The sequence below is a fragment of the Crotalus tigris genome, unplaced genomic scaffold (assembly GCF_016545835.1).
Source record: "Crotalus tigris isolate CLP2741 ecotype Arizona unplaced genomic scaffold, ASM1654583v1 scf7180000019648.599848, whole genome shotgun sequence".
Lineage (NCBI taxonomy): Eukaryota > Metazoa > Chordata > Lepidosauria > Squamata > Viperidae > Crotalus > Crotalus tigris.
In genome coordinates, this window is record NW_024097640.1 from 189225 (window position 1) to 261313 (window position 72089).

Genomic DNA, 72089 nt, shown 5'->3' on the forward strand with positions numbered 1-72089 from the left:
TATATTAATTGCTGGCATCTAAGCAGGAGTCTGGAGGCAAATTTTACAACTAACAATTTTTATTAAAAGGCATTCATTTTCATCAGAGCATTCTATGTCTCTGATGAACTGAACTGCAGTTCATAAAAGCTTATATCTTTCAATAAAATTAGTTTTAAAAGGTGCTACCTGATTCCTTCTGATGTTTTGCCATAATAGACGAACACAACTCTCCTATAACTGCTGACATCCAGTGGTTTTCTGTATTTTTGCATCATAGATAAGGTATTGGTATTCTCTGACTTATGACCACAAATGACTACTTCACTTCTCTTACAGATTGTGAAAATTAAGAAATATAAGTAGTATGATAAAGGGGCTACCAGGCAGCCTACTTTCATGCTTTCACTTGTTAAAAATATATAATTTAGAATGAAAGGGTACAAAGGATGTGAAAGATTACAGAAAGATAAAAGGATAAAAGATTGCAATGATTTGTGAAGACAAAGAAAAATTACTAGCAGTGAATTTCTCAAAACAGTGCAAGAATCTGGAAGAATGCCATAATCATAAATATATTTATAACATAAATATAATTAGAAATAACCAAACCAAAATTTTCAGCCTGCCTCTAAGAATTCATTGAATTATAATAGCAATCCTGTCTGATCAAATGAAGGACACTACACTTGATTCCTGGGAAATGCTGAGTTGTTCTACTTAAAGCATTATGATTTATACTGAGATGACTAAAGAATTCTGCTAAGCATCTCTGTGACTTGGAAAGATTCAGCTTATGCTTTATCTCTTATGCTTATTATGCAGCAGTTAAAGACAAAGAAACAATGCCAAAGTAAAAAAGAAAGACAATACCCAATTTGATAGAACTATGACATTTCAGCAAAATCATATTTATTTGCTAAAATTTACTGTATTTCAGTGTAAAGGAGAAATAGCTCAAAAATAAAGAAATTTAGCTTAACAGCCACATAAATGAAATATGGATCAGTACTGCCATTTTGAATTGAATGTGGAAACAAATGGAAGCCAGTAAAGCTGGCAACATCTAGCAAAGTAGGTTAGTATCAGTTTAGTTTTCTAAACAGTTTTGTCTTCTAAAACAGCGGTCCCCAACCTTTTCAGTTTGGCTGCCTGGGTGGAGGGGCAGGAGGGCAACCGAGCCATACTAGTGGTAAGCCAGCACACGTACACGCAGCTCAACTTGTGTGAGTGGTGGGCTGGTGTGCATGTGCATACACACATAGATTGACTGCAAGTTGAATTGCGAGCACATCTGTGCCAGCCTACTGCTTGTGCAAGTTGAGCTTCATGCGTACATGCAAGTTAAGCTGCGTGCTTGGATGCATGCCAGTCGCATGGCTCAGTTCTAAATAGACTGTGGCCTAGTAGTAGGCCCTCCAGCTGGGGTTTGGGGATCCCTGTTCAAACAAACTACTCTGTCTAGATAAGGTTATAATTGATATATTGGCCTGAAAAGCCAGCATGGGAATTCTAGGAGTTGAAATCCACACATTGGACAACAAAGTTGCCAAGTTTGAAAAGTATGGGGCTAAAGCAATGTTCCCTATGTATTCCCAATATATAGGGATATCAGGCTCTAATTCTGAGAATCATGGTTCCAAAGCAAATGGAAGATTCGAGGCTGGAACAAGCAAACCCATATTGACAAAAGGCATTCTTTCTTCTAAAAATCTAATCTATAAAGGGGATGGAACCTTCCATAAACCATCAACGAGGCCTTCATCTTGTCTGAGTTCCAGAGTCTTCAGCCAGTCTATCATTGAAACTTGGCATTGTGTTTTTCTTACTGATCATTTCATAGCACTGATACTTGACTGCATGCTTGCATTACTACAACTCGATTGTGCACAACAATCAGTTTACATGCTAAACTTTTTCAGTTGGTAAAAGCTTTTACCTGAACATTAAAATATATGTTCTTTATGTTACAATTTTTTAACTCTCAAGATCCTTTTTCAGAGAACAATCACACATTTATTTTAGCAAATAGTGAAAAGTGATATCTTAAATGGAGCCGTGTAAGAATTTGGCTATCTATGAGCCACTGTAGAACTGCAGAGTTACCTTTTTAAATCCCATGTGCTGCATGTTCACAACAGGTTATGCTGTGAAAGCAGACACTCTGTGTCATATGAGGAGCCCCTTAGGAATCCGAATCTAAGATTTTCTGTAACTTGAGTTCCCAGCAGATTACCTGCTTTAGATATAAAGATATAAAAGGTATTTTATAAAGAAATGAAGGATTATTTGTTCCAGGTAAATTAAAAATGCAGGGTTTTTTTAAATATATGAAGCAGAGAATGATAATGCTCTGTGGTGTTGTAGTTTTGACTTTCTGAAACTACAAGACAAATATTAGTTTATGCAACTTGAGGACTATTTTAAAAAATATATGCATAAATGATAGTTTCCTTTATTATTTTGTTAATTAAAACTCAAAATAATGCTTTTTTTCCTGGTGTGTTTGTGTATTCAAAACCCGATTTATATATCAGGATTACTGAGAGTATTTTAAATAGTTTCAAGCAGTTACTATACGGTAAGTCATTTATATAAAGTGGACAACTTTCAGACAGATTGGATGACAGTCATCTTTTTTGGATAAATGCAATGATGCTATTTCTGTTCATATTTTCTGCAAAACCATATTTTTTTCAGTCATGGTGTACTGACTAAACTATGTGATTAAATTGATATAACACACTAAGCCATACCTGTGCTTTTACATTCTGTACCATAATGCACCTACTATAACCTATTACACCTAAATAAAATCAAGTATATCACATTATTGCTTAGTATATATTGTAAATAAGACCATTTCATGTAGTGAAGTTTCCAAATTATTAAATCACAACTCAGCCATGGTAATGCCTACTTTAAAATGCATTTAGTCTCACTTTGAGTTCCAGGAAAGTGTTTTAATATTGCTAAAAGCTAACACAAATGTTGAGGAAATTGCTTGATGATTTATCAGACTTTAATTAGTAGCTACAACATTTACATTGTTTGTATCTTGAGAGGACTGAGCTCCTAGCTTACTCATTTATGAACTTCATTTATGAATACTGTATAATATTACAATGGTAAAATTTGGCATGGCAAAGCCATGCAAAAGCCTAAATACATATGAAATTTTTAAGTTCAATCTTATATCAACAGGATGATGATCTTAAAACTGCAATCCCACATGCATTTACTGAAATACTTATCCCCTTGATTTCATAAGGTTTATGCAAAAAATAAGTGGGCAGAGGATTATGGTTTATGCCTGTCTGCAGAATAGAGAACTCTTCCTTGAGTCTGACTGTCCCATCTGTTACAATCAAAAACATACTCTTCATAGTCATTCTTTCCCCTGTGCTGGGCATATGGCAGAAGCTGTCCAGAGAAAAAGAGGGATCAGGTGTTCTGTGAAAAGAAGATGTACCTGTTATGACAAATGCATATCTAAACATAAGTATAATGCTTTCAGACAGAATTATGTTGAAACAGAATTACGTTACAAGACTTTTAAATACAATTTAGTTTCAAATAATCCATTAATCTCATCTTCATGGATTTGAATATTTACTTTTCTTCATATTGGAAAAATTGATAATATTCTTTAAAAACGCTCAATTTATATAGAATCCCTTATAAATTGCTCAATTTATAAGGAATGTAACAAACCAAGAGAGCATAGGGCTGGGGTTCTTTGGAGGGGGAAAGAAAAATCATTGCAAAATAACACTCAATTCTAATGTTAATATAATTTATGCTTTTATATCTAAAAATAAAATAAACAGTTGAGCTATCACACAGTAGAGTGATTTAACAATTCAATACAGCAATGACTTAATATTAATATTAATTCTGAAAGATAATGACTTCATACAAGAGAGCAGTATGCATATTTCAGTTATCATAGCTCAAGTGTTTCTTTTAGAACTACATATATTTGAGTAGACTTCTATCAGGGTAAAAATTAAAACAAATAAAATCCCAAAAAATACAAGAGGTCTTGAGTAGAAAATAGATTTTGTTCTGTAGAATTAAAATAATGAAAAATGAAAAGGCTTCTCAAAAGTATAGGCAATAAGAAACGGTGTTGGATCACTCCAATATATGTTTTAAATAGTTGCTTATTCCAGGAACTCCAGGAAATAACATTAGCCACAGTAATAATAACACAATGAATGTAGTTTATGTCTATAGTATACCTTGCTACTTGGTATTCTAAGTACTTGATGTTACAAGAAATGTTTTCTCTGGACCTAAAGGATCCCCCTACTATTATGGCTGACATCTATAAATACTGACTTCTATAAATATATCTAATCCCAGAATGTGCGAGAACAGCCATTAACATATCTTCATTATTTATTTATGTGAAAATTTTAATCCTGCTATACAGCATCAAAATCAGCAGAAATGTTTAAACAGAAACAGAAAGAATGGTGACTGTAGAGTAGCAGCCTTTGGTACATTTTTTTTAAAAATGGGCAGAAAAAGCGAATGCTTATTCTAAAGATACGAAAGAAGTTCTATTGATTGAATTTTAAATGCAGTGGGGATGAGATATTGATCAATAACAGAAGTAGAGTACTTCAATAACAAATGAGATTATTCCTGCGTTCAGAACTACAGTCAGAATACTGTCACCAAAGTAGAAATCAAAGAATGAAAAAAGAAAAACAAGATAACTCAGAACCAGTTTCTGGAAATTATAAAAATTATAAGCTATATGGGTGTACAGTATAGTATCTCTATCTGAATTAAGTATCCACAATTTTGTCCTAGCGTAGATTGCATTTTCTCTGAATAATCTGTATGTGGTAGGAATGGGATAGAAAGGAAAAGTGAGTTGGTTCCCTGATTGTTATAATTCCTACAATCTTTCTTTCTGACATTCTCTCTCTCTCTCTCTCTCTCTCTCTCTCTCTCTCTCTCTCTCTCACTCACTCTCTCTCTCTCCTTTTGAGGTTGCCACTCATCTCCATATATTTCTCTCTATTTCTGAAATTTTATTCAAAGTGTGACATAACACCCTAGTGCACAGGTGTCAAACTCGCTGCATCACGTGACGTCTCGCAATGTATTGTGACTTTTTTTGCATTACTGGAGCTGGGGTGGGCGCGGCCTCCATATGATGCAACTGACCAGCTGGCCGGCAGTTTGACACCCTAGCCCTAGCAGAATGTGGAGGATGCAGTGGTGTCACATAGCTTTGCACCCTATTTCAAAGTCCTGTGCGATTACTCTTCCTCTTTTTCAGTTTTCACATTACAATTCATTCAATTTCATTCAGTTTGGGCCCTCATATATTTTAAAATATTTGATGAAACTGTAACTAATGAAATAAGGTCAAAAAGTGTCATCAGGCCACTGGAAATCAGACAAACTCCAGATTCTATCTGGACCTAACAGGCCTCATAACATTCAGTTGAATCAGGTTTTTTTTACAGCTCTGCACTGGATTGTCTGAAACCTGATCAAGCCTTCATATCTGAGGCCCAAGGAAGCCCTTGGTCCTACCTCAGCTTACAGTAAATATATTAGGGAAAAGAAAAAGTAGGCTAAATAAAAAAATTTCTAGTGAGTTTTAGTTTCACTACTGGTGGGTTTTGGATGTGTGTGGGGAAACCTACCTGGCAGTTACAATATAGTGAATTCTATTTGAATTCTAGGAAAAAAGACTTAATGATAAGAGCAGTTTGACAGTTCAACCAATTTTAAAAAAACAAGTGAGCAAATCTTCCCTCAATGTGTTCAAATAGAGGTTGGACATCCATCTGTTGTGGATGCTTTAATTTTGACAGAGCAGCAAATTGAATCAGTGAGCTACATGGCCCTTCAAGCTCTATGATTCTGTATAACAAAACCATACTGTTTCATCTCTGGACAGATGCTATAAATAGCTGCTTCCCTGAGGAATGATAGATGCAGTGCAGTGATGCTGTAACAGAAGTATTTAAATCTACCCTTAAGCTGTGTCATGCTTGCTAGCCACTGAAGAGATTGCTAATCTGTAGAAAGAAAATCAGTGAGGGTTTTTAGCTGATCATTTGGACCAAGAGCTAATTAAATAATCTTTTAGCTAAAAGGAATTGCTCTAATTCCATGGTTCATAAATTACCAGTGTGAAAAAAAGGGGGATTGGTCACAATACATGTTGGGCTCCCCTTTCTATATTCATCACAGTTTTAGTAAAGAAATACTAAATGATGTTTACGGTATAAATTGAGTGTGGATCTTTAGGATTATTTTGAAGTCTTTAATTCTTAGTTATCATATTTTTAAAATACATATAATCAAATCATTTCAACTATAATTTATTTGTTTTAATCTGTTGAAAGATGTAATATGGATTAGACATCCATGAGTGAAGGATATATCTGAAAGTTGAGAAATGTCCCTCAAGAAAAGCTATCAAATTTAGATTTATAGAGCAAGCAGCTTAACAGAATAGTTAGTAGAATAAGCAGCTGGCTTTTAATTTTTTGAATAATTAGAACAATATACATAGCCATTATATGTCCTTTAGAAGAATATATCTAAAATCATCACTATAGTTGCAGAATTAGAACTGTGACTATCATGGAAATATGTTTATATTATATTTATCCTTTATCTCATTTAGAGTTTCATGATTTCTGTAGGTTACCTCAGCTAGGGTATCTGCTGCACACTGCAGAAATCACCAAGCTTTTTTCATTAGAACCACATTCCTTCAGAAGTGGATGAGGACCATATGATAACCCCTGGTCTCCATTTCACTGGGGGGCACCGTATGCATCAATCTGGAGCTCTATTCTCAGCTGCAGGGGTATTTCCTGAAGGCCTCTGATGGCAAAATGGAGGCCGGGCTGACGAGCACAAGTGGCAGTGAGAAGCTGCAGAAGAAGTGGACCAGCTGGGTGGGGCTGTTGCTGCTACTGCTGCAAGGTGAGATGGGAAAAGACATCCCCTGAAAATAAGACCTTGTGCAAGTGGCAGTGAGTGGCTGCAGAAGTGGGCCAGCAAGATGAGACAGGTGTTGGGGCATGCAGCTTCCCCCCCCCATCCCCACCCTAGCTTTATTTTTAGGCTGGCCCCAAAACTAGGGCTTATTTTTGGGATAGGACTTATATTAGGCCCACTCCCAAAAGTCAAGCTAGGTCTTATTTTCAGGGTAGGTCTTATTTTCAGGAAAACATGTTTCATGTTTACTCCTGGTTATTAATGTTCTTTCCTCTTTCTTTTAAAATATGGATTGATTAGTTAAATGCTATCAAGTTGTTGTCAACTTCTAGTGATCATATGAACAGGTTTTTAAAAATATATAAATAATTAAAACAGTCATTTAGAAAAGTAAAGCTAGGCTACCTAATTTGGAGCCCAGTGCTGCTTGACAATGCTTTTCTGAATGTTCACTGCAACAGAATGATAGAGGTAGATGAAATTACCAATGGAAATTCTTGAATGTAAATTGATGCCTTGTTTGTGAATCCACATGGACACTGTTAACAGACTTTTCTTCAAGTACAGTTTCTATCAACTTTTCCTGTAGTGTTTTGAGTACATTTTCTGTAACTGTCAATTTCATATCTTTTAATGGATGATCAAAGAAGTGACAGATCTATTAACCCTGAAGATGAATTAAGTGTAAGTAAGCAAACATAAAATGCACTGTAATTGTAAGACTGGGTTATATTTGTTTGTCATATTCTAAATTACGGAAGACCTTTATTGGATTATATAGCCATTTTAATGTAATGAATTACTGTCTTTAACTGTAAACAATGTTTTCAAGTGAAATATGACATGTCTTTGTATTCCCAGAATGTTGGGACACAATATTATGGAATAATTGTTTAAAAAAATCAGAAATGTATGGAGAGATTGAACATATTTTTTTAAAAAACCTATTTCCTTCCCTATGTAGGGAAAAAAGAATAAGAAATCAACCCAAGCAGTGAATCTAAATATAGTCAGCTTTCAACTAGTTGGCATAGTAACCGTTACCCTGAAGAACTAGCATGTGGTAAAAAGAGAAAGAACAATTTAAATAATTAATTCTGCAGCAATACCTAAATTACTTCACTAATGGCGGATGAATTTTATAATGCTTAACTATAACTAATGTAAGAAAAAACACCTTGTTCTCATGCATATTAGAAACTTGTATGGAATATTAAACCCAACGGTAACTATAGATGTCATTGTTTGTTGAAATAGTGAGTCAGAAAATGTATAGTTTTCCTCATAGTACAGACAGAATTAAAGCAAAGTATTTTATACATTATGCTCAAGTCTAAAGAACTTTTAAAAAGAAAGGTTTGATCAGAAATAAGTGAAATTCCAGAATGATATAAATAGCTATCTTTATCAAATAACGTGGTACAATACAATTATCAGATTCTTCTAAAATGAACATTAGTAAGAAGCTAATTAGTCAAATGGTATTAATAACTTTTGTTGTCATGCTGTTTTAAGACCAACAATTAATTATCTGGTCAACAAAAAAATACAACAAAAAGAACATACCAGATGCTATATTAATTGCATGAGCATTATTAAAAAAGTAATGCTTTTTTAATACCAGTTTCACCTCCATCCCAATATGGAATGCTATCTCTGGCAATTGTATTGTTCTTGGAACATGGTGCCCAGGTCACATATGATTATTATTATTTGAAGAGATGAATCACATGAAATCTGACTTTCCACCTTCTCATCAGGCTTATTGGTACTGTTATTCTTTCCCAGGAAAGAGAGATCACTCTCTCCCCATCATGATTTCAAATCTTAAGAAAAAAGATACTAAATTATTTCAATTTCAATGCTTTATTACAAAGCTATATATTTTGCTGTAAATCTGGTTACATACACCAATTCTACCTTCCTTGTTAGTTGCATCTAAAAATACTTGTATTATGGGATGTGTTGCTAAAACAATATCTTTATTTAATGGAAAGGAACAAGGAAATCATACCTTTATTTAATAGACTTAAAAGAGAAGTGGAAGTTTGTTACCTTCTAATGTTCTTGAATTCTTCAAGCCTTCAACTTGAATATGATGTTTGGTAAATGGAAATGTAATTCAACTGAAAACCCCAAAGTTCTTATCTCTGTCTTTCTAATGAAAGCCCTAGACATGCTTATCTTCAAGAGAAAAGGCAACTTTGAAATGAAAAATATTAGCCTTTGCCTCCTTGAAACCCTTTTGTTTTCCATTTTAAGGTATCAAATATATCAGTTCAAAGATCAGATTCTGAAGAAAAGTGGGAAAGACTCACAAAAAAACTTAACAAGACATCAAAATCCAAAAAGAAAGCTAAAAGGGACAAGTCTGCCTGGAATTTTCAAAATAAAATAATCTTGTTTACAGTAGTTCTCTTCATTATCGGTGTAATAAGTTGGACATTGTTGTGGCTTTTTATTGGTGAGTTCTTTCCTACATCGCTCATCTAAACTTTGTATTCCAAAGACTTTTTATCATACTAACAACTCCTTGATGAAATGCTTGAGGAAAGCATTTATAGGTAAAGGGGTCTCCTTAATGGTCTCCTTAATGGCAGACCAGATCTATAGGCTATATTGGAGTATAGAAAAATTATCCTGGCAGACCAATTTTGAACTGTTTCTATGAAAATTATAATGACGTTTCCATGCAGGAGAAAACAAGCTGAATTCAAAGGAGACTTTGCTTTTTTACACTAAACTAAAAGGCTAAGGCAGTGGGTACAGAAGTCAGGGAACTTCCTTACAAGGGGAATAAAATAAGGCTTTTCCTTGTTCTGCTTTAAACAAGCAGCAAGCCACAAGTATAGTTTCCAAGAGGGATGCTTTCCAGAGAAATTATGAAGCTGGGTTCTCTTTGCAGGTGAGGTGCTTTTTGTTTTGAATGTTATTAAGAAGGTCATGATGGACTTAGTGCTTTTCCAGTTCATTGAGATCTTTTGCTGTCAACTTTTTATTTCCATATGGAAAGCGAAAGAAAAATTGCATATACTCATATTTGCCCATTCTGTTTTACAGTTGAGGCAGAAAACAAAGATGCTTTGTATTTTGTTGGACTATTTCGTGTTGCCAACATTGAATTTCTTCCAGAATATCGGCAGAAAGAATCTAGGGAGTTCCTTTCAGTAGCACAGAATGTGCAACAAGTGGTAAGGAAACCCATACACAATGCCATACCATTTTTATCAGTACTTTTGACAAAATAATTAGCTGGATACATGCATTCATTAGTTTTGTGTGTTTCAATGAGACAATGCGTAAAGGCCCAGGCTACAATATCCCTTTCTCAGGTTGCTTTGCTGGGGGTTATAATATAAATTAATTTTTTCCCCTAAAGATGGGAGAAGCCGGTTTCAAATGAATAATTTTGTTGACAGGACAATACCTGCTGCCATTTATAGGTTTTTCCCAGTCAAGAGAATTTGGAAATAGCACAAAGAAAAATAAGAAAGGACTCTGATCTTCAATAGTGAAAGGATTATATATATGATGAATACATTCTTGAGTAGATCCCATGGCACTATCTGTCCTATTCCTAAAATAAATATATCATTTATTTGTTTTCAATGTAGCCTCTGAACGCCATGGCTAATATCCATCACTCCAGATGTTCTCATATCTGTGAATGTGTGTACATAAGTCAGATTTACCCAAAAAAAGGAAATATTGTATGAAAGTATTTCTTAATAGGAAACCTACATTGGGACATGTGCTCATTGCCTGGTATTATTTTCTCATGGGCAGGCCCTGGATTTTTTATAATCTACTTAGTATTATATTACTTAATTGCCCCATTTTGGGTGCTTCCCAATGTAATTTGAGAGTTCATGTCCATCATGGCAGACATAGATCTCATCCAGATTGTTGAAGGCCTAATTTACAGTGGAGGTCATAGTCCAGATCTGCTTTTTGTTTGGGGACAGGGATAACATGATGTGGAGTTGAGTGATTACCATCAACTCTTTTTCATGGTCAAATCATTCCCTCTTAGCACTGGAGTTATCTGTGGCTACCCTCTCCATTCAAAAGAAGGATCTATTTGATCATTCCATCTCAGGCACTTGATAGCCCTTGTTGGGTTGTAGTACAGTTTAACTGAGGCCTTAGTTGCTACTTGGAATGAGTGGGTGTAGCAGCCTTGGATTGATTGTACCTGTGCAGACTCTGCAGCCTATGTGCACTGATCCTGGAGGGGGCCTAGTTTTTAAAGGAAGTTTGAGTGATGAAATGGCACTAGAGCACCATCGGAGGAAAACAAAGAGAAAATCCAACTAAATACAGGTAAAAACCTTTTACTATTAAGGATTATCTTGTGTCAGTAAGAGTAATAAAACCTAAGCATTTTTTCCTTCACAGATAAATTTCTTATGGCTCTAGTTAAGTGACTTTTCTCCTGGGATAGAATAGAATAGAATAGAATAGAGCTGGAAGGAACCTTGGATGTCTTCTAGTCCAGGGCTTTCCAACCTTTTCACAGATTATACCACTTTTAGGACATGACAATATTTGAGTACCACCAGTGCTTAGCAAGGTGTCAAAAACTTGATTACTAAAAGAAAGGGGGGGATTTTGGGTTTTACGGATTAGATTCATTTGTTGTTATAGAAATGGCTAGTTTATAATATTATGGAAAAGTAAAAAGTTGAGGTTCAATGTTAATGCTTCCTTCTACTGCAACAGTGGAAGTCTGTTTTTTCTCCCTTCTCCCCCTCCCCTTTTCTCCCCACTGTATCCTACTATTTGCTTTTGTATTTTTATATTTTATTCTATAATCTAATAAAATGTTACAAACTGTAGAAAAAAGTAAAAAAGTACCTGTTTTAATTTCTTTGGTGGCTGTTTCTTTGCTGAATCACTTTCCCTTTGCATTGGTAAGTTTATGATGAATTTATCCATGTTTATTAATATGCACCACTACCAGCTAGCTCAGGGCTCTTCAAACTTGGCACTTTTAAGACTTGTGAACTTCAACTCCAAGAATTCCTCAGCCATCATGGCTGCTTGAAGAATTCTGGGAGTTGAAGTTCACAGGTCTTAAAGTTGCTAAGTTTGTAGACTCCTGAGCTAGCTGGTTGGCCCCTCTTCCTCTCTCCCTCTCCTTTTCTTCCTCCCTGCCTTCTGAGTTCTCTTTCCACAGTGTAGTAAGAATGCACCCTCCAGTCCCTTCCCTATACCCTTAAAGACACAGGAATCAAGCGCAAAGCAAGAAAGGCTTACAAAAGCCTCCCAGAATAAAAAAAACACTGCCTATGTTTGTTTTTTTTTAAGCTGCTTCAGGCATCTCAGTTTAAACAATGTAGCAAACAGGGTCCGGCTGTTGCAAAAGCGATAACCTTAAATTAAGGCTGTTTATCTACAAAGAAAACTTGTTAAAAGTCATAGACAGACTCAAGGTAAGGGGGTAAAACTAATTACATTTGTTTAAAGAGATTAAACCTACGAAGCCAACACGTTGGACTCATTGCTAGCCTTTGTGAAACAGACTAAAATATTCCAATAAGCAAAGCACACAAACCAAGCCTTTGAATTACAAAACACTGTAAAAACTGTATAAAAATCCTTATGGTAATCCATTCAAGCTGCCAGTTGACCAGGAACCCACTGGCTTCTGAAACAAACCCACCTCCTTTTCAACATGCTCATCTGCTGGCTTTTCATTTCATCAGTGCTGATTGCATTTTCCTGGCTGGAGAAAACAAACCAGGGGACTTTTTCTTCCAGCAATAGCTGCTGCTTCTTCCCTGTCTCTTTTTCTTCCTTGCCTGCCGAGCTCTCCTTCCACAGCTTCTTCTACGTCCTCTTCTCTTTCCCTGTTGTCTTTTTTCCCCTTTCTCAGCAAAACCACCTCCTTTTATATCCTCTCCTCTCCTCCCCCCCTTTTTCTTCAGTTCACCTCTAGCTCTGCGCTGCTTCTGGAAGGGCCAATCAGCTGGAGCACTGCTGGTGCTCCTGGGGCTTCTGCCAAGCCCTGACAGTCCTGCAGCTCCATCTGCCTCTCCTTCAGGCCGGGGTCACTTCAGCTCATTCCCTTCCCCTGCTACACTTCTCTCAGGATGGTTGTGTACCACCTGCCACGTGCCAAAGTACCACAGGTGGTATGCATACCACCAGTTGAAAAGCCCTGTTCTAGTCCAGCCCCTTGCTCAAGTAGGAGAACCTATACCATCTCAGACAAGTGAATGTCTAGTCTCATCTTAAAAATCTCCAGGGATGGAGCGCCCACAATTTCTGGAGGCAAGCTGTTCCACTGGTTAATTGTCCTCACTGTCAGGAAGTTTCTCCTTAATTCCAGGTTGCTTCTCTCTTTAAGCAGTTTCCAACCATTGTTTCTTGTCCTTCCCTCTGGTGCTTTGGTAAACAACCTGCCCCCCTCTGCCTTGTGGCAGCCCCTCAGATACTGGAACACTGCTATCATGTCACGCCTATTTCTTCTTTTCTTTAGACTAGCTAAACTCAAGTCCCATAGCTGTTCTTGGTATGTTTTAGTCTGCAGGCCTTTGATCATCTTTGTTCCTCTTCTCTGAATTTTTCCCAAACACTCAACATCTTTTTTATGATATAGTGACCAAAACTGGCTGCAGTATCCCAGGTGTGGTCTTATTAGGGTTTTATAAAGCGGTACTAATACTTCATGTGATCTTGATTATATGCCTGTTTATACAATCCAGGACTGTATTAGCTTTTTTTGATTGCTGCTGCACACTGCTGGCTCACAGTCAAGTGATCGTCCACTAGGACTCCAAGGTCCCTTTCATAGTTACTGTTTTTAAACCAAGTCTCGCCCAATCTGTATTTGTACCTTTGGTTTTTCCTGCCTAAATGTAAGGCTTTGCTTTTCTCCTGAAAAGAAAGAGCCAGGGAAATTGTTATAGGAACTTCATTGAGGACTATTCAAGGCATCTGTTGGATACTTTAAAAAAAATTCACTCAGATTTGAACTTTGGCGCTGTAAGCGCCATGGAATTGACCGAGAAATAGCTGTGGCTTGTTATCTGGGAAGAATTTGAAGTTACTGGAGTTAATGAAGACCTTGGGCTTTGAGTTCTGTAATTTATATTTTAGATCCACGTCCCTTCTGGTTAATCAAGACTCCTCAAAGTCAACATATGGCTGGATACATGTGGTGTTAAGTGCTTGCTTGAGGGAGGGGATTGTTTTCTCACTTTTGAAGAAAGTGATCTTCCCTATCCTCAAGAAGCTACTGCTGAATCCAACAGAGTTGGATAATTTCCATCCAGTCTCCAAATTTCGCCTTTGTGGGAAAGTTACTGCAAAACTGGTAAAATTACAGCTCTAGAGGACCCTTAGAGGAAGCAGATTGTTTGGATCCCTTTTCATTATGTACTAGACCAGGTTGAGACAATATCAGTTGCACTAGTCAATGATCTTTTATGGTAACAGGATATTTGTAATATACCTACCTTGGATTTCTTTTGATATGATTAATCATTGTATAATTCTAAACCAGCATAGGGGGTTGGGAATGGAAGGGAGGCATGGTTGTAAGAAGTTCTCCTACTTCCTTTGAAAATAGTTCCAGTTGGCATCAGGAGGGTGAAATTATAGACTCCATATTGATATTTCAGAGTACTTTCCCTACCTCTATTTAACATCTACATAAAACCATTGGGTAAGTGTAGACCATGGAGTATGACTTTGAACAGTAGTGGGATTCAGATATATGAACAACCAGTTCTCTGTTTGGATTCTGCTTCCGGAAGTCTGTTCTGGGCCTGGGCAACAAAAAATTAGCTACCGGTTCTGCCAAAGTGGTGCAAACTGGTTGAATCCCACCAATGGCTTTGAAGGACAATTGAAAGATTCACTAACGCAGCAATAATTGTAATTATTATTGCTTATTAAAATATTTAATTTCTGGATAGTACTTTAGAATTAAACAGTTTGCTGAACTCCTGTGAACTGGACCAAGGAAGTGGGCACACACAGGTATGTTTTTTTAAAAAAGAAAAAAATGGGCATTGAAGAAGAAATACATAGTTGTAAAACATGTACATCTCTCTCTGAATAACTCTTGATATGCTTCCATTTTTAACTAGTGAAAACTAATGAAAAACATCTTTATTGTAACTTTATTCTTGGGTTATCTTATTGTCATGCTTTTTTCTGAAGTAGTTTTTTTATTGTAGAGTATCCTGAGTATTTTTGGAAACTCTAAGTTGTAGAAAATTGCAACTGCTGACAATGCTATCTGTCTGAGGAAACTATTCTTGGACTAAAATTTAATTAGTAATGGATTCTCACTTCGTTTCCATTAAATCATGAATTTTAATTTTATTTCCAGCTGGTACAACTTCATTTGGCTTTCCAAATGTATACTTAAGTCACATCTAATTAAAAATTGGCAGAGGAGGGTGGGAACTTTTACATCCAGGCAAACAAAAGCTGTGATAAGTGATGCTCTTTACTTTCATAAATGAATATGTTGTTATAAAAAATATTTCATCATTCTCAGAAATAATCACTAATTCTTGTTAAGAATCCACAATATAGACTGTTTTCAATAAAATTAAATTGACTTCATGCAGGACAGTCAAACAAGTCTGTAAATTTTCTCTTTCAGATGAATCTAGTGTATACCAAATCTGCTTTCTCAAAATTTTACAAGCAATCCATTGTCTCTGATGTCAGGTGGGACACAATTTATAGTTTGTTTTTATCATTTAATGATAATAATCTTCTTATCTTGGTGCAAGTCAATTAACTTTTTAAGTTAAGCACAACGTTATAAATGACTGAATGCCAGTATAAGCAACATTTCCATTTCATGTTAATACATTGTATATTTCAAAATCTATTAGCATTTACTTTGAATAATGATAGGAGTTTAAATTTTCAAGCTTATCCGTTTGTTATGCAAGCCAACAATCTTATGGGTGGATATCACATATAAAGTCCTAAATAGCATGGTGCTCAAATACATAGTGGGACATTTCTCCTGTCCAGATTTAGCCCAGTATATGCATGCATCCTGAAAATAGAGGACTCCCAATTTCTGTGACACAAGAGAGCGACCTCAAAGTTATACTTATCAATGGCAGCTCACACAGCATAGAATGCTTTGCTGCTTGAGGTTTGTTGGGCTCATTTTGCTCCACATTTACAAAGTTTTTAAAACTGTATTGTACTGAGGATCATTCAATCCAGAAGGTTGACCTGGGTTGCCTTGGTGGATAATCTTTGTTAACTTAGTTAATAAGTTAGAATTATTCTTTTTTTTTTAATTTGGAAATTGCCCCAAGCCCTTGAAAATAGAACTATACAAACAACCATATAAATCAATTAAATAAATACAAATTGTTTTGTACTGATTTCAGCAATAACAACAATGGGGGACTCCTTGTCCATTTCTGGATTGTGTTTGTGGTACAACAGGCAAAGGGCCAAATATTTTGTGCAGACTGTGTTGCAGCTGTTTTAAGAAATTCAATTCACACAAGCATCACCAATCGAACCTCAGTAGGAAGTCTTCAAGGCCTTGCGGTGGATATGGATTCCATTGTGCTTAGTGGTTGGTATTTCTAAATCAAGAATTCGTATGTACTATTCATTTTATTTGAAGGTTTTCTTTTTCTGAGTGCACAACATTTTTATTCAGGGATTTATGGGAACACAAATATGCATGGAAATCATAAATTCATGGGAATAAAAATTTCAGCCTGTTTCTTAACTTAAACATGATTATGAATGTTTATGGCTGTTACTCAAAATAGATCTGTTAAATCTCCTTAACAGATACATAAACATGCGTACCTAAAGGCTCAGTTTTGTTTCAAAAATACAGTAACGCTGAAAAATTTGCTGCCAAATATTAGCTGCCAAATCCTGAGAACTTTTGAAGGTTGCAGACATGGAGCTGGTTTTGTATGCATTGCCCACTTCTGTTCTGATGGAAAGAACAGCTCTTTTTACAGAGATGATAAATGAATAATTTTCTTATGCAAGAAAAGCCCTTACTACAATATATATTCTCTATATCCAGCAACTTTCAAAAGCAATATATACATTTTTCATGTTTCCTGGGAATTTTAAATATTACTAAGAAATATTTTCCAACTGTTATCTTAAAACTTATAAGTGAGAAAAAGAAAGACAAATATTACTATTTCAGAAAAGAAATACAAATAATTAATTATAGTTCTCTTTGACATCAGTACTTAGAAAAATTTCGAAATAGATATTAAAGAGATCAGTTTCTAAGCAAATTGAAAACAGTGTAGTAACTATCATAAATGAGCGTTCTTTGTCAACAATACATCAGTGGATAACTTTCTTAGTTGATTCTGGGAATGGTGTGTATGTACTATATCTTGATTTCAAGAAAACATTTTAAAAGGTATGGGAACATTCTGATTATCAAACTAGTTAACTGAAAATCTTAACTCAATGGGCCAGTGGAAAAATATCACAGTATTGGGTATGGGCCCTGTGCTCTTTAATAATTTTAATAGTAAGCATTAGCAGAATAGTTAGCAAAACCAGGTTATTTAATAAAATTAGGCACAAATAATACCATATAACATGGAAATAATCATGATTGCCTATAGAAATGGCCTAAAAATAAATAGAATTTAACAGAGACAAATGCGAAGTGGTTCACTTTTTAGGAAGACAACCTAAAGGCAAAGACATTTTAGAATGAACCAATACAATGGAATATCAAGGGTGATGGTGGGATAGTCTAGCCATGGTTGAAGGCAATGGGGATGGGAGTGCTGCCAAATATGACAAAGAAGCTATTGGCAGTTGAGTTGCTACTCTCTATATGCCAATTAGTTCTTTGACAGTTACTGGCATAGTGGCACCCAGAATAATAGAGTTGGCAGAGACCTTGGACGTCTTCTAGTCCAACCCCAATCCCAATGGTATAGGCAGAAAACCCTATACCATTTCAGAGAAATGGTTGTCTAGTCTCTTCTTAAAAATCTCCAGTGTTGGAGCATCCACAACTTCTAGAGGCAGGTTGTTCCACTGATTAATTGTTCTATTAGGAAATTTTTTCCTAGTTTTAGGTTGGTTCTCTCTTTAATTGTTTTCCATCCATTGCTTCTTATACTGCCTTTAGGTGCTTTGGCAGCCCCTTCGGTATTGGAACACTGCTATTATGTCACCCTCTAGACCAGGGATGTCAAATTGCTGGCCCGCAGGCCAGGCGCGTCATGCAGAAGCTGCGCCCACCCCATTGCCGGCAATGGCAAAACTGTCCCAATACGTTGCACGATGTCACATGACATCACGAGTTTGACATGTCTGCTCTAGTCCTTCTTTTCATTAAACTAGATATATCCAGTTCCTGCAACCATTCTTCATATGTTTTAGTCTCCAGTCCCAGACTATTAAAGTATTATGCTTTTGGTTTTAAATATGTTAGATACACCTTAGAAACTAAGTCCTACAAAGAGAAATGAAAGGAATTGGGCATGAAATACTGCTATGAAAGCATTCTTAGAAACTATCACAGAAAATGAAGCCAGGACCTGATCTCCTTTAATACAAAATGCAGGATATGATTTTAGTGAGTATAAAAAAGCTGAAAATCAAATTCCAAATTAATCTGGAAAAAATAATCCTAATGCTAATATAAATTTGATAGTGGAACCAAACACAGAATTTATGCGCTTCTCTTTATTGAGTTCAAATGGCATAAAAAATTCTTATGTAACAGTACAATATACATTTTCTTGGCTTCTGAGATTCCAAAATCTATAACAATATATATATAGTATGTATTGTCTACTGACCATTTATTACAAACTTTGCTTAAATATAAGCATATTTATTGATGGTTTTTTTTTTATGTAGTTGGGCTTCGATCAGATTACTCTTCAACAACAGGAACAGGTATATTACTGAGTTTTCCTATCATAACTATTATTCTTAACCTTATTTTAACTGGGAATTGTATACAGTATGGTGGAACAATTATAATTGCAGTGATTTACTTACTTATGGCTTCTTTATTGATATTTTTGTAATGCCTTTGATTATTCAAAGTACTTTACAAAGCATAATCCTTATAAAGATGCTAGAGATTAAATGGGAAGTAGAAAATGTTTCCATTTTCAAGAGTAAGAATTTTTTGTTAAAAAATCTTTCTGTTCTAGGTTTGATTTTATTAATATAGTTTATTTTTTGTGTTAAACAGTATAAGGACATAATCAGCAGAAACAGCAGCATATGCAGTCTGAGCAGATATCAGTTTTCCACAGTATATTAGAGGTGTTCAATAATTCAGAATGCCTCTGTTTCCATCATTCCTGCTCCCAAAGGTGCTTTTTCAAGAGGCAACTGGACTTTTTTTGTTTTTATTTGAAGATGCTTCACATCTCATCCAAGAAGCTTCTTCAGCTCTGATTGAAGATGGGGAATGGAAGGATTTATATTCCTTGGAGACAGTCGGTCATTTGCATTCTTTTAGAGAGTCCTTGAGGCTCTCTTTGCACTACTCAGATGATCCTGAGGACACAAACAAATCTCCAAGTGGCCCCAATGACTCTCTAATGCAGTGGTTCTCAACCTGTGGGTCGGGACCTCATTTGGGGTCGAACAACCATTTCACGGGGGTTGCCAAACAACGCAGTCCGCCATTTTTTCCCCTTTTCCTTAGCTGTGCTACTCCCTTTTATTCTATTGGCTTTTGAAAGCCAATAGAATAGACTCTCTTGAATAGAGTCTAATTCTATTGGCTTTCAAAGCCAATAGGAATTGTCCAGGCTGTCTCTGCCCTGCTGAGCCCGCCAAAAGTCCCATTCTGCAAACGGTGCTGCACCAGTTGAGTAATCCTCGACTTATGACCGGTTGAGTAGTCCTCGACTTACGAGGGGGGGTCACGACATTAAAAAGGTTGAGAACCACTGCTCTAATGCAAATGACCAACTGTCTGTAAGGAATATAAATCCATTCCCACCAGCTGAAGAAGCTTCTTGGATGAGATGCAAAATGTCTTCAGAGAAAAACAAGAAAGTCCAGTTGCCTCTTGAAAAAGCATCTTTGGAACAACTATAACCTGGATGACTGAGAATCTCCATAGACACCATTCCTGCTATTTAATCTACATGGAACTCATAAGACTGCATGAGGGCCAGGGTACAGTTTGTTTATTTATTTACTTAATTTATAAGGCTTCCCAAATCAAAACATCTCTAAGTGGCTTACACCACATTTAGAAAACAAGATAAAAAAAAATCTTAAAAGAAATAGTAACTGACGATCAGCATTAATCTGTATAAATCATTCATGCTCTTGGAGCACAACTGCAAAAGCCAGTGTCTTGGTTTCCTTTTATAGGAAAAGGCAGGATATGCATGACAACTAAATTAAAATACAGGTAGTCCTTGACTTATGGGAACAGAATTTCATTGCTAAGCAAGGCAGTTATTAAGTGATTCAGTTATTAAATAAATTATGTATTTATTACCGTAAATGCCGGCATATAAGGCGACTTCCGCGAGCGCTGAAATCGGCGCCAAAGACGGGGGTCGTCTTATACGCCGAGTCGTCTTATACACCGGAAATACTGGTAGTTTCCGGCGTATAAGACGACGTTCTAGGAATGCGGCCCGGCTATAAAGACGGGGGTTGTCTTATACGCCGGGTCGCCTTGTACGCCAGCATTTACGATAAGTGAATCCTGCTTCCTCCATTGACTTTGCTTATTGAAAGCTGGAAGGAAAGGTTGCAAATAGAGAACATGTGACCTAAGAACACTTGTAGTGCAATTTTTTTCTGCCATCTTGATGATTTTGGTTGTGTATTCATATGAGTATATTCTAATTATGTGTATTCCTTTCTTTTCCTTTTTCTCCTTTTCTCTCCTCCCATCTCGTCTCCTCCCCTCCCCTCACCCTCTTCTCAAAATCAGAATTGTAAACATCAAAAAAATTTTTTGCAATTAATCTGATCTTGTGATTAGCCAAACTTTTATAAATTAATGAAATTGTTAATGCAAGTAGTAACAATGTCATTTTTATCAGTGACATAAGAAATTCTATGTAAAATGTGAGTCCTGCATAGTATTTGTAGTGAAACAATTGGTAAATGAAATGAACTTGCACTATTTCTGCAGGTGCAAACTGCATCTATGATCTGCATGCAGATCGTTTGCATCAACATTTTCCATTGGACTTTTGGGAAACATCAGGAAGGATGATCTGTTATTTTAAACTGATTGCATTGGTTGGCTACTTAATTCGCCTTTCTATAGCTTCCATTCAGATTGAAGCAGACAACTGTATTAGTGATTCATTGACCATTTATGACTCTCTAATGCCAATAAAGAGTAAGATATTATATCGGTAAGTAAGCTTTTCTAGTAAGGATTTTTAAAATGTTTTTAAAGATTTTAAACAAAATCTCACAATTTCTTCTATATATATATGTATGTATGTATGTATGTATGTATGTATGTATATATATATATATATGTGTGTGTGTGTGTGTGTGTGTGTGTGTGTGTGTGTGTGTGTGTGTCTTTGGTTGTTCGGGTTTTCTCCCGCGTAAAATTGGAAGTGTCTTGGCAACGTTTCGACGAAGTCCCATTCGTCATCTTCAGGCTGGTGTTTTCAGCTTCGTGCTTTAAGCAGCAGTGTGTGGTCTTAGCTGTTTCTTCCTTTTAATTGCCAGTGGGGGTATGAACTGATTGGGTGGGAGCTTGGCTGAGTTCTGATTGGGTGGAGGTGTGTTCTGATTGGTTAGGGGCTTGGCTGTGCTCTGATTGGCTGGGGGGTTGGCTGTGCTCTGATTGGCTGGGGGTTGGCTGTGCTCTGATTGGCTGGGGGAGTGTTCTGTTTGGTTGTGCTCAGGTTAGTATGAGTTGCAGGGGGGTTTAGGATTTTGGGCTGCCTTGCTATTTTTTGGCTTCGTGTTCGTGCCTCATCTTCATGGAGGGTGTCAGTTTGCTTCATGTATGGATTGGAGGGGTTTAAAGTGGCTAATGATGCAGCTGTGGTCTGGCTTCTGGTTTGTGGTCGTGCCTCATCATCGGTGTGGCTTTGTGTTTGCTTTTTGCGTGGATGTGTGGTGGTGACATCCTGTGTGGTTTTTGTGAGTGTGGGTCTGGTATCATTTTTTGTGTTAGGGAGTCGTTTGTCAATAAGGGCGGGTTTCCAAATGGCTGGTAGGCAGGAGGTATCATCTCGCTTGTTCATGCTGTGTGGGCATTTTTCTATCTCAATGGCTTCTCTGATTATTCTGTTATTAAAATGTTCAGTTTTGGCAATGGTTCTGGTATTTTTAAAGTCAATTTCATGTCCTGTGGCTTTAAGGTGTTGGACCAGGGAAGATGTTGGTTCCTCTTTTTTGACTGAGTTCTTATGTTCTTCAATGCGTGCACTTATTCTTCTGTTGGTTTGTCCGATGTATGTGGTGGGACAAGTGGTGCATGGGATGTCGTATACTCCTTGATTTTCTAATTCAATTTTATCTTTGGGGTTTCTACGGATGGTGGATATTTTTCTGTTTGTGCAGAATGCTGTTTTGATGTTGTGTTTATGAAGGATCTTACTGATTCTGTCTGTGGTGCCTTTTATGTATGGGAGGAGGGCTTTGCCGTTTTCTTGTTCTTTGTCTTGGATTTAGTGGGGGTTTCTTTTTGGATTAGGTTTGTAATCTTATTTCTATGGAATCCATTGGATGTTAGTACATTGGTGAGAGTGTGTAGTTCGGGTTTTAGGTGTTGTTCGTCAGCTAAGCGTTTTGTTCTGGAGATGAGTGTCTTGGCTACAGAGTTGATCTGTGCTGGGTGGTGGTGTGAGAGAGCGTGCAGATAGCGGTTTGTGTGTGTGTTCTTCTGGTAGATGGTGTGTCCTAGGGAGCCATTGGATTTCTTGTAAACTAAGACATCCAGGAAGGGAAGTTGGTTGTTAGCTTCTGTTTCCATGGTGAACTGTATTTTGGGGTGTAGGCTGTTGAGGTGTGTGAGGAAGTTGTCCAGTTTTTCTTTCCCATGTGGCCAGATTATGAAGGTGTCGTCTACGTATCTGAGCCAGAGTTTGGGTTTGTGATCCGATTTTTCTAGATCTTGGGTTTCAAAGTGTTCCATGTAGAGGTTGGCAATGACAGGTGAGAGGGGTGATCCCATGGGTGCTCCTTCTGTTTGTTTGTATTTTTGTCCATTATAGATGAAGTATGTGTTGGATAGGTAGTGGTTGGTCAGATCTAAGATGTGTTTGGGGGGGTTATATTTGTTTTGAATAGCTGTCAAGGCTTCTTTGATAGGCACTTGGGTGAAGAGGGATATGACATTGAAGCTCACTAGTAGGTCGCTGGGCTGTACGTTTTGTTTCTTTATGATCTCTATAAACTGGAATGAGTTTTTTACGTGTGAGGTGATGGATTCTGCATAGAGCTGTAGTTGTTTGGCGAGAAATTTGGCTAGGTTTTGTAGAGGTGAGCCTATGGAGCTGACTATAGGTCTGAGTGGGGTTCCTTCTTTGTGTATCTTGGGGAGACCATAGAGTTTGGGGCATCTGGAGACCACACATGCTGCTCGAAGTACGAAGCTGAAAACACCAGCCTGAAGATGACGAATGGGAATTCGTCGAAACGTCGCCAAGACACTTCCAATTTTACGCGGGAGAAAACCCGAACAACCAAAGACCTACATATATATATATATATATATATATATATATATATATATATATATATGAAATTAAACATATTATTTAAATGAACTGCAAGCTTTACTTATCTAGGTTCATACATCACATCATATGTAAGCCATGGTAAAATAGCTAGGTTTATATAACACATTAAACACATCAAATAATATAAACCATATATTTATATATTATTCTGAAGCATTTATTTTATAAAGTTGGCAATCAGCAAGATCCCAATATGAATTTTTTAATTAGTATTATGCTTTATGTATTATGTTCTTGTTATATGGGTGCATTTATTTATTTAATATATTTATTAGATTTTTACCCTGCCTTTATTACTTTATAAGTAACTCAAGGCAGAGCACATATTTCCTTTCCCTACTTGCCCATAACAACAAACTGTGATGTGACTTGGGTGAGAGAGTGATTTAGAAGCTCTTAGACCACTGTCAAGTCAAGCATATTTATTATATAATCTGTATTTTTTTTAACGTATATTGTTTAGAACTATAAGGATTTTATATTTGTTTTTATAAAAATGTGTTTTTATCAGTTAACACAATTAACCAATTGATAACCAACTAAGCAGGAGGAAGAATTCTAGGATAGGCATGAAAGATATCTAGTAATTTCTATAACATCTATACATTTATAACAAATTGTTTTATTTCAGAATATGTGAACCTTCCAATTCATTGATATCTTTCGTTTCTACAAATAATATGATGTTAGTTATGCTGAAGTCAACACAAGTGAGGCAAATGAAGGAATTTCATGGCTACTTTGAGATCATTCCACAAGAAAGTGGGTATTTTGTCTCTTTTTAAAAAACAAATGTGGAAGTTTGGTCATATTACTTCTGTTCTGTCTTTGAAAATAGTACATTATTTATGACAATTTATTTTACAATCTCCAGCATACATTTAGTTCCTCTCCATTTTTTTTCAAAAACTTTCAGTAAATTTTTCTGCTTAGAACTGCAAGAATTAACCCAGCTGCACTTATATCTATGGCCCATTCATATTATGCTACATTATTCCACTAGATGGAGGAGTTTTCATATATTTACCCAGCACCACAGTAATTTGTCTACTGACTTCACTGAAAGCTAATCAATATCAGATCAGATCTGGTTAACATTGGAAAGCAATATTACCAGGAAAAGCATGACTTGATAGAGAATACTGGGAACTGAACACAGAAATACAGAAGCAGATCAAGAAAATTGTCCGTGTAATAATAGGGGCAGAGCTTGAATTAATTAAAAGAGTCTTGATCTTTAAATACTTGCTTTATTCAATTGCTTATTGATAGTTTAATACTGTAGCAATAAACTAATTCTACCCTACTATCTTTAGCAATGGTGACTTTCCAACTTAGCACAGGAAGTCAGATAGCTTTTTTCTATTACCTTAGTCCAGGGCTAGGCAACCTTGGCTCTTTTATGACTCGTGGACTTCAACTCCCAGAATTCCTGAGCCAGCATGGCTCAGCTTGGAAACCTCTCCCTTTCCCCTCAGCATAGCTGGCTCAAGAATTCTGGAAGTTGAAGTCCACAAGTCATAATAGAGCCAAGGTTGCCTACCCTTGCTTTAGTCCAAGGGTCTTCAAACATGGCCCTTTCATGACTTGTGGACCAACTCCCAGAATTCCTCAGACAGGCCTTAGTCAATGACTCCTCTATAAATCTTGTAATTTCTTTATTTCCTTTAGAAACAATCACTTTCTTTAAACAAAAAGTCTGGAGTAGGTATTTAGCAGCTTAAGAGATTTTTTTATCATGGTTACAAAACTATGAAAGTTATGTCTTCCATGCTTTTTCATAAAACAGGTAAAGGTAGTTCTTAGTTTTCAACAGCATTTATTTAAGATACCGTACTGCATTCAATTTCTCTTTATCCTTGTGGAACAACTATGTGTTGTTTGTTGTTGTCTCATTTCTCCTATTTTTTCCTATTTTTATTATATCCCTTGTTTGTCATGCTGAAATTTATGTAAAACAGTAGAGAATCAGATCAACAATTTAAAAAAAGTAGTGTAAAAAGGTCTCTTCTTTTTTGACTAATTCTTGATTTTCCAAGTGTATAATAATAAACAGGAACATCCTCTCTTTTCTCAGAATGTGGAAAAACTATATTGGCATTGGGAAGTTCTGGATTTGAAGGGCGAATCATAAGTCCCTATTATCCCAGCTATTATCCTCCAAAATGTATTTGCATGTGGACTTTTCAGGTAATTTAAAATCCCATCATTAGAGGACTTTCCCAACTACACTTCCCCATGTTTGGTGTCAGTTGGAAACAGGACTCTCTGTCTCTTTAGTGAGATGAAGTTGCAAGAGTCTGCTCTCTTTGATCTCTGCACAAAGCTTTAATGTCTCTCCCACTCTGTTTTTTTTGGGGGGGGGGGAGTCAAATAGCTGTAATGGGAGATGAAAGATTTCCTTGTGAATTGTGGAAAGCTGCACCTGTTCTTTAATTCTGCTAGCCTAGCTTCTCTCTTTAAGCATTCATAACAGGCAGATTAAATTAAGGCAACAAGCTTCTGCCTTAGTATATTCTTAGGTTTAAAATGTGCATGTATATTGTGTTGGTTGAAAATCCTCCTGAACTTTTTAGATATTCCTGCAATATATGGAATGACAAAAGTTGCTTCATTTATTGTTCTCTTCTTTGTCTGTTTTGGAGGAGCTCCTGCTGGGCCTTTTTCTGGATTTTATGAAGGTCCAGTTGGTATAGTCACACATTCTTAGGGCTTCGTTGATGTGTTTTAGGTTTTTTTTTACTTTTCCCTCTTTGCTGGTAGTCAAACCTTCACCCCACTCAAGACACTGCTATGTATAAGACTCCAAAGAGAGATCTTACCAAGGTCACCAATTTCCTGCAACAACTACTGAAGGTCAGTGCCATTCACAAGGCACAATACTTTTAACATTGCAACACTGTCATTACATATATTGCAGGAATATCTGAAAAATTCAGGAGGATTTTCAACCAACATACCATACACGTACATTTTAAACCCAAGAATACACTAAGGCGGAAGCTTGTCCACCCCAATGATAAAATACCCAGACACAAACTGAGTAATGTAATTTATGCAGTACAATGTACTGAGACATGTGCAGATTTGTACATTGAAGAAATAAAACAACCACTTCACAAATGCATGGCACAACATAGGAGAACAAACCCATCAGGACAATTTTCAGCATTTACATTTGAAAGATCAAGGTGACCCTTTTGAAGACAGTGAAGTCCACTGGGCAAAGAAGACCACTGGTTTGAAAGAGGGATAAAAAAGGTGATTTACGTTAAAATTGAACAGCCCTCTTTCAATAGAGGGGGATGAATAGAACACCACCTATCTGTTTACAACACAGTCCTTTCAGCAATTCCAAGAAGGTATTTTATTCTTGTGGCATATAAAATAAGTTCTGATAAAAAGTATTACATGCCACTATTTCTACACAGTAAAAGTTGCCAGAAAATTTATTCCCTTTGAAAAAAAAAGATATTTTTATTCTTTCTTAAAATCAGGCTTCTCAGAAGAACTTTGGTATTGCACTGATGTTTCATAATTATATGATCAGTGAAAAAAGCATTAAAGGCTGTGAACATGGATGGTGGAAAATTAATGAGCTAATGTAAGTGTGTTCATATATTGTAAATCGTTTAATGGTGCAGGAATAAATGAAAAGCATTGCATATGAAATAATACACTTATGAGTTTTTAATGTTACAGAAACATAGTTTGACATAGTTATACTTATAGAAACATAGTTTGACAGATAAGAAAGAGTCAGTATGGTTGTCTCTTTGTGACAATTTAGAAAGTGTTTTCTAATTATTTTCTAAATTTTAATTATCACTGCAATGTACAAGTTGTTTCCTTGCAGTTCATGTGTGTGTGTGTGTGTGTGTGTGTGTGTGTGTATCCTTTAGCATATTGTATCAATACTCCATAAAATTCAGGAGGCATAAAGAATATAACTAAAGATGTGCATATTTGTATGGAGAAATTTAAATTAGTCTTATCAGTCCTTAGAAGCACGTTTTACTGTAAAACAAAGGAAATATTGTGTATTGATAATTAATATGATTTAATTGTTTGTCCATCAAGCAAAGTATTATTAGTCCTAACAGATAAGCTAAGTAAGACATGTATAAAACATAAAAACACATTGGGAAAATGCTAGGTGAAAGATAAGAATTTGACCTTTATCATTTTTCTCATCCATACATTAAGACAGGAGGAAAACAAAAGAAAGTGGGTGCAAACTTAGAGTGGAATAGAATCAAAACCTGTCTTCAGTTAGGGAAATACAGAAGAAAGTACTTAATGTGATCGCAAAGGAGAATCATGGAAACCTTTAGGGAATAAAATAGAGCATTGCATAGAGATAAATCTACTGCTAGGTGAAGCTTTTGGCATGTAGACTTAGAAATCTGGTAATGCAAAATTATACTGTAACTATATTATACTATTCACCTCTTCGCAAGAGATGGTCTGCATAAGTTTATATCATCCATTTTGCAGGTATTGTGGCTACTACATTGATCATCAAACAATATTCCGTGTGGCAAACTTGGTGGTTAACATGGAATTTCAGTGTAGCTCCAAGCTTTCTGAACAGCCCTTTCTTGTGGAATATGGAAGTTACAATATCAGCCAGCGTAAGACTGACTATAAAAATTATTAGAAAACCTTACTGGCATGCAGATGTTATATACAGCTATAAAGATATTATCTTCTCTTAACTTCTATTCAATAGCTACCACTTATAATTAAGGAAGGTTGATGTGCTAGAGACAAAAGATGTGTAACTGTATACTGCAGCAAATTGTCATATCAAAAATTAATCTGCTAAAATTGAAATGATTTGATGATCAGGTGGAAGGTTTTGATTCATTTGTGTTAGTCCCAATGGATGTACTGTAATTATAGCTGCACTCCTAGATTGTTTAGAAATCTTGCATAGCATGAAAACTAAAACTGTAATATACAGTGGGTATAAAATGAAATTGCACATTAATAATAAAAATATAGATAATTAGTTCATTTCAGATGATTATTAACTTATAATTTTCTTTCATATCTCTTCGTTGATACGTGGACAGATGAGCTGAGTACTGCTACTAGAAGTGCTGAGTAATTGGGAAAGAAAATCCCACTATTGCTCATTTTCATGTGAACGACTAAAATGAGGAAGAAGCATCTCTCAGCCTAAAATAGATGATGGCACATAGAAAAAAATGATTTTCATGTCGATCATGATTTTTTGTAGAACCTAAGTGACATCACTTGAGAAAGGCCACTCTAAAAATACAGAATTAGTTTTATTATTCTTTCAATCTATATCAGTGTACCCATAGGGAGATATGTAGTTTATTACTGAGTTTAGATTAGAGGATAGAAATGGAGATCAGAAAGATACAGAAAGAAGAAAATTGGAAATAGATACTACTCAGAGAAACACATTAGAGCTACAGACATTTCTTAGCTTTCCCACTCCAGAATCCAAGTTCTATATAGCTTTTCTTAGTGTATAGATCATGAGAAAATATGAATTACAAATGAATCCTGAAAATAAATAAGTTTCAGCTTGTATTTTTCATTATCTCATTTTTACAGTAGCTTGAAAGTAACATTTCTACAACTTTATTAAAAGAAATATTCAGTAGGACAGTTGCCTCTTTGAAATTAATAGCAATAGTTCTAGAGGACTATTTAATCATGCTTATATTTAGATTTATATTCTTAAAGCTCCTGCTTGCTTTCTCATAACTTGAACTTTAATACAAGAACAAGAAATTTATAGAAAGCCTGAAATCACAGGATTTTTCCCCTCCTTTTGCCTTTTAGCTTGTCCATTTGGATCTTTTGAATGCCACAGTGGGTTATGTATCCAACAAATTCAGCTTTGTGATGGGATCAATGACTGCTTTGATGAAAGTGATGAACTGTTTTGTGGTTAAGTATCTGTAGTGTGCAACAACTAAAAATATAGTAATAATTGTAGTTGGCTGCTTTTTTGTATTGCTTCTCCATTTGATATGTTGCTTATCTTTTGTTTTAATAGACAAACAAAATTGTAGTAGCAACTTCTTAACACAGCACCGTTCTTTTATCTGCGATGGACTAAATAACTGTAATGATGGTCAGGATGAATTACATTGCACAGAAAGTGAGTCCCACCCTACAAACAATTAAATGTATCTCATTCTGCATCCTGTAGCAGATTAGAAATTAGATTTGTACGCAAAAGTATCTACAATTGGAGACAAGCTAAATGGCAAGCACAACCATAGATTGAAGCCCCATCATTTTCTACATACATAGATATTCTACATGTGTACAAATGATGAACCTGTTTAGAAGCCTTTGGTTCAAATCTTGTCTTTGGAATTCACTGGCAGGTTCATGTTGCTTCATGTTGTTTCTTTAACACATCAATCTTATCCTGGCATACAAAAGTAATAGAAATTGCCTACCAGTTTATAAGAACTAAGCATGTTTTGATCCAGTGAGTTGTGCAAATGTGTGGAAAACCAACAGGAAATATAAGAACAGTAAAGTTGGAAGATTTAAAAAAAAACTTTCTAAAGAAAGGAAATGGAAATGTGGGCATTGCATTGGGGCTATAGAAGGGGCATCTGCAATGGTGACCACTAGCTCCAGAATGAGGAATTCTGGGAGTTGAAGTCCACACATCTGAAATTGCTGAGAAATGCTGCTCTGGAGGATTCTTTCACAGATGGCGAAATGGTTTGCTTAGTTTACTTATATTTACATTTATACATTTATACCAAGGGTGAGGAGTGTTTACAAAAAAAAAATATTGAATGACTGTGCTGACTTTAGACGACTGATATTGTTTGAGCATTACAGTTATTGCTTTTTAGGCATTCCCTGTACCAGCAATACTTTCAAATGCAACAATGGTATTTGCTTCAAGAAACAAAATGCAAAGTGTGATGGAATCTTGGATTGCCTTGATCAAAGTGATGAAAATTGTAGTAAGTATATTTGAAGGACATATACAAGTATATCCACACACTATATATTCATTGCCCTTTTGGTCTAATCCTCATTGTTTTTATCAAACATACACAATTTTATTTATATTCAAATTTATATTTCTAATATTTAAATTGGTGGGCTTGCCCATCAAAGATTGGAATTGACTACCTTCCGTTTCAATTATTATTTCATTAAGATAAAACAGTTTATAGCTTTCAACCTCCCAAGAATATTTCATAACTAAATAATATATTTTGCAGCTCTATATAGACAGTAAAGGCACTGAGATGGAGATCATCTAGCCCATCATTAAAATTAATGAGATATGGAGATAATCTTCCTTTATAAAACAGTTGCCTGTTCACACAGGTAATTTTCTGTACTTTCGAAGTATTCCATAAATACTTTGCATAAATTTACTTTCAGCCATATATATTAGAGCAGTGATTCTCAACGTGAGCTATATTATCCCTAGGGAAGCATGAAACATTTCAAGGAGACCACAGTTTTTACATGATTCCATTTAGAGCAGGATATCCAATCTTGGCAACTTTAAGACCAGAATTGTCCAGCCAGATGAATCGACGTGCACAAGTCTTAAAAGTTGCCAAGGTTTGATACCCCTGGTTTAGATTAACAAGCAGTACAGATGGTAAAGTACTTTTCCCCCAGCTAATAATCAGCCAATTTCAACAATGAAGGACAACACAAAAGACTCAGAAGATAGTGACAAGCAAAAAAAAAAAAAAAGAAAAAAAAGGCCAAGAAGTCCTGTACTAGAGAACCAAAATGAAACATAGTACATGTCTTTTGCTATTATAATATATTATTAAGTGTTTTTTTTTCCATAGGCCTGCAGCTAGGTAGCTGTCTTCTACAAGATCAAACCATTTTCTAAGTGTATAGTGACTTTCTATAAAATTCCTCCATCCCATAGGAATTACTACTTCTTTAATGCATGTTCTCTAGATATGCCACATAGCTGAAGCTATCTGAAGTGTGGCTGGATAATGCTTGGAGTAGAGACCAATGAACCGTTCCATGGTTGAGGGTTTACACAGGTTGAGATCCCAGAGCTGCTTGCTAGGGATAGGTTTTAGAGCCCTTATGAAACATGTAATTTTTAGTGAGACAAAGGAAGAATTATTAAACCCATAGAGAGTAACAAATAATGTCAATTTAATTTTAACTGACTATAATTTGTAGGAGCTAGGACTTTTTGTCCCGGCACAAGGTACTTCCTTGTCCTTTTCCCATTCATCACAGACTCTGGCATAGGTCAGCTCCTGCCATAAGCCTGAAAAGATTGGATTCCCTTCTGGATATGCTGTGCGGCATTTCACAAAAACAAATAGCATAGCAATTGATTCAATTTAAGTAACTAAAATCAATTGCTAGTGCAGTTTTGCTGGGCAAAAAGCATGCTAAATTGTTACATTCTTTCAAAAGGCTGTGGCAATCCTAGATACAGCAATGCTCACAACCGGATTGTGGGAGGTTCTGAGACCCACGAAGGAGAATGGCCCTGGCAAGCCAGCTTGCATTTTGCTGGAGTTGCTTATTGTGGCGCCTCTGTGATATCAAAAGAGTGGCTTCTCTCTGCTGCCCATTGTTTTCAGGGGAACAGGTAAGAAGATAAAATTATTATAATAGATATTCCTTTAATCTCATGTCACACATGTGATCTCTTTTAGAGCACAGAGGTGATATTGTTTTTCCCTTAATCTGCAACAATCAGCCATATAATGCAATCTTGACATTACCAACATCCAATTATAAAATAATTTATAATTTAATAAGCAGGACATAAGATTGTTTGGTTCTTAGCATTTCAATATCTCCCTTTCCTTGGGCTATCTATCTCCTGGATGCAAAAATCCAGATGATCACTTGATGAGAGCAAAGAAATATAGAAAATGTTAATTACTAGGTGCCATTTAGTGGTTGTACAGATTTTTGAATCCTGGATGTGGTAGTCTTAACTCTTCCACATTAGCCTGTAATTAGCCTTTGTGGCTCATGGGTTATTCAATTTCTTCAATGCAAATATAGGGTCCCCCCCCCTTATGCCCGATTCACTGTCACAAGGAAAAAGCAGAGACTGAAGAAAAGACAAGGGCATCAATAACCACAACTGAATGCAGTCATGTATATTAACTCTAGAAGTTTTCCAGAAGCCAATGCAGACTCTGCAAGTTTCTAATGAATCTAATGTATGTCCCCTTTTTCCCAAAGTGAAAAAGGGCATCACACAGGCATAACTGCAATACAAATGGGTACAATAAGTATATACATTCAAGTATATTCTTGTATATATTCAAATCCATGCACACACAGATAATTTGATATAAGCCTGCATACAAATTTTTCCCACATGTCAATATCTGTCAAAGGCCTCTGATATTTTCATATTTTCTTGCTCACTTACTAATGCAAATGTCAAATTTCAAGAAGTATAGGAGTCTGACATCAGGTTGTACACTGAAAGGATTCCATTATCACAGGCCTTAGCATAAAAGGACTTTAGAGAATCAGCAGGGTAAGTCCACAGTTATGTGGGCAGACAAATGAGTATCTTGGGCAAAAACCAAATGCTTCCCAAAAGACCCCAATTAGAAGTTGCAACTTATTATTATTTCCCTAATTGCTTAGTTACTTAGAAACAGGGAAGAGCTCCTCAAAGTATCCAAGTTCCAGTTTTACTGTCTCTTTTATGCATTGTTTCTTAGAAAGTCTTTTTCCCCTTTTTCTTGTTCCTACTTCCTTTCCCCTCAGTTGTACTTTTTTCTGAAGCAAATAGATATGGATTTAAAGCTCTCAAAAGCTGTATTGTACTCTTACTGTTTAACTAACTGTGTATCAGTTTTGGTACAAGAGTAGTCACTTAAAGTGAAATAGATCTCAATGTCTCTACTACCTGCTTCCTTGCTCAAACAATTCATTTAATTTAAATATTTCTATGGCTATCCGGGTTGCTTTTACAACTCTGAGTGGCTAAGAATAACTAAAAACATAAGATAAAAATAACTACAATACTATAATGTTAATACAATGCAGCTGAGATCCTGTAGCAATTTACATTCTTCAACTATACACTGGTACAATTGGCTCACTTGACGTGTTAATTCAATGCCTGAGGGGATAAGAAATTTTTTCAATCTTTTTGGAACACTGACAGGATTGAGGCCATCCAAATCTCAGGGGGAATGATGTTCTGCAGAGCAGGCACATACTGTATATTGAAGCAGGAGACAGAAAGCCAGTTTCATTCTCCATTCTTGTTAGCTGTTATGAATCCCATTTTAAAATATGGATTTAGAACTTTTCTGGAATAATGTTAGCCTACAATAAGGTAAAACTTATATTCCAAAGAATAAAACACAACCATTGAAAACACTTGTGCAAAACTACATTTTGCCTTTTCCCTGGTCCCATCCCAATAAGATTAGAGAAAAATTAGAGAAAGGTGAGTTCCCCCCTCCCATAGACCTTTAAGTGAAGAAGAAAGAAACAAGACCTGCTCTCAACATATTCAGAATACCGACAGAATAATGCTATTTTTCATTTGCTTGCACTGTACTTGTAAATAGGGATCACTAGTGGGGAACAGCACTGAGATATAGACATAAATTTCTTTTACCTCAAGGATTTAATAATAAATGCTTGTTTTGGTCATGTTCAATAATAGATATTTGAATGTTCTGTTTTCATTTAGGTTATCAGATCCTAGAATTTGGACAGCATACTTGGGAATGCAGACACGAGGAAAAGCCAAATTTGTCTCTACTTTGAAGAGAATCATTGTCCATGAATATTATAACAGTCAAAATTATGATTATGACATTGCTCTATTGCAATTAAGCACACCTTGGCTTGAGACAATGAGATGGTCGGTTGGGCCTATATGCTTACCTCCCATCATGCACAATGTGTACCCTGGAGAAAAATGCTGGGTAACAGGTTGGGGACAGAAGCAGGAAACAAGTAAGCCCAGTGCATTGTATCATTCATTCATTTGTTGCAAATAAACAAAGGATTTATGTAAAAATAAGAAATGGTCAGCAGTATTGGAAGTGGTGCTTTCATTAGAATGACTATAGCAGTGCCAGAGCATTTTATGGTGAGTTTTGCCCTTTTTGTCTGTATTACAAAAATACAACAATACAATACAAAAGGAGCAAAGCTTGATGCTAGTGTTACCATTCTAACCCTCCTCGCTTTTCCTTTGGAAATACCTGGAAGTGCTTAAAATACGTTATAAGTAAAATTGTTTAATTTGTTTAACAAATACTTATTATTGAAAAGAAAATTTAAACACATGAGCCAAAAGAATTATCTCTGGGTTTTTTGAAATGCCCATTTTATAGAATGGCAACTAGTTTGTCATGTAATTTGTAATAGCTTTGTTTTAAGATTATATTCTTATATCATGATATCCAGATATCCATATCCTGATATGTATTTATTTATATTTCATATTTCTTAAGCACCCAGCTTTCTCAGATCTATGTGTATGGCTTATGTGTTTGAACATATATATAATAAATCATTAGATCACAATATATGTTTTCCTAATTTCTCAAATTTACTTTAAAAAAGCCTTTGTACATAAGTTTCCCATTTCTTAATTTCTTAAGAAACTACTTTTAACATAGACTTCTCTGGTAAGTTCTCTATTTTTCAGTGCAGCATTTTTAATCTAAACTTTCATCTCTGAATCTATGCAATTTCCAGAAAAAAATATTCTTGTTCAAATGCATTTCTTATTTAAAAAAAAGAAATTAGGAAGAAGGTAAGCAAATTTAAAACCAGAGTAAGACATATAATGTGCTAGTAAATTCTGTTCAGTGTTATCTGTTGTAAAAGAATCTAATTCTATCATAATTAATATATACAGATCTCATCTAATATCAGTGCTTCCAAGTATCTGTTCTCGCTTTGGAAATCGAAGTGTAACAATTCAATGGATACCATTTTAAAGATTCTTTGTAAATTAGGAATACTAAGGGGGAAAAACATAAAACATTTAAAATAATCTAATTTTTTAAACATCTTGACCAAATAATTGTTTTTTTCAAGAAATACTGATGATCCTGAGTTGGGAAAATCTTTGTAGACTAAGGACTGGCAACATTTAATCACAGGTGGACATGTTCATGTATGCATATACAAATACACACACACACACACACACACACACACACACACATACAAACCACTCAGCGATTTTTAAACAAGATCAGTAGAAGCCAAAATTAAAACTTATTTTTAAAGATAATTGTTTTTAATGGCCAAATTCTTGCAGGATGATCAAATCTCAGTGTTCTCAATATTTTTAAGAGATTATTATTTAAAATTCCTGGCAAGTCCGTGAAACTCTTGCAAATTTGATAGATTATTAAATAATATCAAAAAGTTAATTACACTGGAATTTTTGCAGAATTTGTACAATTGGCTCATTCCAAACAAAGGAAACTGGATACCTGAACAGTGGTGGTGTATACCTGTAACATTTGCCAGCTTCTCTACATATGACATGGACATAGTTTACTTTTTCACAAACTACAACAACTTGGGCCAATCCAAATGTTTCAGTTTAAGCGGTGTCTGAAATCTGGAAAGCAGAATGCTATTTTGAAAATCACACTATAGATTCGTTATTATTAGTAATGTGAATAATTTAGACTGCCTTATAATTGTTTAACCAGGCATTCTAATTCATCTTCAATTCCTCTATTTATCACATGGGCCTAACTCTGCTCCCTTACAACATGGGGTTATTACATGGATTAATGAAATAATGTAACAGTCTTAGAATACTCTAAAGCAGTGCTTCTCAAATGGTGGTCTGTAGACCTCCAGAAGTCCTGAGATACTTTCAAGGGATCTACAAAGTTAAAATAAATAAATATATTTAAATTTCTCAAATTTTATTTCTAATACATTTAACTATCAATAGATATAACACGCATAAACCAAAATTCTTTGAAGGTCCTCAATCATTTTTAAGAAGGTAAAGAGATTCTGAAAACAAAGCGATTGAAGATTGCTTGTTTAAAGTATGTTATGTTATTAACAACATTTCTTGGAACATAGCTCTTTGGATTTCAAAAGATGTTATTCTTAGGAAACAATAAGCTAATAGCTAAATTCCAAGTATACATAAAATACAAATGAATACATAATTTTATTTATCACTTGTACTGTGTATTTTTTAAATAACTCACTATTCTGATCTTTTATATTTTGATGCACATTTTATATGTTGTATCTATGAATGTTATGCTATGCCATATGAAATAAATACATATGAAACAGTTCGTTGGTATAATCATGGTCAACATTAAAAATGAGGTACTGGAAATGTTTTTTTTTTCTTACTTTATTATGCTTTTCTCCAATCCAGATGATGACACACCAGCAATTTTACAGAAAGCAGAGGTGGAAATTGTGGATCAAACAGTTTGTCATTCAACATATGGACTTATCACAAGTCGCATGCTATGTGCTGGAATAATGTCTGGAAAAAGGGATAGCTGCAAAGTAAGGATTTCACCTTTTTTTTGGCATGCATACTTGCTACCCTTCCCCCTAATAATCATAGATTTGGGAACCACCTAGAATTCATGGTTATAGGGAAGCTATAGACTGGGAAGCTGGGAAAAAAAAAGAGAAAAAGGCTGGGGAAAATCACTTCTGTACTGTTGCCAGGAAAATGACACGTCATTTCCATAAAATAATGAGAGGTGAACTCATGAAATATTAACTTAAAAAATAAGAATCTTCAGTCTGATGTTTTTTTCCCCACTTTTTCTGTTTTTCTGTTCTCTCTTCTTTCTCTCTCTGTTTTGTCATGGTGGACATTTTCTTAGAAAGCTTGGGACTACGACTTCCAGAATGAATACCCAGCCAAGATGAATTTAATGACTTTAATAAAATGATAAGTTATTCAAGGAATATTTAGATCATCTTTCCTACTGAGTAATTTTCATACTGGAAGATAAAATGGTTCCCTAATCTGTGATGAACTATACTGTTTCACATTATAGATAAACTGATGGGCCATAGAAATAAAATTCAAATATAGAAAATTAGTAGTTGATAGAAAAAAATCTAGATTAATTATAGTCATATCTATTTTAATGATATTTTATTTTATTTTATTGTTAACTAAACCCTTTCCATCATTAGTTGTACGAACAATCTTATCACTAAAATAATACTATCATGCATATTGTCTAGAGCAGTGGTTCTCAACCTTTTTAATGCTGCAACCCCCAACCGGTCGTAAGTTGAGGACTAAACTGGTCGTAAGTCGAGGACTAAACTGGTCATAGGTCTAGGACTACCCAACTGGTCGCTAAGTTGAGGACTTTCCCTGCCCGGGAGCGCCATGCATGCGTGGTGCCGCTTCCTGCGCCGGCCGAGGCGTAGCTGGCAAGCGGCAGAGACAGAGCAGGCCAACCACTGGCTGGGCCACCAGCTGGCCCAGCCCAAGGGAGGTAAGGCACCCGCCGGAAAAGGGGAAAAAAATGGTAGACAACCTTGCTTGGCAACCCCTGTGAAATGGTCGATCGACCCCAAATGGGGTCGCGACCCATAGGTTGAGAACCGCTGGTCTAGAGAAACATTGCTCTCTAAATATTGTTAACTTTTTAAAATAATCTCTTTTTAGGGAGACTCTGGAGGACCTCTATCATGTCGAAATAAAGGTGATGGAAAATGGTTTTTGATGGGAATTGTTAGTTGGGGCTATGGTTGTGGAAGACCCAATTTCCCGGGAGTGTACACAAGGGTGTCAAAGTTTGCTACGTGGATACAAAAATACATGCCTTCAGTTTTTAGCTAGTAGTGATTATATTCTGGAGGTTATAATAAAACATCTTTATTAAAACCATATTTAATAAATAATTGTGTTTTTAATTGCATCGTGAATTTAATCTCCATGACTACAAAACCTATGGTACACAATTCATCTTAAAACAGTCTAATGAAGTTTAATAAAGAGAAGGAAGAGGGATGACATAATAGCAGTGTTCCAATATCTCTTTGTTGCCACAAAGAAAAGGGAGTCAAGCTATTCTCCAAAGCATCTGAAGGCAGGACAAGAAGCAACGATGGAAACTAATCAAAGAGAGAAGCAACCTAAAACTAAAGAGAAATTTCCTGACAGAAGAATTAATTAGTGGAACAACCTGCCTCCAGAAGCTATGAATGCTCAAACACTGGAAGTTTTTAAGAAGAGACTAGACAGCCATTTGTCTGAAATGGTATAGAGTTTCCTGTCAGAGCAGGGGATTAGACTAGATGACCTCCAAGGTCCCTTCCAACTCTATTATTATTATTATTATTATTATTATTATTATTATTATTATTCACAACTGCACACAATATTCCAGATATAGTTTTGCCATTGATTTATGTAAGGGCATTATATTAGCATCCTTCTTTTCAACTACATTTTTATCATTCGTAACACACTGCCTTTTTTTTAGCAGATGCATACTGGGTCAACCCTTTTATTGAACTGTTTATTATTAGTTCTATTATTGTTGGTTAGCAGCATCAAGCTTCTGTGTTAGCAGCTAACAAATAATCTAGCTTGATCACTCAACAATGAGAAACTGGTGAAGCGGGCACAGCAGCACCTGAATTTTCTGTGTCGCATGAGAAAAGTTCCTTCCCCTGTCCTTACCACTTTCTACAGAGGGACAATTGAGAGCATGTTGAGACTCTAGAAAGACTATAGAGAAGAGCAACAAAGATGATTAGGAGACTGGAGGCTAAAACATATAAAGAAAAATTGCTGGAATTGGGTAGGTCTAGTTTAATGAAGAGAAGGACTAGGGATGACATGATAGCAGTGTTCCAATATCTCAGGGGTTGCCACAAAGAAGAGGGAATCAAGCTATTCTCCAAAGCACCTGAAGGCAGGACAAGAAGCCATGGAGGGGAACTAATAAAAGAGAGAAGCAACCTAGAACTAAGGAGAAATTTCCTGACCGTTAGAACAATTAATCAGTGGAACAACCTGCCTCCAGAAGTTGTGAATGCTCCAACATTGGAAGTTTTTAAGAAGAGATTGGACAACTATTTGTCTGAAATGGTATAGGGTTTCCTGCCTGAGCAGAGGGTTGGACGACCTCCAAGGTCCCTTCCATTTTATTGTTGTTGTTGTTGTTAACATACTACAATATTCAGAGGCAGAAATGGTACAGTCTTAACTCCTCCTTCCCTTTCCAGTATGTTCTAGGTTGAACTGTCTTTGAGGACAATTCAGAGTACAACTAGTACAAAATGTGGTGGTCAGATTATTAGTTGGAACAATCAGTTATTCAATCAGTAGGATTGAGTCTATTGTAGGTTGCTGCTTCAGCTACAGATCAGTACCAGGCCCAATTCAAAAAAATTGTTATTACCTACAAATATATAGAGTGTGCTACAGTACTATGATATAGCAGCATCTGCCTTGCCAATCATGATACCTTTTAGTTATGAAGGGGATAAGATAGGGGAACTTCATTTTGCACCAATTACAGTTTCTGGATAATTTCAAAGATAATGTCATGCAGAGCACATTGACATAGTCTGTGTTAAAGGGATATTGCCAAGGATTCCCAATTAATTTGGTTTTATTGTTGGATCTTTATGGATAAGACCAGCAGAACACTAGTGATGAAAAAAATAATACCATATTGTGAGAAACCACTTAACTTATTAATGAGATTAGAAGCAAAGTGACTCATGAGTACAAATAAAATATTTCTAATGACACACCTGTACACTGCTAAATTTAGAAAAACAACCTAGTATTTGGAATTAAGAACTGATATACATATACTAAGATTTTGTTATTCACCTTTTGTGCATAAAGACAAGTTTCTCATTACTTTTATCAGATAACAGAGTAGTTATTAAGTGATCTAAATTAGGTAACATGGGAAAAGTTGGTAATGTCATCAGAGCTACTGATTAATTGATGATATTATTACTGAAATAATTACAATAATGTGGACTGGGTATGTGAATGAAGCTGTGTAATATTTTTATTTCTTTTGTCCTATGGATTGGGAAATTATTTAAGGAACTCAATATTGATTGGGAAGTTTATCTAAAATTACTTTTTCTTTCCACACTTATTTTGTTTAAATTCAAATTGCTTTTTTTCCATTTCAATAAAACTAGTAAGATTTATCACTGAGTTCCCATTTTCAAATGACAAATTTGATTTATATGGGAACTCAGTGATTCCAAAGTTTGCCTTGAATCTTCACTAGGTAGATTCAGTGACAAATTGTTGAAAAGAATAGCACCTACCATAGATTCAAGGCATATTTTGGAATGCCTGTTTCAAGTCTTGGAGAAAAAAAAGATACAAAGCTAGAAAATATGTGATCAAGTATGTATTTTGATGCAGAAGATTTTAAAAGTAAATGCACAATTGAAACCAGAGTTCTATCTTTTGGATTTAATGGGCAAACCAATAGATACACCTTATGGAACATTGTTTTTATATATGACAATAGCAGAAAGACTTTTATATGCCAAAGGTGGAAGGATGTACAAATACTTACAATAGAAGAACAGATGAAGCTAAAGGAATTGGCGGAGATGGTGAAATTGGCAGCCTTGAAGAAAGAAAAAAAATTGATCAATTTTATTTCCACTTGGAAACCATTTTTGGAATTCTTGCAAGAAACTGAAAAAAATGATTTTGGGATATGATGAATAGAATTATATTATAATCATATGATTAGAAATAATGTGGAGAAAATTAATCTTAGAATAATAGCTTGATGCAGGGCTTTTCAACCAGTGGTACGGGTACCACCTGTGGTACATTGGCATCTGGCAGGTGGTTCGCGACCATCCTAGAAAAGTGGTAGCGGGGGAGGGGAATGAGCTGAACTGGTGGCAGCACCGCACAAGCCTGAGCGAGATATGGCTGGTGCTGCAGGGCTGTCAGGGCTCAGTGGAAGCACCAGGATCAGCACCAGGCTCCAGCTGGAGCTTGACGCTGATCCTGGTGCTTCTGCTGAGCCCAGAAGAAGCAGTGATCAGCTGGAATGTTGCAGCATCTCCAGGGTCTTATGATTTACATTCAGATGCTTGGCAACTGATTCATATTTATGATGATCACAGTGTCCCATGTTAGGTGACTAAAACCTGCTGCAACCACCCAGCAGACGGGGGGAATAAAAACCAAACACCTCCCACCCCATCCCCGCTGCCAATCCTCAACAGAAATGCTCACAACAATGAAAACTTCAGACAGGAGGAAGAGCACGGCCGGGCGGGCAGGCAGGTGTCTTGCTCGGCTGTGGCTTGGGGGGCACTTTTTCAGTGCCATTGTAACTTCAAACAGTCACTAAGTGAACTGTTGTAAATCGAGGACTACCTGTACTTTATTACTCCCCCCCCTTTTTCTGGTCATCAAGTTTTTGACACCTTGCTAGGCGACTGGTGGTACTCAGATATTGCCATATCCTAAAAGTGGCACAATGGGTGAAAAGGTTGAAAAGCCCTGACTTGATGTATAATTTACTGTGCTTCTTCCTCCCTCCCTCTCTCCCTCCCTTCCTTGTATTTTTACTTTTTTCTTTCTGACTTTTTCTTTTTTCAATTCTTGTTTTCTGTTTCTTTATTTTTTAACTGTATTTTTTTTTAAATCAATAAATTTAATAAAAATAATTTTCAAAAGTAGATACAACTACTACAGTTACAGGATCAGATCTAGTGTAACAATTATTTCTGGATTTATATAATTGAATGCCATGTATATTTAACTGATTGTCCCTCTTTTTTCCTCCTCACCTGTTACATGAAGAAACTAATACAAATCAATGCAGTACATTCAGATCAGTTGATCTCATCTCAAATACAAAGGGGTTGAGTGAATCAAATAGTAATAGTAATAATAATAATAGTAATAAAGAACAGAGGTTCTTCATATGGTGTTGCCATTGGCCCTCTGTTCAATACTTAGTAATAGTCATACCTCTGTTATATTCATCTAGATCTCTGCCTGCTGCTGCTGCAACTTGCGTTGCTAATAATAATTAATCTCAGCCTTAAAGTGAATTTGTTTATATGCCTTCTTTTTATTCTTAAATGGTCATGGTCCACCTTGTATCTGCCATCCATGTCCCCATAATTTTCTAATCTATATGTGTTTTTTTTAATAAGGTAAACTGAATGCAATTTGTCTTCATTCACGAATGCACTTTCCTTTATGGTTACCCATAACCTTATTTTATTCTAAATGAAAAGCAGTGGTTGTAGTGAGTAGCACCAAGTGTGGGCCCTTATGCTGTAGATTTGTTCATATAAACAGTTATAAAAGCACTGTACAGTGAATCATCACAAGGAAAATACTGATTGCCTAGAGCATCTTCCATTTCTATTTTAGCATCTCAGGAACAATTCAGTGGACCATATCTGTAGAATTCCTTATTTTTTAAAAAAACAAATGCATGCATATCCAGAGTTTTCTAAATGTTTTTCCTATCCTTTGGGTAAGAATATGCTTATGCTCAAATAATAAATATTTTATATGATAAACATATTTCCTTTATTAAAGCCAACCTGGTCTGGTGATTAAGGCACTTAGCACTAGAAAGCGGGAGACTGTGAGTTCAAATCCTGCCTTAGCCATGAAAACTAGCTGGGTGACTTTGGGCCAGTCACTTTCTCTCAGGCCAACCCACCACACAGGGTTGTTATTGTGGGAAAATAACAGAAGGAAAGTGTGTTGGATATGTTTGCTGCCTTGAATTATTTATAAAAATAGTAAGTGGGAAATAAATAAATAAAATTAATTTATGAAAATAAAATTAGTACACACATTCTCAACCACAAATTTCAACAATCTGAATGAAATCCATACAGTACACATTACATATTTCTGATTTACATGAATTGTTAACCTATTTTGATTTGTTCCTAGAAATGATACCACTAAAAGGATTTTCTTCCCAAACCAGTGCTATTTTAGCCATTAAAATAGCTAGAAAGTGTCATGATAAGAAAAAACAAAAATCAAGAGATTCAGTCTGAAAAAAAAATAACCAACATTATTCACAGTATTTACAAAAGAGCTATTGATGCATATTCTGCCTTAATATGGATAGAGTAGGGTTGTCTGAATAGCTGAGAGTTTCTCTCACAGAAGCATTTTTATGTGTCTCCAGATTGTATCTAGCGAACTGGAAAAGAAAGAGTTACACTATTGTACAGCTAGTGTATTTTCTTTCCAACCACCTAATCTCTCCGTGGATATCAGACAGATTTTTAGTCATAAAGCAAAGGAAAATCAAGGTGTACAGCTATTATTCTTTGCTCATCTTTAAATACTCCAAATTCCTTGAGGATTCAGATATAAAGAACTACACAGAACAAGCCAACAAAATATTATAATGAAAATTAAGCCTTTCAGACACTGCTCCATTATATACAGCATAACAAATCCCAGTGGCTCATACTTCCATACTGGATTGGTAAGCTACTGCAATTATTCTTCCTACCATTCATATTTGCACTTTTTAAGATCAGAATTGTCCAAAATTTAGCTATCTATGTATTTGCATTTTTCCAGTAATATAATAATAAATGTAGAATAAAGTAAGAAAAAGACAGACTACTTTGCTTTATTTGAATGGCTTTTCTTTCTTTTGTCCTTTCAGCAAAATATTTCTGCTCCTCAGATCCAGAATTCAGAAAATATTATACCCCTAAAACATTTGGGGAAAAACTTGAATATGCAGTTTTGGAAAAAATGCCTGTTAAAAATATTGCCTGCAGCTGCCTTGATTATCATTGTATTTTTTTTGGTTATGTACTATATTTTATGTAAGTGCATGCTTTTCAATGAAAAATTGAATTGCTTTTCTTATGAATATTAGAATTTTAATAATGCATAACATTCTTACCCTTACAACGTCAGAATATTTGTTTTTGCAAGCATCAGAAGCAACATTGTTAACATTTCTCTTATTAGAGAAATCCAGTAGAATTAACACCATTTTCCTTTAATAGTTCCATCTTAACTCCCTATTTTTACATTATTGGGGAGTTAACAGAATGGCAAGCAGAATAAACAGTCTAAGCAATTAAATATGTTGATTATTTGTTATGAATTTCCTGTAACTTTTTCTAATCTTTCCAATAGAAACAAAACTAAATATATTTAGAAAGCCCACTTTAACACGGTGAATTTAAGATAACCCCTTTATCACAATACTTAATTGCTGCAAAATATTATCCATATTTTAATCTCAAGTACATTTATTGACAATGTTCCTCATTCACTGTTTTGAACATTTTGATTGTTTACCAATATGGGATCCTATACTTTCAGCTCCAGCATTCTCTTACTTCTACATTGGTGGAAGTGTGGAAATTTCTAACCTGACTTACACAAATGACCTCATGAACCCCAAATCTCATGCATTTATATTGCAAGCTGAAGCACTACAGAATTATGTAAGTTTGGTTATGGAAGATATAAAATAATTTTATTTTGTTTTGCAGTTCATTTAATAGCTCTATTTTCACTGCATTTATAATTTTTTAAAAATATTTAAAAGTGAATGTTAATATACATGATAAATTTAAAGCATAAGAATACTAGTTTGTTGGAAATTGAAGGCTATTTTTATATAACTTTTTCAGTGTACCATTAAGTATAGAAGAAAGACTGCTCCAGGCTGTAAATTTTGGGCAAAAAGTGGTCCATTAGTTCTATTTTTATTAGTGAGCAAGGATATCACTTTGATGAGCCTGACATGGCAACATATTTCTAACCGTTACAAGGCTGGTATCATACAATATAAGATTTTTTTTTTAATTCTTACAACCTGACACCTTTTCCACAACACTTTCTATTATTTGCTATCATAGAATAATTCTGGTAAAATGGACTATAATCTATGTAATTTTAGATAGATTTAATATATGTTGTTGTAATTATCATAACAGGTTAATGCAGACAATATTCTACAAAGTAACTTCACTCTAATGACAAAATTCTTTGCATATATTATTAAAATAAGCACAATTGTAGCTCCTTTATATCAAAACTTTTATTTATATTGTGTACCTATTTGTGGAGTTTTGTATTTTAATTTTTACAATAAACACACACAAACACACACACACACACACATTTTAATTTCTTCTTCAGTATAATAATACTGGCTTTCTTGCTCTTTCTCTCAATTTAATTTTATTAGTGAGATCAATATACTTTCTGGCCCTTTGTTAACAGAAAAAGGTTTGAAAGCACAAAGCACCTTTCTGTTAGTTTGTATTTCCCAGATGAATTGGTTGCGAGTCTCAAAGCTGTTTTGTACACGGATAACACAGGATCCCTTTGAAAGAATCAGTAGCTGAAATTTATTCTGATTGTTTTATTTAGTCATGTCTACTTGGTAAAGAAACAGCCTTATGTCACCTTATAAAAGATATCACTTTAATAAAAATTTATGTCGAATCATCTGTGATTCTATGTCTAGTCCACTATGTTTGGCGGCTGCAGGCTGGAAATAAACAAAAAAATGATGCAATTATACAGGACATAATACATTTTCCACTTTATATTTAGCTTTCTAATTGTTTAACTATCAGTTTGCAGAAATATACGGGTCTTCTACTATAGGCAATTATTACTTGAAATCTGTTATTGCTGCATTCAGGTAAGTCATTCTTATACTATGTAACTTTCATAAATAAAATATTGTCAACCATGTCTGCTTATTTTCTACTCATGTTCTCAGGGATCATGTTCAATAGAGTAGATACTATCAGAAAGGGAGTTAATTCTGTTCAGACTTGCCAAAATTTAAGATTAGTAGATATTTTTAAATATGCAAACTTTTAAGATTAAGTAAAAAATGCTACATTGATTAAAAATGATAAATATAAAATATTGCAAAGAATCCAGATTAAATGCTGAAGTTTTTGGGATACAAGCATTATTGTAAGGATTTGAAGCTCTGAATGTCTCTCAACATCTCCTTGCTTATTTTACCAAGTATGATTATTTTAATGACTGGTTGCTTAGTGACTATTTGAAGTTATGAAGAACCTCCCAATGTGCGTATAACCCAGTTCAAGAGTTGTGACAATGGCAACAACCTGCAGTCATGTAATTGCAATTTACAATGTTTTTTGCTGGTTTCTGACCCTTTGGGCTGGTTTGTGGGAAAAGTTGCCCATGTGAATGAATGGACTTATTTTATGACCATTGCCTTCACTGTGTGACCGCAGTGTTTGCTTAATGACTACTGCAATAAAAGATTAAAAAATCGGGTTGGTCATATGAGTGCTTTGACTTATAATCATCATGAGGTATGATGAAAATTCTATATTCCATTATGGTAATAAGTCAGTGACAACCTGCATGCTTATATTAACTATATTTCTTTCTCCTGATTATGTCTACTTGTTGATATGCTCCTCTGTTAGGCCATTTAGAAGCCAGTTGCAGTCCCCTGACCCCTACCAAAAGGCAAAGATGTATATTGAAATAAAATCTGATTGTATACTGGAAACAAAGTTCATTTTGTTATCTTCCTCCAGTGATGGAAAAAGTGGTGCTCGAGCCTATTACTGGAGCACATTTTGGGGGCCCCAAAATATTGTTCTTCCTATCAAAAACCTATCCTCAGCATATCAGAAGCAAATCAGTTTTAAAAAAATACCTGCAATAGCTAATAACACTGCTGAAACATTTCCTTTAGAAGAAGACTTTGATATAATTACCATGGAACTTTTTGGTAAGGTGAAGTTTTATATATATTTTTATTTTTTAATAAATTCAGAAATGTTCAGGCCTGCATATATATATCAATATTACTTATGACAGCATTTATCTTCTTTTGTTCCAGAATCTGATTCTATGGCCTGTGACACAATGCTGAAATCAGGTAAGGGCTATTCTACCCTGACCCATTGTGTAGCCTGAAAAAAAAAGGAAAGTGGTTTTTACACTTGTTTTGAGCTGAATTTGAAGGGTAGGAAACTACTTAGTCCAAGAATTATTGCAAAGAATACAAACTGCTTAATAATAATTTTCATTTGAAAGTGCTTGAATTAGACACACTTTCTGATTTAAGTTTAGTTTAGCTTAGTTTAGTTTAGTTAGTTTTAAGTACCACCCAACTCCAAAAAATCTGGATGGTTCACTTTAATATCAATAAAATGCAACATGAAAAACCAGAAACAAAATAAAGAAGAACAAAAATAAAAATTAAATCAAAATCAAGAACAAAATGGCAGTTTGTTCCAATAGCGGGCTTCATGACACACTTCCTGGGTTTTGAAAGATGACACTAATAGAAGGAATCCAGACCAAGTTAATCTCAGCAGCTGCATAGATACATTCTCTCTCCTACTTTAAGGTAGACCACACTAGGAATTAGTCATTCATGCTAATCTTGCTTTTATTATAAGATTACAGTAACTGAATCTTGCAATTCTGAATATGCTTCCCCCTGTTTCCCTTTCCCTTTATGAAAACTATGGAGGTTCTTGTCTGAGATGTTTATTTGGATTTCTTTTATTTGACTGTTGTCTTGGTTGTGGATCTTCCTCTTGATCTTCAAGGATATTCTTTCTGTCGATTACATCCTGTTTAACATCTACATGAAACTGTTGGGAGAAGTCATTTATTAGTTTGGGAGCCTGTATTATTAATATGCAGCAGACACCCAGCTGTACATCTTGACCTTAAATTGAATGGTGCTTTCAACATACTGTCCATTAGCTGAAAGCTGTACAATTCTGGATGGTGAAGAACAGGCTCAAGCTCACCTCTGACAAATCAAGTGGCTGTGAATATAAGACCACCTGGGCATAGCGATATTCCATTTTTAAACTTGAATGGAGTTGCACTTCTCTATTCAAGCATGCAACCTGGGGGTTGTCTTGCATTCCCTGTTCCAGACCAGGTAGTAGCTTTAGTTAAGAGGGCCTTTGCACAGCTTCCTCTGTTCCATTAGTTGTACCTGTTCCTTGATGGGGAGACTCTCCATGCCTCTATGCACCCCAAGAGCCTTAATGATATAGGGCCAGGTCATTTGAGGAACCCATATTTTATATGATTTCTGCCTATTGACATTATCGGTCCATTTTTAGTTTTGTTGATCAACCAATGACATCTATTGAGATCCAAGAAGTGTGTCTTTTATTTCATAGCACCTACCCTCTGGCATGATATCCCCCTAGAGATCCAGCCCCCCATCCTGGCCTCTTAAAAACTTGGCTGTCCTCCTAAATCTTTGGTAGGTGGTTAGAACTCTTTTATGACATAGGGACTGTGGTTTATCCAATATACATTATCTTTTTTCTTGTTATTTTAAATCTGTTTAAAGCTTAAGCTGCTCAGCATCATTTTGGAATCATGCCACTTAATTAATTAATTATAGACAGACATATAGAAATATATGGCATGCTTAGCAAAGATGGGTTTTTGACTGGCTCTTTAGCTATTGGAGAGAGGGAATATGATGTTCAATATTGCTTACTCATTTACTTCAAAACTGTGAAACTTCAGTTGTGCTGTGTTTGATGGCATTTCTGCTTCTTCTGCTGAAAGGAAAACTTGACTTTTACTCCAGTTTATCTGATGGCGCCTCTGAAAAATGAGGTCACCAATTGTAGATTGGTTCCCAAAGCCCATATCCTGTTATTTTCATATATACCAACTGAAGTGCAGCTTTGTTCTCTGCTTCAACTCCCTACCCCCTCCCAGCAATGATAAGAACCAGAATCTCACTTGAGAATTGCTGCCATGCCTCAAAGCATGTTGCTAAAAGATTATGGCATGATATAGCAAATCTCTTCTGAGCTGTTTTGTTCATCTAGGATGCCATAATTAATTAGATGTTACATGAGAAGAGGTATTACTTAATGCTACCAGCTACATACATCATGACCTTGCTATTTGAATGATCTTTTTTTAAAAAAACCCTAGATTGATTGTTCTAACAAGTTTTGCTGATAGGATGCAGTTTTGAGTTAATTTAATTTAATGAAATTCCATTTATCAGAGGTAGCCTTAGAGAAGTCAGTCTTGATTCTTCATTCTTCATAAAGATGGTATGAGTGACTTTATCCCATTTTTTAAAGAGCAAAGGATATTCAAATTTAAAGGATCATTTATCAACAACAAAAGATTTACTAATAGCAGTTAATTTAAAATTAAAATTTAAAAGCTTTAAACCTCCCAAGGACACATATAATAACGTCCATATAATTTATTTCTCAACAACAAGATTGCTATTTGGACTTTGTAGAACAAAAAGATTGATTCAAGTAGTGTCTACTTAACCAGGTAAGTTTCACTTAGAGACACCGTTGGCTGATAAGTTTAGAATGGGTTTGCATTGTACAGGCTTGTGAAAGATGCTGGATTTCTTCTAGAATTTCGGGTCTCCCAGTCATAAATCAGATACATGAAAAAGATCTCCTTTCACAGCCTTTATGTCTCAGTTCTCTCCCCAAAGGGACAACTTTATAGGATGAAAACATAGTACTGTCTCACAGCATACTCAAGCTTGTCTGATGAGATAGACAAGGTTGCCCTTTTTAAATGTAAATGCCTGTTCTCTGAGATCTGCACCATGGAATTGGGATTAATTTCTCTTTCAGTTTATCATTCTTCCTGGTTTTCAGCCACTGATTTGTTTTTGTTTTGTCTACCAGCAGCCTTTGACCTTTATGCAAAGCCTGGTAATAATAGGACATTAACTCTATTGAATCCCAAGAAATCTTTTTATCAATGGAGGCTACGTGTTCCACCCGAATATGTTGTGAGATTGGTAGTTGTAACTTCATATGATGTGGTTCCTGGGAGTTGTGCAACGCACAGGCTATCTGCGTATGATTTTCTTCTTCCTTTGCAGAACAAGATCATTACCAGGTAGGGAATTCATTAAAAGACTTTTGTGAATAGGCACAATAAAAAGACAAATCCTATGCTTGTGTAATGTGCAACTCGGTGACAGAATGCTGATGGGCAGAGAGTCAGACTCTGACAGTGCTAGTTCAGGGATCTCGGTACTCTTAATCAGTGGCCCTCAACCTTTTGGGCACCAGGGACCGGTTCCATAGAGAGAGGTTTTTCCACAAACCAGAGGAGGTGTGATTTTGTGTGCTGCCTGCATGTGGATGGGGCTTCACTTGTTTAGCCGGACCGGTTTCTGGCATACCAGTGCCAGTCCATGGACCAGGAATTGATGACCCCTGTCTTAGATGGCAAACGATTTCTCCCTAATTTCTAGAAGAAGCACTCAACTCGCTATTACACAAACTACAGTTGCATGCACCCTTTGATTTGTTGGTGGAAGAAAAGTAATGAATTAATAAGAATTTAGTCAGCTAAATAGAAACTGTAAAAACTGATATTCAATATACGTAGAAGGCGCCTGATTATGACAAACGGCTATACATTTTAGAGGTATATCATTGTACAAAATGTTTTTTTTTATTCTCACAAATATGTAAAGAATTATATTTTATACAGTGGCTTATTATGTATTATTGACTATTAGGATGACAATTAAACCAACACAAGTTATTGTCCAATATGTATTTCAGGTGGTGTGGAATGTCAGGAGCCTGGAAGCCTCCAGTTATACGTTTAACTTCATCCAGTAATGTAATGTTGGTCACTTTTTCACTGGATCGACGGCAAAAGAGTAATATATTGAAAGCATATTTCCAAGCTGTTCCTAAAATTGGTATGTAGTTACCAGAACTTTATTAGTTCTCTAATGTTTATTAACTATTATTGATCTTCCATTCAAAATTATGAACCACTATATGGGAAAATTATTGTTTGCTTGGTTTTGAATGTGACATTTTGACGTTAGTACATTGCCACTACTCCTAGTTGATTAGATATGAAAACCACAATAATGGATTGTAGTCTACAGATTAGTGATACTAGATTGTGTGACATTAAACTTTGGTGAAATGCGTGGAGTACTGAGCCAAATATGACAAAGCTGATTGGTAATGTCCTTAACATTGGCATATGGCACAGATAATTAAGATTTTTAACCTAGTCTACAATTTCTCTAGCTTACTAAAAAGAATTTTATGAAGACTTCAAGTGACTAACATTGTGATGGTTGCAGTAGTCAGTCTCTATGGGCCTACCTGTTGATGGCCATAACATATGGAAGATTGCAAGAGAAGAAAATGATATAGAATATGCATTATTTACTTAAATGAATGAAAAAGAAATGTATTTCTGTGAAACAAAAAAAAGGAATATACTAGAGTTCATGATTACGTGCAGGGAAGTGTAAATGTAGATTTAATTATGAATTAAAGGACATCTATTGTTTGCCAGAAAATAAAAATTGGTGCTATATATAGGTATTGCAATGGGCATGAAAGAAGGAATTCATAATTAAATAATAGTTACATGTTACATTCTATTGAATGGTTATAATTGAACAACCAGATATGAGTTTTGGGAAACATTGAATAACAGTCTGAATTAATATGATCCAGGGGAAAAATATTCTAGTTGATAATATTGGGTGAGAATTAGATGAAAAAAGAATATTAAAAGTCATGGGATCATTTGGAGACCAAAAAATGAATGGAAAAAATAAGTGGTGAGTATCTGCTCAGAAAAAAAAAATCTTTATCTGTATCATTAAATCATAATTTAATAAAATGCCTATTCACACATACATGCATATTCATGGTAAAGGAATGGGCATTATTTAAAATTATCAGCAATCTAATTGGTCATAATCAAAAACTGAGGAAAAACAGGGAAGGGCTACATGGGTTTTGATAGGCAGTGTATGTAGAACACACCATTTTTTGACAGCACCAAGAGTATTATCACAGGAGAAAAAGATCATGGAAGAAAAAGGAAGGAAATGAAGATAATCTGCAATATGGGAACTATAGGAAAAGAATACAAATCTTTCTGAAAAAGGATTGTACAATGGATTAATACACAACAGAATTCATGGAAAGTAAATGAAGTGAAAAATGACCTGGAATATAGCGAAAAGGATTGTATGGCATGATGTCACAGGAATGTCTGGAACTGGGGAGTATGAAAAAAAACATAAAGGAGGATACATAGTGGATGATAAATTGAAAGAAGCTGTGGATGATAGAAAAAAATGTATATAAGGGAATAACCACTTTAAAAATGAAGATGATAGAAAAGGATGTAGCCAAAAAGCAAATTGTTATATTTAAAAGAGACAGAGAAAATGTGAAGCAATTTTGATACAAGTTAGGTGATTAAAATAAAAGTGATAAAATTTGGGGGAGGGGTGAAATTAAACCTAAGTGAGAGAATTCTAGAATGAGTGTTCTTTTTAATTCTTTTGTCCTACAACTTCTGATACCTTTTTTCTGCCTTGTGTACTATTACAGATAAAAGGAACTCTAATGTTGAAAGAGGGATCTCATCTGCACACTTGGAGGAATGTGCATAAACTGTTGTATTGCTTTTTTCCTTTAGTTTGTGGTGGCTGGTATGTTTCCTGGAATGGGAGTATAATTTCACCTTATTATCCTAGTTACTATCCACCAAATATTGACTGCCACTGGATTATCAGGGTATGTACTCTTATAGCCAGCAAGCCAGCAAGGGCCGTAAGTGGGTACTAGGGAGTAGAGGGAGGTTGATGGGGGCCACAGATGTGAGGGGGTGCTGTGGGCCACCATACAATACAGTGTATGTGTGTATGTGTGTGTGTAGGGGTGCTACAGAGTATGAGATGCCTGTAGTTGAGGCTCCTTGTGAGAAAAAGCAGTGGGAGTGACTTACAGCGACAATTTCTGACATTTCCTGCTGGCTTCCTCATTGACTTCATTTGTGAGAATCAGGCAGGGAAGGTTGCATGTGGTAATCATATGACTGCAGGATGATAACACAATTCTTGTGGACAACCTTGTGGACCACTTGTAAGTCTCCCTTATTTGAACACTGGCTGAACAAATGGTCACAGCTTGAGGATTACCTGTAGCTGATTATAAGGCAATACCATCCCAAGAACGAAATAAAGAAAAAAATATATGGGTATGCACACCATGATAATTAAACAACAACTAACCATATCATGGCTTAGTGCTATATATGAACCAACTTTTTTCATAAACCTCTGTTCAATTTATTGTACACTGATACAAACTGCATAATATCTGACATGGACTGATGCACAGCTCAGATGAATATGAATATGCTGGTTGAGGAATTCTGGGAGTTGAAGTCCACAAATCATAAAAGGGCCAAGTTTGAAGACCCCTACTCTATAGTATTTGTATTTTGTTTTTGTAAAGTGGCAAGGAAATCTACTTTAAAATGGTAATTGCTTTTTGCAACAAATTTTGAGAAAGACTCTCATCTCATGAATGATTGTGTCTTTTGATGAATACTGTAGTTTCTGGAATACATGAGTGAAATGATGAGTAGAAATTACAAATCTATGCTGACCAAAAGAAATATCAGGCTTCAGTGTTGTATCTAGTAACCAAGTAGTAAGTCCCACTGATGTCAATGGGATTCTTAGTAAACTAGCATATCATTTGTATAGAAATGATATATAATGATATATAAACCTTATAACAAATGTAGTTTTCAAATTGTTGTTTTTAAAATTCTTATTTTCTTTTTTTTAAAAAAAAACATCTTAGGCCCCACTCCCTGGATATAGATTGATGTTAAAAATTATTGTAATACAAATTCAGGAACAATCTCCTGGATCCAAGAGATGTGATAAAGATTGGCTGGCAATTGATGGAGTAAGGTAAGCTACAGCCCTCTTGTGAAGCCCACATTTAATACATTGCTTTTATGCTTTTCATTAAGTATTTAAAAATAAAACAGAAAAATAATTGACAACTTTTCAAATTATCTTATTGTATGGAACCCACAGAATAATAAAGGAAATAAACAAACCTAAAAACAAAATAAAACAAGAAAAATTACTTTTCTGAATTAAGCTACATTTACACTGTTAATTCTATGAAATTATTAAAAAATAGTAATTCAGTTGTTTTACTTAATTAAATAAAATTATCAGATAATGAAAAGGTGTACTCAGTAATGCAAGGATGTCCTCTACTCCTGCTCTGTTGAGAAGCTACTCAATGGGTAACTCCTGCTAGTAACAGATTGTGTGGCTCAACTAGGAAAAAAAAACACTTTGCTGAGCAATTTCTATTCATTTAGTGCTTTTCTTTCTATATATCTTAATATAGATAAAATATAAAATATAAGGTATATAGTAAGATAGATAGATATAAAACAAGACAGGACAAGATAGGATGAGTTAAGAAAGATAATGTAAGGTAAGGTAAGATCAGATCAGATAAGGCACACACACTGATGAACAGGCTATCTAAATGCCAAAACAGAGGCCCAATGTGTGTGTGTGTGTGTGTGTGTGTATTTTGACAATAATATATACACACACACTCTGATGGACAGTCTATATCTTAGGGTAGTCCAAAGAGACAGGTCCCTGCCATGCCACCACAAAAACTGGCCAGGAATTTTTTGGCAGATCCCAGCCTCTGCCACGTCAACACAATAGTTACCACCAAAGCAGTATGCATTGAGCAAGGTTTGAGTAGTTGGTGAGGCATCCTTGAGCTGAGGTTAGGGAAATATCCTGCTGTTTAGTGCCCTGAACTGGGAGGTGTCAAAATGGCAAGTCATAACACATGAAGAGTAAATATAATAATTTAAACTGTTAAAATGATATATCTCCAATTTTACTTCATATGGATCCTTTTCAGGTATTGCAAAGCTATTGCAGAAGAAAACAGGGTTAAGGAATATGGCTATTCCATTTCAATTAGCTTTCATTCCGATGAATTGGTTACACACAGAGGTTTTTATATAGAATTTAGAGCTTTCAGCCATACAGATCGTAAGTGTTACTTGCCTCTTATTAACAAAAGTCTGCAACTTTGTGAAATTGTTTAAAGGCTCATTAAGTTTAATTTGTGTATTAACTTATATTAATTTGCATTAGCTTATATTTAATAAGCTTAAAGACTCATATTGTTACTTCTCTTATGAACACTGCTCATGGAATTCTATGCATTCTATTTGATACATAAAAGATAAAAGAACTTTGAAAAGACAATTGAGAAGCTTCCTTTCATATTCAAAACTTCCTTTCTTATTTGGAAAATTTAGAAGCCATTTCAAAAAATTAAAAAAAACATAGATTAAAAAATATAATATTCTGCACAGCAAGCATCATACCCTGATTAGACTGGTCTGTTATACAATATTTTTCACAACTGCAACTATTTCAAACATTATGTTCTTTTAGCTTGTCCAAGGCAGTTTAAATGTTCTGACCGATCATGCGTTCCTTTAAATAGTAAATGTGATGGGTGGAATGACTGCACAGATGGAAGTGATGAAATAGATTGTGGTAAGTTGTTTATAAGCTAAATTTAACATTTTAAATATTGCTTGGTATTTGCTAAGTTAGATGATCATTAGATTCCTATGGTGAATCTCTAATTTTTATTTATACAAATAAAAAAAATGATAATTTTTGGTTTTGTCAAATATTGCCCAACCATATGGATCTATCTAGCTACCCTTGATAACAGAAGTTAATCAGAGTTGTTTCTGGCTAATATTTGGATGAAGACATCAAGAATGTCTATGGAGATTCTCAGTTATCCAGGTCATGGCTGTCCCAGAAGACCTTTTTCAAAATGCAACTGGACTTTCTTTGTTTTTCCTTGAAGACATTTTGCTTCTCATCCAAGAAATGAAGAAGCTTTTTGGATGAGAAGCAAAATGGCTTCAAGGAAAAAGAAAGCAAATCCAGTTGCCTTTTGAAAAAGCACCCTTGGGACAATACATCAGAAGTACAAAGTGTTGGCTAAGCTGGATTGTTCAAACAAAGAAATTCCCTGATGAAGTGATGGGAAACCACTTTCAAACTGTTATCAAGAAAAACAACCTAAAATTCATTAGAAGTCAAGCTCAGCTTAGAAACTTTACTATTACTTTCATTGATCAATGTTAAAAATTCTTTATATAATTGAGCTTTGCTTTGTATAAAAATTTTGCAGAAAGCAAGGAAAATCAGTGCTACTTAAAGTAAAAATTCTTAACTAAATATTTTATGAAGGTGGTGCCTTTATTAAGGACCCCATGTTGGCATTTTTGTCATAATAAAATGACTTCCCTTGTTACTATTAATCTGTTGTATAAACAACTCTGATGCTCCAAAGGCTTGTTAAAGTATGCAGAACACCTAGGCACCTTTTTGCTTTGTACAAGCTGACTTCCACTAATTACTTTTTCCTACATTCAGGGAATTGAATTCCATGACTGGGCAAATCAGCCTACCCACCTCTAGCAGAATTCTAAGGATGATTCCAGAGGTCATTACCTGAGGTTATGATAATAAGGAGTTCACACATCACATAAAAACCAAAAGTGCACATACAGTTGGATGTAATGTGTAAATACCTTCCAAAACAGAACCTTGTTTTTTAAATTGCCTTTTTGATTTATTGTGAATTATAAATTCATTAAATCTGAATCTAGATTTTGTCTTATTGTGAATTTACTCTTTTATGCCATTTTTTCTGGGGTCTGGCATAAACAATATAGATAACCCTTGCCAAATGATACAACTGGGATTGGCAACTCTGCCACTAAGTGGTTGTTTAGTGAGATATCACGTAACCATGATTTGTGTTCTTACTGCTGACTTTTCCTTTGACTCTGCTTGTTGGAAGCTGTCGTGAAACATGCAAATGACATTCGCTTGACTCCACAATGATGCAACAGTCATAAATGCCAACTGGTTGTGAAACATTTGAATCTTGACCAGGTGATTGTAGGGATGCTGTGATGGTTGTAAATGCAAGGATTGGTCATAAAGCTTCATTTTTTGGCACCACCCTAACTTTGAATGGTCACTAAAAGGGGCAGTACCTGTAATAAAAACAAACCTAGAATTTGCTTGAATGAGCTATGACTATTCAACTTCTTCCTATCTTTAATCACAAACTTTGATACAACAAATTGCATAGTATGAAAATATTGTTTAATCAAAATAGATTGGTGTTGTGTGAATATGCTTTCTGTAAAAAAATACTACAGTTGAATGCTATAGTGTGACTGTATTAAGACTTCTTTAGGTTGCAATCTGCACAGTTAAATTGTAGTACTGTGAAGTGTAAACCTCATTCCCAGTCTTGCAAAGAAGATAACAGCTGTAAGAATGCAGGTCAGGAGTGGGAGGAAGACAGTTGCCATACATATATACCTTAAACTAATTTTGGATTGAAAGTAGAAATTAAAAATGTAATGCATAGCCTGTATGAAAAAAATTGAATATGTTCAAAAGGTTCACTTAAATCTTCCTGAGCATTATTTGTGGTCTGTTAGGATATGTAGCGGTCATATATAGTGATAATTTCAGAAACATTCAAAATATGTCTCTTTTCTTTAAATTTCTAATACTTGATACAGGTAGTCTTTGACTTACAACAGTTCATCTAATGACCTTTCAAAGTTACAGCACTGAAAAAAGTAACTTATGATCATTTTTCACACTTACGACTGTTGCGGCATCCCCATGATCACATGATCAAAATTCAGATGCTTAGCAAATGACTTACATTTATGATGGTTGCAGTGTCCCGGAGTGACGTGATTGGCTTTTATGATCTTCTGACAAGCAAAGTCAACGGGAAAGCCAGATTCACTTAACAACCATGTTACTAACTCAACAACTGCAGTGATTCACTTAATAACTGCAGCAAGAAAGGTTATAAAATGGGATAAAAGTTACTTAACTGTCTCGCTTAGCAACTGTGGGGTCAATTGTGGTTGTAAGTTGAGGACTACCTGTACTTTGCTGCTTTAATCCAGAATAAAGGGTCTGAACTAGGCATGTCCAACTGTGGCCCATGGGCCACATGAGGCCTACGACAGCTAGTAAAGATAATAAAAAATATTATTTATTTTATTATTATATATAATATTATATACTATATATACTATATTATATATAATAATATATTATTAAACAAATATTATAATTTATTTAAAATATTACATAGTTTATTATTTATATGCATTAACTCTATTATATACTTTATATGCAACCCAAGATAATTTCTCCTCAATTAATGTGGCCAGGCAAGCCAGAAGGTTGGACAACCATGCTCTAGATTTTATGAAGGCTACAGGGCAGACCAAGTTGGCCAAAGCACATTTTATTTATTTATTTATTTAAATGTATTAGCTGCTCAACTCCAATGTATATTAGGTAATGGAGGGTGGCGATGTCTCCATTGTTACAGAAGGTAATCCTCTGCTAACAGGTCACTTGGATAGTGAAATGGGCAGTGTCTGAATTCAATAAATAAATAAAACAGGTGCCATAAATGTTTGTGAGCGTCATGTGCATTCACACACAGAGACGCCTAAGTGAAGTCATGGGGTATTTAAATGCAGAATCACGTCAAGCAATACACTGATATAATTGGAATTTTACCGTTGCCCTTCTTCACATGTACCTAGGATATATAAAATACAGTGTTTATCCAACCAGAATGATGCCATTATATTTGTAAAACACTAAATATGTAACCTATCTGAGAAACTATAGGTTTGGGTGAGTCACCATCTCTCAGCCCAACCTACCTTACAGGTCTGTTAGGTAAAAATGTGAGGGTAGAGTGCTAAAAGTACCACCTTAATCCCCTGGAAGAAATATAGAGCAGAAATCTAAACTGCAAAGAAAATAAAAAATACAATTTTTTCACCTGTTATTTCATCTTTTCAGCCTATAAAGGGTGTCTACCTCATTCATATAAATGTCTAAATGGGAAATGTCCCAAAAAATTAAATCCAGAATGTGATGGTATAAAAGACTGTGAAGATGGATTTGATGAAATGAATTGTGGTAATGTATGAATATCTGAAAGGAGTTGTAATCATGGGGGAGGGGGGTATTCCTATATTTTTTTCCAAGGGATGCAAATCAAAGTCTGTACATATTCAGGATTGTATTGTACAATTCATATGAAGTAATCAGCACCTCTCTTTTAGCATGTGGAAAGAGTCAGATAAAGAAATTCAGAATTGTTGGTGGTGAAGAATCTAGGCCTGGAAAGTGGCCATGGCAAGCAAGCTTGCAACTGGGAACATCTGGTCATATATGTGGTGGATCTGTAATTTCAAATCGGTGGTTGGTATCAGCTGCACATTGCTTTCAGGACTCCGAGTCTATAAGGTATGCATTATATAATGCAAAGCATATATTACTGACAATACTAATGCAGTCTATTGTAATATGTTTATTTAACTATTGTTTAGCTCATAGACATCACATTCATATCTGTCTCTTCTCTGCCTTGCTCTTTATTTTAAACAAAAATTAAAAGGAAGCTGACATGTGGCAGTTCACAACAATAATAAAACCACAGACATTAAAAATAAGAAAAATTAGAAAACCAAGAGGCCTAACCCATCATCTCCATCTATTCCTCAATATAACCTTACTATGCCAGAGCCTAATGGTAGCCTTAACAGCTTCCTGGAAGAGTAAAAGGGGGAAGGCCTGCTAAATCCCAGGAGAAAGGCAGAACTTGCTACAAAATAAATCCCCTCGATGACAACTTTTACTTGGAGAATTGTAATCTTTGTTTTTCAGATACTCCATAGCATCTGGCTGGACAGCATATATGGGTATTAAAAGCATAAATAAATACAGCAATAATCAAGCAGTAATGAGATCCATCAAAAGGATAATAGTCCATCCAAATTATGACCAATACGTCTCAGATTATGACATTGCGCTCTTGGAAATGGAGGCACCAGTATTTTTCACTGAGCTGGTTCAGCCCATATGTTTACTGAGCAGTCCTAGAGTATTTATTTATGGAGCTGTCTGCTATGTAACTGGCTGGGGAGCTGTAAAAGAAAATAGTACGTTCATTTCAAATTGCAAATATCCCTAATCTGTTGTATCTTTTTGTGAATCATAACTGTCAGCTGCTTTGGAAATCAATTTCCATATAATGTTATGAATCTAATTAAACTTAATAGGATTAAGGAAAATCTATTGCAGTTCTGAAAACATATCCTTAGCTGATCAAGATAATTTCATAATGTTCTTAGCATGGCATTACTTATGCCAGTTAGAAGACATATTTTTCAATTTGAAGAAATGTACAATTTTATTTATATTTATTTAATGTACCATACCTATGTAAATTACTATAAAGCACGGGTGTCAAAGTTGCCGCATCACATGCATTGCCGGAGCTGGGGTAGGCAACCTCCGTATGATGCATCTGGCCTGTGGGCTGGCAGTTTGACACCCCTGCTATAAAGGAACACAACATAGTAAAAGTTCAAAGATATAGGACAGATCTTGAGAGTTTTCATTGCAGTTTCATAAGTTACAAAAATAATTCATTCCAGAAGAGTGAAGAAAGACCATCAACCACTTTGAAATATATTCTGGACCACAATAATCAGTATCAGTGATCTATATTATCAATTTCCACCTCCTTTTTTAAAAAAATTGGTACAAGTGGCAATCTAAGTTTCAGATGTCTTAAAAATGGTTGATGTTCTTCACCTTCTGGAATGCTCTATTTGATTCCAACCACTGTAGAAACACATTGGGCATGCCTTGGACTCTTCTACCCTCTTTCAACAGACAGGTTTATTCCCTGGTTAATTTATACTAGCTATCATTTGCAAATGGATGGTGTAGCAAATGCTATACTTACACAATGTTTCTATCAATTTAGGTCAGCTTACAAAAACACTACAAGAAGCCAAAGTGAAAATCATTAACCAAAGTGTTTGCAACAAACTTTATGATTATCTAATTACATCTCAAATGCTCTGTGCTGGGAACCTTAATGGTGGTATTGATGCATGTCAGGTAAAGCCAAAAACAAAACTGTGTAAAGAAAACATGATTTATATGACTGCCTTTTAAATGAAATGATTAAAGAATACTTTGCATATATCTGTTTTGAAAGGAAAGGAAGACAAGTCCTGTGACTTGTCTGTCAGTAATATTTGCCTAAAAGGATTGTATTAGTAGAAGTTAAAAGGTGATGATGAATAAGTTCTACAATATTATATTACTAAATAAATAATGTTTTTCTAATTTCACAAAATTAGGAAATACGTAAAGACAGCTCCCATATAAATATAAAACATTGATCATTACTTATAGAAATAGATGAAATATTTTACACTAGAAATATAGAAGCTTTTGCAATTTCAGAATAGAGTATGTCAGGGCTTTTCAACCTTTTCACCCATTGTATCACTTTTAGGATATGGCAATATCAGAGTACCACCAGTCGCGTAGCAAGGTGTCAAAAACATGATGACCAAAAAAAAAAAAGGAAAAAAGTGATAAAAGTACAGGTAGTTCTCGACTTACAACAGTTTGCTTAGTGACTATTTGAAGTTACAATGGCACTAAAAAAAAGTGCCCCCCAAGGTACCGCCGAGCAAGACACCTGCCTGCCTGCCCGCCCGGCAGCGCTCTCATTCCCCTCCCCGACTACTTTTCTAGGATGGTCGCGTACCACCTGCCAAGTGCCAATGTACCACAAGTGATACCCGTACCACTGGTTGAAAAGTCATAGAATCAACAGTTTCCTTGGGTATCAGGCAGATTACATTTGAAATGTTGGGTCAATTTTGAGCACATTTTGAGATTAGCATCAAGAAGCTGGACTGCATGTGGGGAAAAAACAACAAAGATTGTGAAAAACTAGAAACTAAATTAGATGAATAATGGCTTAAAGACCTGTGTTTGTTAATTTTGACTGAGAAGTGAAAAAGTGAAAAGAGATGGTCTTCAAAGATCTGAAAAGCAATTGTACCGAAAATGAACAAAGGATTTGTTTGTTTATTTGTTACTCTCTGTTGTTTCAAAAGCCAATAATGGCTTTTATTTTCATCCAGAGCTAATGGATGACAACAGAAAATAGGAAGGAATTTTAGGCCAAATTTTAGAAATATTGCAAATTTGTAATGCTGAAAGCAGTTTAATATAACAGCCTGTGGAATAGGCTGTTCTTTCCTAGACTTATCTGACAAAACGCTATGGGGTATCTTGCATTGACCGGGAAGTTGGACGACGTAATCTTCAGAAGAAATTCCCATTCTGTTAGTCAATAATACAAAATTAAATGTCACTATGTTTAGAATGTAATGAAACTATTTTTTTTTTCTAATAGCAAGACTTCCGCCTTTCTTTTTAGGGTGATTCTGGAGGACCATTAGCCTGTTTAGGAAAAGGAAACAGATGGTACCTTACAGGCATTGTCAGCTGGGGTGAAGGATGTGCTCGAAGGAACCGCCCTGGAGTTTATACTAAGGTCTCAGCATTTTATGAATGGATTCGTCAATACATAAACTAACAAATGGCTTAAAAGAAACCTGAAAGCATCCATACGTCCTTCAATTACTATGTACAAAATAGACTGTATAAAACAATTTTAAAAAGCAATTTGGATGTTTTTGTTTAAATTTAAAAAAAAACTTAGCTTTTTTCACTAAATAATTATTTAATTAAGGCATGGGTAATTTTCACTATGTGGGTGTTCATGGTATTCTATCAGCAAGTATGGAAAAGAGGAATATTTCATGGTTTGTTTTGTCTTCTGATTTTCATCTATTTTCATCTTGTTTTTGATATTTTCTCTTAAGATCGTATCAGTAATCAATCACTGAGATACATAATAGAACTTTGCCAAATACAATTATGCTGAAAGTGAAGGTCAATTTCTTTGGAACAGATGCTGGATACTGCTGACATCTCAGCATTCAGTCAGAGTTCCTCTTGGGGTTAGCTTGAACCTTGTTTCTTTAATTCCCTTTTAGATTTTCTTGCCATTTCTCTTCTATTCCACATTGCATGCTGTTAATATGCAGATGTTAACTGTAACAAATAATAAATTGGACAGAAACCCCCAAAACTGGAGCAATAGCTCAAGTGCATACCCATAAACCTACAGGTAGTCCTTGCTTCATTTAATGACAGTTCAAAGTTACGATGGCCTCAGAAAAAGTGACTTATGATCCATCATTGAAGTTACAACTGTCACACCACCCATAGTCACACCAACAAGCAAAGTCAACAGAGGAAGCCGGATTCATGTAACAATCATGTGATTTGCTTAACAACGTCAGTAAAAAATAGTATGAAACATTGAGTTTGGTTATATGAATGCTCATTTAATTATTGCATCACTTAGTGTCCAAAGTTTCAGTGGTCATAGGTTGAGGACTACCTATATGCACTGTTTCTTGTGTTTCTTAAATAAAAAAAACGTTGCTAAAGAAATGTCTGACGAGTGTATCAACCCACATTTTTTCTGATACAATTCATATAACTGCTGTTCTGATAAGTATCATATGTCAATGACCAACAAACAGAAGAAAGTATGACTGTGCGGGATTGTACTGGTCTAGATTCTCAGGAGGGAGAGAGTGTACTCCAGAGGAGTAAGAGAGAACTCAGTTCTGATAGTATGTATGAGAGAAAGAGCTACCTTCCTGATGGTTCTTTGAGCTTAGGCTTGTGTAGATAGAAAAGTGCTTTAGTGTGGCAAGATTCTGTCTATAGGTATAGAACAATAAATAAATCTACTTAGAAGAATCACCACATATATTTCCTATTTTGGGGGGGGGGGAATGACAGTGACTATATTTCCGAGTAATCCAAAGAGGGTATAACCACAAATATGCAGGTTAGGAAGTCCGAATAGCCAGTGATTAGAGATTACACTGTTTAGGAATTCCTAAATAAATTACTTTGAATTCCATAATTGCAACTAGATAGGATATAAATCTTTTTTTTTTTTTTTGTCATAGCAGCATTTTGCCATTGTCTTATTTTTCCTCTGTCTTTCATGGAGCGGTTTCTTTGAAAATGAATTTGGAAGAAAAACTGTAGACCTCATGTAAGAACAGCATTGTTTTGCAATCCATTAAAATGTCCTGACTTACTTCAAGCCTCTTTGAAGATTTAAAACTTAATTACTTGATATTTTAAAGCAATGGTTGTCACAAAAGCCTTTTTTCAGGTCTATAAAAATGTCAGAAACAAATTGCTTTGCTTTAATGAATCATAGAAAGCGAATATGCTCATAAGAATAGAATAGAATAGAATCTGAAAGGAACATTGGAGGTCTTCTAGTTGAGCCCCCTGCTCGAGCAGGGGAACCTATACTATTTAAGATAAGTGACTGTCTAGTCCAGTGGTTCTCAACCTTTTTAATGCCACGACCCCCAACCGGTCGTAAGTCGAGGACTACCCAACCGGTCGTAAGTTGAGGAGCGCTGTGCATGCATGGTGCCGCCCCCTGCGCTGGCTGAGGCATAGCTGGCAAGCGGCAGAGACAGTGCAGGCCGACCACCGGCTGGGCCACCAGCTGGCCCAGCCCAAGGGAGGTAAGGCACCCACGCACGCCAGCAACCCTCCCTGCGCCCACCGGCCTCCCACCCCCCACCCTTGGCCCTCTTTTACTTACATTTTTAGTAGTTGCTCAGCAGGGAGGGGTGGAAACTTCCAGACAGCTCGCCTTCGCTGCAGACAACTTGCAGCACTGTTTGCAGAATGGGACTTTTGTCGGGCTCAGCAGGGCAGAGACAGCCTGGATAATTCCTATTGGCTTTTGAAAGCCAATAGAATTAGACTCTATTCAAGAGAGTCTATTCTAGACTTCCGGTGGTTCCAGCGGATGATGAATGGCGGCGTTTTACAAAGCCGCCCGTTCCTGGTGCGTGTAAAACCCACGGGACTTTGACAATCAGCTGTCCCGCGGCTTGAATCTCCTCCCTGGGAAAAAGGGAGGAGGAGAGCTCTCAGGTAGAGGTAAGAGCTCCCCTGGATTCCTGTTATTTTGGGGATCGGAGGGTAGAGCTCCCTCGGAGCCTGAGCAACTCCGCGTTCCAGGGAGACTTCATTCCGAAGTTTTTGGGATGAAGCAAGTTGCCGCTTCCACATCTGCTTTTTTTTCCAGCTGCTTGTGAGTATTTGAAAGCAGACGGAGCAGACCAGGAGAGACTGTGCTTAAGTTTGATGGTGCCTTTAACTTCAGCAAGTTTCCTCTTCCTTTTCTTTTGTTCACTTTCCCTTTAGAAGAAAGGGAAAGTGAAAACTAAAATGGCGATCGTCTTTCTTGCCTGATTTGCATTACAGAGTAAAACCTGGATACAGATTAACTCTTTAAATACAGAAGTAAGAATTTGGCTTTTATTCTTTCCTCTTTTTTTCTCTATTTTTTTTTCTCTTTTTTTTAAGAACACTTAAAAGAACTGTGCCCTTTTTTTTTTTTCAATAAGAATCTTTCTTCTTGGAACTTAAGAAAATGGCTTCAAAACGTCTGCCTCCCGCCCCTAAGGTTCCTATTTCTTCTCCAATGCCTCAGCCTGCATCTCAGAAACCAAAATCACCTCCACCTTCTCCTCCTCCTCCTGCAATTTCTCTTAATGATTTACAAGATGCTTTAAAACAGCATGCCTTGGATATTAAGGAGGAGGTAAAAGATCTTATAATTGCAGAGAGGGCTAATACAGAAGAATTATTGGAGAAAAAGAATAAACAAGTAAGAGACCATATCCTTCTGGCCTTTCAGGGCCTAGCCCTGCACATAGAAAGGATTGATGACCAGATGGAAAAGATTACTGAAAATGCATCAAGGATGGAATTTAGAATGCAGGAGGTAGAGAACAAGATAGAAATTACACAGGATGAACAAATCATTTCACAATATAGGGAGATGGAACACGCATTGCGTATCAGAGGCCTGAGGGAGAACCCTCAGGAAGACTTAAAGATGCTTATTGTGAAAGATATTGCTCCTAATATTGGTTGGCGGCCTGAAATAATTGAGAATGAGATAGAAAAAATTTTTAGAGTTAATTCACGGGTTGCTAGACAGAGAAATCTACCAAGAGATGTGGTTATTTATTTTTCTAGAAGATCTATCCGTAATGAAATTATACAGGCTTTTTACAAACAAAAGTTTCAAATTGCTGATCAAGACGTGATAATTTTAAAAGAGATACCTCCAAAAATTTTAAGAGCCAGAAAAGATTTTACTTTCTTGTCTGATGAGTTGAAACATCGTCAAATTCAGTTCAGATGGGAGATTCCAAGAGGAATAATAGTAAATTATGAAGGGATACGTCACAGATTAACTACTGTTTCCAAAGCAAGAGATTTTTATCAGTCTATCTTAAAAGCAAGATTGTCACCACCTCCACAAATAAGGATGACGGAAGAGTCTCTTATGGCAGGAGCCTCATCAATGATGGTTATGGAACAAGCTGCACCGAATTCTGACATAAAAGAGCAAAGGATGACACGAGCTGCCCATAAACGTAAAGAAAAAGAGCAGTTGCAGAAGAGTGGTGAAAGTTTGGTTGTTACAGAGCCTGTGGGAGGGGCAAGACCAAAAAGATCTTCGACAGCAGATCTGCAGGCCATGCTCCAGAGGCTCCAGGCCGGTGGAGATGGTCAGGTTCCTGACCTGGAATGTTAATGGCTTAAACGTGCCCCAGAAACGAAGAAAGATTTTTCATTATTTGAAACAACATAATAATGATTTGATATGTTTGCAGGAGACTCATATAACTTTAAAGGATTCTAAATTTTTGATGAATTCCCGTCTGGGCACATATTTTACTGCTCCAGCCCCTGGGAAAAAAGGGGGAGTGGTAATTTATGTGAAGAAAACTTTTTCAGCTAAACTAATTGAGGCTGATTCTGAAGGAAGATATCTTTTTGTGGAATTATTATTACAAGGCCGAAAGGTTCTTATTGTTGGACTATATGCTCCCAATCAACAACAGAAACAATTTTATAAGTTGCTGCATGGCAAGATATCTCAGTTGGATTATAAATCGGTAATTTTGATGGGTGACTGGAATGGGGTTTTAGACCCAACTATAGACAAAAGAAGTTCCTCTAAAACTTTTATTCAAACTAAATTACCTATGACTTTCTTTGATTTGAAGGAAGAATTGGAGCTTATTGATATTTGGCGAGAAAGGAATACAAGTGATAGAGACTTTACCTTTTATTCTGATAGACACCAGTCATTTTCAAGGATTGATTTTTTTTTGATTACTAGTGACTTCCTCCCTAGAGTGAGGAAGGTGAAAATTTTTCCTAGAACATTGTCAGATCATAGTCCGGTGTGGATGGAGTTATATTCGGAAGACGGGAATAGAAGATCCTGGAGATTGAATGAGAACTTATTTAATCGGGAGGAGTTCGTACAAAAGTGTAAAGAACATTTAAAGGACTTTTTTACTATAAATATGAATAAGGGAACATCGATGTCTATGGTGTGGGACGCTAGTAAAGCATATATGAGGGGAATTTTGATTCAATTGAATAAAGTTTTTAGGGAAAAAGGGTCACAAAGACGTAGAGAAATAGAAGAAGAGATCAAATCAAAAGAACAAGAGTTGGTTCTTAACCCTACTGATAATAATTTAAAGGTATCTATAAAGATGCTTAAGGAACAATTTAACATGTTGATGGCAGATCAGGTGGCTACCAATCTGTCGTATATGAGACATAATACTTTTTGCAATGCGAATAAGCCTGGGAGGTGGTTGGCTTATCAGTTACGAAAGAAACAGAAAGCTAGAATTATAGAGAAAGTAAAATATAAAGGTACTGAGGTTTTTCAGCAAGATTTGATTAAAAAAAGCTTTTTGGACTTTTACACAAAATTATATTCAAGTGATAATATAAGGGGTTTGGATATAGATAAATATTTACAATCAGTACATTTTCCTAGACTTTCAGAGGAACAACAAAATGGGATGAATAGTTTAATTACTGTGGAGGAAATTGGTTTAGCTATTAAGCAGTTAAAGGTTGGAAAGTCTCCTGGAACAGATGGACTGACTTCTAGGTATTATAAGATTTTATCTGAAGAAATGATAGAGCCACTAAAGGAACTCTTTAATAGTATTTTGTTGGGTATGCAAGTTCCTCCTTCTTGGAAAAGAGCTTTTATATCACTGATTCCGAAGGAAGATCAGGATCTTACAGAGCCTAAGAATTATAGGCCAATTTCATTATTGAATGTTGATTATAAGATCTTTACAAAAATTTTGGCAAATAGATTAATGCAGGTTATGAAAGACTTGATTCATAGTGATCAAGCAGGATTTATAACAGGGAGATATATGAAACATAATGTTAGACAAATTATTAACTTAATTGAGTACTTGGATAAGAATAATCAGATTCCTGTGGCTTTTATCTTTTTGGACGCTGAAAAAGCTTTTGATCAATTGGACTGGCAATTTTTATTTTCTTTGGTAGAGAAAATGAATTTTGGGGATAATTTTTTACATGCACTTAAAGCTATATATCAGCAGCAATCTGCACAAATTGTTGTAAATGGGGGATTGACTGAGAATTTCAATATTCAAAAAGGGACAAGACAAGGATGTCCATTATCCCCATTGTTATTTGTTTTAACATTGGAAATTTTATTGATTCAGATTCGGGAATCGAAGTTAGTTAAGGGTGTAAAGATAAGGAAGAATGAGTATAAATTGCGGGCATTTGCGGATGATTTGGTTTTAATTTTGGAACAGCCGAATCAGGCGATTGATGGTTTATTAGAACTTATAACACAGTATGGGAATGTTTCTGGTTTTAAAGTTAATAATTATAAGACTAAGATATTATCTAAGAATATGTCAGTTAAAGAAAGGGAAAGTTTGATTAAAGCCACAGGTTTTCAGATGGTAAAAAAGGTTAAATACTTGGGAGTATATCTAACTGCTTCAAATGGAAAATTGTACAAGAACAATTATGAACCACTATGGGCAAAAGTCCAAAAGGATTTAATAGATTGGAAAAAATTGCAATTGTCATTGTTGGGGAGAATTTCAGCTGTAAAAATGAATGTTCTACCAAAGTTTCTTTTTTTGTTTCAGATGATACCTATTCTTAAAAAAGAGGCAAATTTGGAGGAATGGCAAAAGGGTATCAATAATTTTATATGGGCCGGGAAGAAACCAAGGGTTAAATTTAAGATATTACAGGATGCTCGAGAAAGAGGGGGACTTAAGGCACCCAATTTGAAATTATATTATGATGCAGCCGCCCTAACTTGGTTAAGTGATTGGCTTAATTTAACAAATATGGATATTCTTTTTTTGGAAGGTTGGGATTTAATATATGGTTGGCATGCATATTTAATTTTTAATAAGAAAGTTGATCGGACTTTTAAATCACATATTTTGAGGAATGCCTTACTTCGTGTTTGGAAGAAGTATTATTATAGATTAAATTATAAAATACCTATCTGGGGGATTCCCAGACATGCAATTGAGGGAACCTCTAAGGGGACAAATTTTGATAAAATTTCATATAAAGAATTGTTAATTTGTTCTGGTTCGAATTGGCATTTGAAATCCCTAGATGTATTAAGGCAGCAAAATATTCTACAGTCATGGTTTCAATATTTACAAATAATGGATAGATGGACTGTAGACAAGAAAGAGGGAATAACACTAGAAGATAGACAATTGGTTATTCAGATTAAAAACCAAGGTCCGGCTCATATAAAAAGAATATATAATGTTTTATTAGAGTTAGATTCGGAAACAGAATTGGTTAAAGATTGTATGATTAAATGGGCTCAGAATATACAGGAGCCGATCTCATTGGATTTATGGGAGATAATTTGGATAAGAAATGTTAAATTTACACAAGCTCAAAATTTGAGAGAAAATTTTTATAAAATGTTTTATAGATGGCATTTAGATCCTAAAAAATTATCTTGTATGTATTCCAACATACAGCCCAAATGTTGGAGATGTGGCAATAATGATGCGACATACTTTCATATTTGGTGGAATTGTAAAAAAGTAAAGGCTTTTTGGATTATGATTTGGTGGAACATTCAAAAGATTTTTAGAAAGAAGATAAAGTTTACTCCTCAACTATTTTTACTTGGTATTTTTGTTGACTTAAATGAAAAAGAAACTACTTTGATGTTGAATTTATTAACTGCAGCAAGGTTACTAGTAGGTCTATATTGGAAGAAAGATTCTTTGCCTACTTTAGAAGAATGGATATTTAAAGTATCTAGTTTTGCAGAAATGGCAAAAATTTCTGCTTATTTAAAGGATCATACACAAGAAAGATATATTACTGTATGGGGAAGGTGGATAGATTATATTCAGAAAAAATATGGAATTAAAAAGTTTTATTTATTTTATGAATGAATATCAAATATTATAGAGAATTGTTTTATAAGTTATGGAGTTAAAGGTTAATTATGATATTTTTTTTTCTTTCTCTTTTTTTTTCTTTTTTTTTAATTATTATAATTTTCTTTTTCTTTTTTTTTCTTAACCCTGTATTCTGCTCTGGGAAGTGAAGGGAGGGGGGGTGGGGTGGGAGGGAGGGTAAGGGGGGGTTCTCTATTTTAAAATTTTATTGTATTTTTATAAATGATTGTATGTTTTTAAAAAAATAAAAATTTTCAAGATAAAAAAAAAAGAGAGTCTATTCTATTGGCTTTCAAAAGCCAATAGAATAAAAGGGAGTAGCACAGCTAAGGAAAAGGGGAAAAAATGGCGGACTGCGTTGTTTGGTGACTGCCGTGAAATGGTCATTCGACCCCAAATGGGGTCCCGACCCACAGGTTGAGAACCACTGGTCTAGTCTCTTCTTAAAAATCTCCAGTGATGGAGCGCCCACAATTTTTGAAGACAAGCTGTTCCACTTGTTAATTGTCCTCACTGTTAGGAGGTTTCTCCTTAATTCCAGGTTAATTTTCTCAGTTTCCAAATACTGTTTCTTGTTCTGCCCTCTGATGCTTTGGAGAATAATTTGACCCCCTCTTCTTTGCGGCAGCCTTTCAAATATTGGAATACTGCTATCAAGTCGTCCCTGTTTCTTCTTTTCTTTAGACTAGCCAAATCCAAGTCCTGGAGCCGTTCTTTGTATCTTTTAGTTTCTAGGCCTTTGATCATTTTAGTTGCTCTTCTCTGAACTTTTTCCAAGGTCTCAACATCTTTTTTGTAGTATGGTAACCAAAATTGGTTGAAGTATTCCAGGTGTGGTCTTACTAGGGTTTTATAAAGCAGTACTAACACTTTGCGTGATCTTGATTCTATGCCTCTGTTTATACAACCCAGGATTGTGTTAGCTTTTTTGGCTGCTGCTGCATATTGCTGGCTCATAGTCAAGTGCTCGTCCACTAGGACTCCAAGGTCCCTTTCACAATTACTGTTTTTGAGTCAGGTCTCACCTAATCTGTACTTGTACCTTTGATTTTTCCTGCTAAATGTAAAACTTTACTTTTCTTCACATTAAAATTCATTTCCTGTCAATTATCTGTATGGCCTTAGAATCTTGATTTTTAGCA

At 35.5% G+C, this 72089-nt stretch overlaps 2 protein-coding genes across 2 annotated transcripts; both read left to right on the plus strand.

The window, feature by feature from the left end:
• Positions 1–7319: 7319 nt before the first annotated feature.
• On the plus strand, positions 7320–38499 carry TMPRSS7 (transmembrane serine protease 7). The gene is made up of 18 exons (XM_039364082.1): positions 7320–7647; positions 9226–9427; positions 10024–10154; positions 15587–15654; positions 16341–16534; positions 18826–18864; positions 21089–21317; positions 24301–24431; positions 25747–25859; positions 27167–27273; positions 28167–28303; positions 29493–29600; positions 29710–29814; positions 30533–30646; positions 32100–32277; positions 34366–34634; positions 37057–37193; positions 38326–38499. Exons 1-18 carry the CDS (start codon positions 7597–7599, stop codon positions 38497–38499), a joined length of 2487 nt encoding a protein of 828 aa, XP_039220016.1. The 5' UTR covers positions 7320–7596.
• An 8813-nt stretch (positions 38500–47312) lies between these two features.
• Positions 47313–63145, plus strand: LOC120317428 (suppressor of tumorigenicity 14 protein homolog). Its single transcript, XM_039364071.1, has 13 exons — positions 47313–47425; positions 47537–47575; positions 50355–50571; positions 51249–51391; positions 53152–53249; positions 54327–54439; positions 55434–55567; positions 55979–56083; positions 59474–59593; positions 59740–59923; positions 60344–60618; positions 61452–61588; positions 62931–63145. The coding sequence occupies exons 1-13, from the start codon at positions 47413–47415 to the stop codon at positions 63087–63089; spliced, it is 1737 nt and encodes a 578-aa protein (XP_039220005.1). The 5' UTR covers positions 47313–47412; the 3' UTR covers positions 63090–63145.
• Positions 63146–72089: the final 8944 nt, after the last annotated feature.

What these genes read in the sequence shown, in the direction of transcription:
- TMPRSS7 (XM_039364082.1), top strand. Translation starts at nt 7,597, where the DNA reads ATGGATGATCAAAGAAGTGACAGATCTATTAACCCTGAAGATGAATTA. An exon ending in ATTGTTGTGGCTTTTTATTG is followed by an intron (nt 9,428 to 10,023) that starts GTGAGTTCTTTC and finishes TCTGTTTTACAG; the next exon opens with TTGAGGCAGAAAACAAAGAT. An exon ending in GGGACAGAAGCAGGAAACAA is followed by an intron (nt 34,635 to 37,056) that starts GTAAGCCCAGTG and finishes TCTCCAATCCAG; the next exon opens with ATGATGACACACCAGCAATT.
- LOC120317428 (XM_039364071.1), top strand. An exon ending in ACTGCCACTGGATTATCAGG is followed by an intron (nt 53,250 to 54,326) that starts GTATGTACTCTT and finishes AAAACATCTTAG; the next exon opens with GCCCCACTCCCTGGATATAG. An exon ending in CTGGCAATTGATGGAGTAAG is followed by an intron (nt 54,440 to 55,433) that starts GTAAGCTACAGC and finishes GATCCTTTTCAG; the next exon opens with GTATTGCAAAGCTATTGCAG.